The 72,089-nt window shown below is 39.5% G+C and overlaps 1 protein-coding gene and 1 long non-coding RNA gene across 2 annotated transcripts; one reads left to right on the forward strand and one right to left on the reverse strand.

Annotated features, from left to right (window-relative positions):
- Positions 1-3,526: 3,526 nt before the first annotated feature.
- On the reverse strand, positions 3,527-4,281 carry LOC117592915. The gene is made up of 2 exons (XR_004574651.1): positions 3,979-4,281; positions 3,527-3,753 (listed from the first exon to the last, which is right to left on the reverse strand). It is a non-coding gene; the product is annotated as an uncharacterized LOC117592915 (long non-coding RNA).
- A 904-nt stretch (positions 4,282-5,185) lies between these two features.
- Positions 5,186-45,520, forward strand: LOC105023580 (von Willebrand factor A domain-containing protein 5A-like). Its single transcript, XM_034293439.1, has 16 exons — positions 5,186-5,329; positions 25,238-25,460; positions 25,790-25,959; positions 26,314-26,428; positions 26,648-26,823; positions 26,997-27,085; positions 28,833-28,931; positions 29,030-29,144; positions 29,328-29,486; positions 29,655-29,758; positions 30,014-30,237; positions 36,581-36,787; positions 40,879-41,085; positions 42,194-42,351; positions 42,497-42,640; positions 44,934-45,520. The coding sequence occupies exons 1-16, from the start codon at positions 5,186-5,188 to the stop codon at positions 45,132-45,134; spliced, it is 2,535 nt and encodes an 844-aa protein (XP_034149330.1). The 3' UTR covers positions 45,135-45,520.
- The last annotated feature ends 26,569 nt before the right edge of the window (positions 45,521-72,089 follow it).

Below are 72,089 nucleotides of genomic sequence, written 5' to 3' on the forward strand. Positions count from 1 at the left end.
TTCCCCTGCCCTTTACTTCTATACTCGACTATAGATCCAGAAGGTTCTGCATACATATATACATTTTATACATAGCTGGCCATAAGTGGATTTTGCAAGAGCTGTTGAAAACTGGTGCAAGAGCAATATTACTGGCTTTTTACAGGTCGCAAAAAACAAGAATTCATATGCAGTTTAGGTTACACTTTAACTTAAAATCAATTATTTCCATTCCAAAGTCTACTAGAATTTATCATCTAGCTGCAACCCATCAATGAGGCAGAGCTACTTAATAGTCCTGTTGAGTTAAACACTTTTACTTTAATCTATTAGGTACTTCGAGTTCTATCCTGGTGTCTCAGTTTGAAACAGTCCCCCATTAGAAAGGCAGGCTGTAACCCAATAGAGTTTTGGCCCTTCAGGGCGTGTTAAATAACCCTTACACACAAGGCCGGATTTACCACCGGGCCGATTGGGCCGGTGCCCAGGGGCCTCCGACCACAGGGGGCCTCCAAGACCCCACTAACTGTGTGGGCTTTTACATTTTTTTATTATTAAATTAAAATAAAATGAATTAATGAGTGTGTGTTTGTGTGTGTGTTAACAATAATTTATTTACACACAAAAAAGTTTCATGATCAGTTTTTGGCTGTCGGCTGTGTCTGATGATGACAATGTGTCAGGTTACCGCAGAAACTGTTGATAGCGGCAAGACAGAAGATAGTGTGGGGAAAAATTTGAGTTGAGGACATCGAAAAAACAAACATGGATAAAAAACGGTGGAGCAGTGGAGCCACAAAACGAAAAGCCAAAAGGGAGAAGGATAGCAGAGATGTAATGAGAAGAAATATTCCAACCATCTCCACGCAAATAAAGAGCCTTGCGGTGCTAGCATCCAGCCTTGCTATTTCGGATGAACCTGACTTACTTCAGCATCAGCACCAGCACGACAATACAGAAAACCACAGCCCGGCTGGAGTGACAGACACCTGTCCAAGTGCCCCCCCACCACCACAGTCCCCGACTCCCCTTGAGACCGAAACCGAAGCAGGCGCTTCGGAAGCCACTGAAGGCGGCAGAGGCCCGGCGGTGACGGCTAGGTTAACGTAGGCTACATTACCAGATTGACAGCCTCAAAATATAGGCGAATCTATTACTTTTTTCCCTTATTAAAAACCTTGATAATTATAGATGTCTGGATCGGTGCCGAAGCCTTCCGAATCTGTGTCCACCGACCCACCTAAATAAATATTTTTTTCTGATTTAGCTAGAGCCCGGCACCTCTTGTATGATATGTTTCTTTTTAAATCATGTGACGTTGTTGTATTAATGTTAACTGTTAATTTTTATTATCAGATACGCGGCCGGCTTATCAATACATAATATATAGGACTCATTCTCTAGTTGAGTGTGCTTTCGCATAGCTGATAGATGTGGAGATTGTTTAATATTACTTGTGCAGCCACGTGTTGAAATTCAGGTTGTGTTTGCTAGCAACGTGCAATGCCAGTGAACAGACTAGCACTGTGGAGCCACGTGCTTAGCTATTAAAGGTGTTTTACACTGTTTGCTCCATTATGGATATGTGTGCTGTAATAGATGTGGCTTATTCTCAGTTTGTGTTAATGAGCAATAATATGTTATTCTATGTTAATTATTAGAGAGAAATGAATGTAACTCTAAATATTGTTTCTTGTTAAGTGCTGGTGGATATCCTATTTAGTTTTGGTAAATAATGTTCATAGTAAGTTGGATGTTTATTAATGTGCATTATTTGCTTATATTTCAGAACCACATCTCAAAGTCAGACATCTCTGGTTCAAGTTCTTACCAGACACCCTACAGCCGGCCAGTGTTTTAGGAGCCAGTTTTCAATAGTAAATAAAAACTCTGGTCACTATAACCGTGAGGTTACATTTTCATACTGTTGCATCCCTATACATGACTATAGTTATTGTTAGTTATGTTGTTAGGCTGTATCTTCATAGATTTCAATCTGCTTAATTCTGTTGATTTTGTTCGGTGATAATTTCCATTTTGTCTTTTGTTTTATAGATATTTATAGATCTCCTTTGCTGTTACAGTTAACATCACAAGAAATGGAGTTGGAGAAAGTGGTTTTGTTTTAAACTAAAGAAAATCCCACAGCTTCCTTTTATTGTTTCTAAAAATTAAGATACTGTGCGAGTTTGGGCCATGAATTCTGGGAGGGGGGCCTCCAAGATTTTATGCCCAGGGGCCTCTGCTTTCTAAATCCATGCCTGCTTACACAGTAAGGAATGAATAACTGTGAAAGCACCAGTGTAATTGAATCGATTTATCAAATGTATTTTATAACCCCTTTTTACAGATACCAAGCCTGAAACCCAAAGCGCAAGCAACAAGAGTTAATAGCTGATTAATATCATTGTAGTGGCTATCTTAACTCTTCATAATTCTTAAATTTATCTAAACTTACTTCTATAATCATAACCACGTTGTATGAACGACGTAAAATAGTTTTACGTGTTGAGTTGGCCCGGAAAGAACCAACGACGGTAAAACAACCGGGTTGCTCCGCCGTCCACACTGATATATTTTACACTTTTTCAGCTTCCTTCAAACCTTCAAAATAAAAGTTCCAATATGGAAGTCACACTGAAATACCAAAATAAACACAAGAATGAAAGAGTTACAAATGTTATTATTATAATTTTTTCCTAATAATTACCTTTGACATTTGCTTAAAAAACATCACTTTGACTACAATTCACTATCTTCATAATGAATTATGGTTAGGGACCACAATTAAATATACTATATACAGTGAGGGAAAACATTATTTGATCCCCTGCTGATTTTGTACATTTGCCCACTGACAAAGAAATGATCAGTCTTTGTAAACAATACGTTTATGACTCATTTCAGCGGAATCTCAGGAAAACATCAAAGAAAACCGATTCTCGCTATTATAAACTGTTTTGAAGATATTTCGTTTTACTGGGATTTTAGGTGTCTATGTCCTTGAGTGGCCTAGCCAGTCTCTAGACCTTAATCCCATAAGAAATCTGTGGAGGCAGCTGAAGGTTCAAGTTGCCAAATGTCAGCCTCGAAACCGTAATGACTTGGAGAAGATCTGCAAAGAGGAGTGGGACAAAATCCCTCCTGAGACGTGGGCAAACCTGGTGGCCAGCTACAAGAAACGTCTGACCTCTGTGATTGCCAAGGGTTTTGCCACCAAGTACTAAGTCATTTTTTGCAGAGGGGTCATATACTTATTTGCCTCATTAAAATACATATGAATTTATGACATTTTTGACAGGCCTATTTCTGGATTTTTCTGTCTCTCACTGCTCAAATTAACCTACCATTAACATTATAGACTGATCATTTCTTTGTCAGTGGGCAAATGTACAAAATCAGCAGGGGATCAAATTTTTTTTCCCTCACTGTATGTCTTTACATTTTTGGGAAATTGATATCAATTTTTGGGAATACATTTCACAAATATGACTTCCATACTTGCATAGAATGTACAAAAAACTTGAAAATGATTCAGACATGTAAGTGATTTATAACATTTTATTCCAACTCCCACAACTACCCTTTGAATAAATGTTGTTATTGTCAGCATGTTTTATGTAGACATTCAAAAGCTATTTTTAAAAACTTTGGTGAATCATACGTCATTTAATTAAAAGCTTAATTTTGAGAGCATATTGTTCGCCAGTCCATACATGTCTATATCCTTTGTAGAAGTGATGTTGTTTACTGAAAGATGAGTCATTCTTGTTTCTGGAAAGTACATTGTAAATACATTAGCCTGTTATCATCCAGTTATCCGGTCTTCATCATCCATAAAAAACTAGCTAACAAATAATGTTAATGACCAAACCTTGGCTACTAACTGTGGGTCGCTAGAAAGTATTGCTAACGTTCAATGTTTAAGTTGACATTGTACATTTTCCAGTACCATTTATTGATGTGATTATAGTGAGTGTGACTGCTATGCGGATTTACCATAACAACGGTGGATCCGCCGCGGAGTCAGCTGCTGTCTGGGGTACATGTCTGACCATTGGGTGTCTTAACACAGTAGAAAATAAAAACAATTCTGCCTTGAAATAATGTGTTGAAAAACATATGGTAATATGAAAATGTAAAAAGTTTTGCCTCATTTGCACATTTTAATAGTTAAATAAATAAAACTTGTAATACGAAAATGTCATATAGGCCCATGAATACTTTGCAATGGTATAGTTCCAGTCTGATAAGTGTAAATGGGGAAAAAAGAGGGTGGTGCCTGGCATTAAACATATTGCAATACATTTTATTATGGCTTATATTTTGGAAATAAAAACTTAATATTCTGCCATAAAGCCCCATCCGCTCAGCCTCGCCCGCTCTGCCATCAGCACCCTGACAAAAACGTCTATTGCAAGAATGGTCCTGATAGACTCCCCAATAGATTTCTGTACGATCTGATGTTGCGCTGTTGAACAGACCTGAACACACCCTGTCTGACATTGCTTTTGCTCAGGCTCAGCTCACACTGTAGTTGTACTGACTGGTGAACCAGCCCTTAAAAAAATAAGGATATTGCGATGTGATTATTACATTATAATAGTGGATGAATATGTCTTTTGGACAACAACAAATTACTCACTAAAAGTGATTTAATTTAGTCTGATTGTACATAATTATCTCTAGAATATACATGATTGTTTCAACTGGCTATAATAAGCATACAACGAACACTGATGTAATATTACCTTAAAATCTGCGATGCTTGTTGTTTTGACTGCAGTGGTGATGCAAAATCGGACGATTCTAACTTCACTTCATAAACCCTATTTCTTCGTTTATAAATGCAGACGCACTAGTCGTTCAATGGGCGTGACTTACAAATTACTGTTCTATGAGCAGCAGGATATTATGCCGGCATTTTCAAAATGAAAGCCATTATTGAAATGCATGGCAACGTTTTTAATTCCTTATATATATATACACTCACCTAAAGGATTATTAGGAACACCATTCAAACGCGTTTTTCCGATAACGTCACTAGACGTGCAAAAAGCATTGAATAATGATTAAACATATATACATATATATATATATGCATGGAAACGGTCAAATTTTCTATAAGGGATTAAAAACATTGCCATGCATTTCAATAATGGCTTTGATTTTGAAAATGCTGGCATAATATCCTGCTGCTAATAGAATGGTAATTTGTAAGTCACGCCCATTGAACGACCAGTGCGTCTGCATTTATAAACGAAGAAATAGGGTTTATGAAAGTGAAGCTAGAATCGTACGATTTTGCATCACCACTGCAATCAAAACAACAAGCATCACAGATTTTAAGGTAATATGTTACATCAGTCTTCGTTGTAAGCTTATAGCCAGTCGAAACAATAATTTATATTCTAGAGATAATTCTGTAAAATCAGACTAAATTAAATCTCTTTTAGTGAGTAATTTGTTGTTGTCCAAAAGACATATTCATCCACTATTATAATGTAATGATCACATCGCAATATCCTTATTTTTTTAAGGGCTGGTTCACCAGTCAGTACAACTACAGTGTGAGCTGAGCCTGAGCAAAAACAATGTCAGAAGGTGTGTTCAGGTCTGTTCAACAGCGCAACATCAGATCGTACAGAAATCTGTTGGGGAGTCTATCAGGACCATTCTTGCAATAGACGTTTTTGTCAGGGTGCTGATGGCAGAGCGAGCGAGGTGGGGCGGATGGGGCTTTAGTGGCAGCAAATAGATTACGTTTTTATTTCCAAAATATAAGCCATAATAAAATGATTGGCAATATAGGCCTGGCACCACCCTCTGATAGTTTTCTTCCCCTTTTACACTTATCAGACTGGAACTATACTAGTGCAAAGTATTCATCAATATATATGAAATTTTCGTATTACAAGTTTTATTTATATAACTATTGAAATGTGCAAATGAGGCAAAACTTTGTTTAATACAAGTGAATTTTCACATTTCCAGATATTTTTCAACACATTATTTCAAGGCATAATTATTTTTATTTTCTACTGTGATAAGACACCCAATGGTCAGACTTGTCCCCAGACAGCAGCTGACTCCGCGGCGGATCCGCTGTTGTTATGGCAAATCATAGCAGTCACTTAGCGCCACCGCACCAGATCCAAAACGTACGTTTTTAGCGATGGCTAGTTCGAAAGAATTGGTCCTGATTCGAATAGGATGCATGATCTATGCTCGCGTGCAGCGCTCGTGCTACCATTTGAAGCATTTGGGACGTTGGTCAAATCAACCGTAAGAAACAAGGAGTTGTGCAACATATTGGTGAGTTAAAGTTTTCTAGTTTAATGTTTGCTGAATGCCAACAACAAATGTGCGTAATATGACATGATGTTACAAATAGCCACCTGTATTTAACAAGGTTATCTTTCGATTTTAATTCATGTTTACTAATACATTTAGTTAGCTAAATGTAGCAAGCCCAACTCGACAGTATTGAGCACTTCTAGCTAAGATTGCTAGTTTTATTAGACTAAATTGAATTGGTTTGATCTAGGAATTATAATTTTTTGTAATTACTCACTGTAATCACATCAATAAGCTGTACAGTAAAATAGACCCAATGTCAACTTAAACATAGTTAGCTATACTTTCTAGCGACCTACATTTAGTAGCCAAGGTTTGGTAATTAACATTATTTGTTAGCTAGTTTTCTATGCCGGGATGATGACAATTGTAGGGCTAATAGACAGTATCATGTAGCTAGGTAATTTAGCAAACTATGTTTAGCTATAGTATCTCTTGTAGGTCTGCTGTTATTAGTATCGTGTTCGTTACAGTAGCTGGTTGATTTGTACTAGTAATTAATGTTAAACATCAACTGGTTGGCCAAGATTCTGGTTGGTCAGGTATCCTTGTGTTCTACTCCGTGTTAACTTAGGAGGACAGGAGCCCTTGGACCACACCTCAGGACGAGCTGGTTTGAAAGGCTCATAGCCATCCCTGTCTAAAGTCCTGCTGGTTTGGTTGGAGTTTAAGCAGCTGACGATACCTTACGATTTCAGCTGCCCCTCCGTTGACCATTCCTGATTGTCCCTGTCTTCGTCCATCTGGTCATACAGCAGACGTGGATTATGTTTTATAGACTCTGGACAAAGCCCATATGCATTTATTAATTATTACAGTTTGTACTCTTAAAATGTTCCCCTGGCACAGCCAGAAGAGGACTGGCCACCCCTCAGAGCCTGGTTCCTCTCTAGGTTTCTTCCCAAATTGCATCCCTTTAGGGAGTTTTTCCTAGCCACTATGCATCAACCCCATTGTTGCTTGCTCTTTGGGGTTTCAGGCTGGGTGTTTAGAATACTTTGTTATAACTGCTGATGTAAAAAGGGCTTTATAAAATCCATTTTATTGATTGATCAGAAAATGCATGCAGTATGCCATCAGTTTAGTCTTGCATTTGACCACAGAGGTGGTTGCAGAGAACATTCCAAGGCTGCAGACAGTACAGAACATGCTACAAGACCGTAACACTAATGTTGAGGACTATTTACGTCATCCTCTTCCTGAATGCTCCAGGAAGTGTGTGGTCTCAGTTGGACATCATTCTCCATCCTCAATTTCACTTGCCTCAAATTGTGGCACAATGTTGTGTTTGTTAATTTCTTGTAATATCCCATGTTTTTCACAATTTTAAGTTTTGATGGTTTCATTTATTCAGTATTGCCAATACAATGTTGTGATGGGAAAATGGTAATCTATTGAATTTATGTTTGAAATGTCAACATTTTTACTAACAATGAAAATGTAAATGAGTTGTCAGGATGTTTCTGGGTGTATTAGTCCTGGGTAGGAATGGGTATGTATGCCCCCACTGTGATAAATAGTTTTTAGCTCAAATTGTATGAATGTGTTTATTAATGTTGAATGCTACCATTTGATAAATCCTTATTTTTTATTTTGGGTTAACACTGTATTAATTGATTCAGAATTGAAATGTTTTTGATATTTCATTGTAGCTGTGAATTTACATTTTGATATGAATTCCTATTTATCTATAATAAACGGTTGCATTCAATACACTAATTGGTTTTGAGACATACTTGAATTGTACAATACTATGTACATTTTTGTTCTAGATAGTTTTTCATGCTTTTATATTTAATTACTGAAAAGGACATTGCTTTACAATACAGAAAACTGCATTATTATTTAAAACAGTTTCACAGGTAAAATATCAGTTATGATGAGTTATGGAAAGATAACGTTATGGTCTAGGTAGAAATGTAAAATAGTTCAAATCCTATTTAATTTGTAATTTTTTAGGATATAAAAATAAAAAATTTGAACACACACATCACCATTAGTAGTGAGTCAAAACCGGAACTGAAACAGATCTGGCACAGAGCCAATCCAGAGGTAAAATTAAATATAGTAGATTTGGGTCTGAGCTGGGCCTATGCGGGCCCAAGTCTGTTTTAGATCCGAATTCCAGATCCGTATCGGCATTGGCCCGTTGTGCATCTGGACCTCGTGCAGGGTCCGTTACATGCATCCGGAACAAATGTTGCAATACATCGGTTCCGTATCTGGCATGGATACTTTATCTGGGATGGAATAGTTAATCAAAATATTGCTATTTCATGAAAAACAATATTCATATGTATGATGGATGCATTTTCTGCCTATATTTGCAGATTTTTTTAGACTTAAAATCTGAATGACACAAGATCTAAAAAAGCCTCTTTTTATTTCTGTCTGTAAGACCTAAGAACGTGTGTGGAATATTGTGGATGTACCTCCTTTGAAGACTGAAAATAATTGATTGGCATATGAAAAACATGTTATTTTGAGAAACTGTATGATGAAGAGTGAGGGAAGGATGGAACGGGAGATTGACAGACAGATCGGTGCAACTTCTGCAGTAATTCAGGTTGATGTATCGGTCTGTCGTGGTGAAGAAAGAGCTGAGCCACAAGGCGAAGCTCTCGATTTACCGGTCAATCTACGTTCCTACTCTCACCTATGGTCATGAGCTTTGGGTCATGACCGAAAGGACAAGATCCCGGATACAGGTGGCCGAAATGAGCTTTCTCTGCAGTGTGGCTGGGCGATCCCTTAGAGATAGGGTGAGAAGCTCGGTCACCCGGGAGGAGCTCAGAGTAGAGCCGCTGCTCCTCCACATCGAGAGGGGTCAGCTGAGATGGCTTGGGCATCTGTTTCGGATGCCTCCGGAACGCCTTTCTGGGAAGGTGTTCCTGGCCCGTCCCACCGGGAGGAGACCCTGGGGAAGACCTAGGACACGCTGGAGGGACTATGTCTCCCGGCTGGCCTGGGAATGCCTCGGTGTCCCCCCGGAAGAGCTGGAGGAAGTGTCTAGGGAGAGGGAAGTCTGGGCATCTCTGCTTAGACTGCTGCCCCCGCGACCCGGCCCCGGATAAGCGTGAGAAAATGATGATGATGTATAATAAAGACAGGCTAATGCATTTACAATGTACTTTCCAGAAACAAGAATGACTCATCTTTCAGTAAACAACATCACTTCTACAAAGGATATAGACATGTATGGACTGGCGAACAATATGCTCTCAAAATTAAGCTTTTAATTAAATGACGTGTGATTCACCAAAGTAGCTTTTGAATGTCTACATAAAACATGCTGACAATAACAACATTTATTCTAAGGGTAGTTGTCGGAGTTGGAATAAAATGTTATAAATCACTTACATGTCTGAATCATTTTCGAAGTTATTTGTACATTCTATGCAAGTATGGAAGTCATATTTGTGAAATGTATTTCCAAAAATGATATCAATTTCCCAAAAATTTAAAGACATACAGTGAGGGAAAAAATATTTGATCCCCTGCTGATTTTGTACATTTGCCCACTGACAAAGAAATGATCAGTCTATAATGTTAATGGTAGGTTAATTTGAGCAGTGAGAGACAGAAAAATCCAGAAATAGGCCTGTCAAAAATGTCATAAATTCATATGCATTTTAATGAGGCAAATAAGTATATGACCCCTCTGCAAAAAAATACTTAGTACTTGGTGGCAAAACCCTTGGCAATCACAGAGGTCAGACGTTTCTTGTAGCTGGCCACCAGGTTTGCCCACGTCTCAGGAAGGATTTTGTCCCACTCCTCTTTGCAGATCTTCTCCAAGTCATTACGGTTTCGAGACTGAAATTTGGCAACTTGAACCTTCAGCTCCCTCCACAGATTTCTTATGGGATTAAGGTCTAGAGACTGGCTAGGCCACTCAAGGACATAGACACCTAAAATCCCAGTAAAAATGAAATATCTTCAAAACAGTTTATAATAGCGAGAATCAGTTTTCTTTGTTGTTTTCCTGAGATTCTGCAGAAATGAGTCATAAACGTATTGTTTACAGACTGATCATTTCTTTGTCAGTGGGCAAATGTACAAAATCAGCAGGGGATCAAATAATGTTTTCCCTCACTGTATATAGTATATTTAATTGTGGTCCCTAGCCTTAATTCATTATGAAGATAGTGAATTGTAGTCAAAGTGATGTTTTTTAAGCAAATGTGAAAAGTAATTATTAGAGAAAAAAAACAAAAAAACATTTGTAACTCTTTCATTCCGTTGTTGGTTCTTTCCGGGCCAACTCAACACGTAAAACTGTTTTACGTCGTTCATACAACGTGGTTATGATTATAGAAGTACGTTTAGATAAAGTTTAGAATTGTGAAGATTTAAAATAGCCACTACATTAAGTAAATCAACCGGCTCACCAATAAGAAGATGACGACAGCGAGAGCTACAGAAGTTCCAAGAACAGAACAAACTGGATAAGAGTAAAGCTTCAGAGAAGTGCCCAAAGAACTGCAGAAAATAAGTTCAAAGGAACATGAGGACAAAAGTTGTGAAACAGTAAGGATACTGTTATGCTGCAGAATGAGCAGGCTTATGAGTGAGCAGGCTTATAAGTGCTAGAGCTAGACGATCCAAGTTGTCACAGTTAACATCAAAGAAGAACAAGATTGAAGGACTAATGAAAAATAATGAAAGTCTGCATACTGCTGATGAACATTTAAATAAATGCTCAAAACTGCTAGAGGAGTTTGCTCATGCAAATGATGATGAACGGTTGCTGCTACCTGATGATGAACACAATGCTGATCAGATGTATTGGTTCAAGGCAAAAAAGGAACAGTTCAGCAGTTTCATAATTGATAGCTACAACTAAGCAACAACAACAGGAGGACGTGTGTCCGGATGACAGTGTGTCTGTGGCTGCTGCACCAGCAGAGAAGAAGTTTACACCCAAGAGCACAGCGAGCTCAGCCAGTTACTGCTCTTCAAGATCATCCAAAGTCTCATCTATATCATCGGTGCAACAGAAGGAACAAGCAGAATGTGCTGCCTTACTTGCATGTGTAGCATCACTAAAACAGAGGCATGCATTAGACATCGAAGAATGGAAATTAAAGGCAAAAAGGGAACAACGTGAGATAGCTATTGCCGCCTCTACAGCAAAAATACAAGTGAAAAACAGTGAGCATGACAACTGTAAAAGTGATGTATATGTCCATCCTGAGACTGTCTTACCAGGAATGCCACAGCTAAGTAACCAGCAGCCAATGGTCAATTATGAACACATTGATCAGTTAAAGGCAAATGATCATCAAGTGAAACATGAAGCTGACACGCAACAAACTTATGTTAACAGAAGTCCATTAAATCTGTGTGAAGTTATATTGAAACAAAATGATATCACTGAGATGTTAGTCTAACAGCAAACACTGTCACATTTGCTCCAAAGAGATGTTCCTCTTTTCAGTGCTGATCTCCTTGAGTTCAAGGCATTCATACAAGCATTTGATCATACCATTCATGACAAAGCTGATAGTGACAGCGACAGGTTATATTACCTTGAAAAGTTTACTAGAGGTGAACCCAGAGACTTGGTCAGATGTTGTCAGCATATAGGGAGGCGAGGAAGTTTTCAATATGGCAATTAACAAAAAATCGCAACTGCCAATATGAACAGAGCATTCAGCTGGCCACAAATAAAACCAGATGATGCCAAGGCTCTCCAGAGTTACTCCTTGTTCCTCACTGGTTGTAACAATGCAATGCAAGACATTACCCAACTTCAAGAAATGGACCATCCTACTAATCTCAGAAACATTGTCTCCAAGTTACAATACGAGAAATGTGGAGAGTTTCTGAAATCTTATGCAAATGGGAAAGTGATGAGAGCATCTAGGCCAAAAGGGAGTGCATTTGCCACAAGTGTTGCACCAGCAGCAATTGAATGGTCATCAAACAATGATAAAAACCTGTCTCGTTGCAACGTTAATGCCTTCCAGAAGCCATGTGTATACTGTGAAAAATAACATGTACTGGAAAAGTTGGAGTCAAGCTACCATATCAAAGAATTAGAGGTGTGTGGTTTGAAGGAGAACATTTACATTGACATACCTGAGATTTACACCCACAAAGACATTCCTGTGTCCAAAGAGAACATTCCAGTGCAGGAATATTTAGAAAACTGGCCACATCTGCAAGGAATCCAGCTCCCACACATAGATGCAGACATTGGACTTTTAATAGAATAGCATTTCGAACAATGGGTCATCAACGGTCATCAACGGTCCTCTCAGGGGAGATGGTTGCAACACTCCATTTGAAAATGTTCTGAGTGTTTCTGTGCATCGCATTGCTATTGCTAGTGTGGAGAACCTGTTAGCGCAATAGTTTAATAATGATTTCCCTAAGAAAGACAGTGACGAAAAACAGGAAATGTCTAGAGAAGATATTCTGTTTATGGACTGTGTTAATGAAACAGCAAAGAGTCTTATAGCATAGGACTTCTCTTAAAAAACAGAGATGTTAGATTATAGAAAGGTTATAGAGTCGTTACCTACCTTCGCATGAAAAATAAAGACGGAGAAGTTCACTGGTCATTCATCATCCACAAGTCCAGAGTGGCACCGTTGAAACAAAAAAAAATTCAGAGGCTGGAGCTAACAGTGGATGCTGTTGCTGTAAAAATGTATTGACTCATGAGAAAGGAGCTGCCCATGCAGCTTGAAGAATCTGTGTTTTGGTGTGATAGTACTACAGTGTTAAACTACGTCTGAGATTCAAAACATTTGTTGCAAACCGAGTATCACTCATCAGAGACAACTCCAAGCCAAGTCAGTGGATATAGGGTAACTCAGAGTTGAATCCTGCTGACCATGCATTAAGAAGAATGCCTGCAGAAACATTCTCAAAGTGACAAAACTGGATTGGTGGGCCAGAGTTTTTGACAATGGACAGGAAACACTGGCCAGTTTCACCAGACATGAATGAAATACAGAAAGATGATGTTTAAGTGAAAAAAAAGCAGTAAGTGTGACTGCCACAAACATGCATGAGAATTTACTTAACAAGCTCATGGGCAATTCCACGCAAATGTCAACCTTGCTGTAAATAATTTAAGTTATCATAAAAAAATCAAAACCCTTTCTAAGTTGTCCATTTGGATCTGTATTTTATTGTATTGATGTGCTGTCATGTAAATTTTAAGGAAATTTCTGTTTATTCACCTCAGATAAGGTGTGCACAGATACTAAAATTGCTTTTTTTATACAAACCTATTTCATGCTTTAAAAAGATCGAGGGATCAAAGACTCCTTTAATTATACTTTATGTTGATAGTAAGGATTTTGCAGAAAGACGGGGGCATGACTGAGATATAAATACACTCACTTTGTTATAACTGCATTTCCCTTTAAATTTATAAAGGCTATATTTAGGAAGTCACAACGCTTAAGTGCTGTGTCACGTCCGTAACGATTTAAAGAATACGTTTAGATTGTATAATCATTATTATTACAATTAATTTGAAACTTTATGTACAAAGCCAAAATATGTCCATTCTAGTTATGATTGACAAATCATCTCACTTAATTGCTCTAAACAACCTAATTATGCGTTACGGACGTGACCGTTACGGACGCTTCACATTAAATCATGCATGATTTGACCAGCGCACATTTGTTTAATTAATTAATTCATTTATTTATTTCAAGCAATATAATGACACATAACAAAGGCAATCAAGAAGCATTCTGATTAAATCAATACGAAAAGATAAATTCATCAACTTTACAATATAATTCGATCTATTGCTTGAAATGGAGTGGAAAGAAGTCAAACTTATTTAAACTCACCCTGGTCTTTCATAATTTTACTGTTAAAAAAAACCCACACATATATTAAATTGATCTCTATTACTGTACATCAGAACTTTTTAGAAATCAATTAATACTAGTACCATGGAGTGTGTGTGCGCGTGTGTGAGAGAGAGAGAGAGAAATATGAGACGCGCCTTCTGTGATGACTCACTTTCTTTCCCGCGCACGCCCTCTGTGGTCAAAGGCATTTATTTCTGTGGTGATTGTAGATCTGCGATTTCTGGACAAAATCTCTACTTTATTTGCAGTAATTGGTAAGTAATTTGATATCAAAATGTACATTTTAATTTAGAGTATATTTTTTTTGTAAAAATTACATATATAAATACGAACACACTGGCCATGGAATGGCTAATGAAAAAAATCAGCTTAGTTAGCTTTAACAATTTTTTTATTACAAAATTTCAATGTGAATAGCAGTAATTAATACAACAACCAATAATAACATATACATAGAATAATAAATACAATTTATATACATCTCATCCTACAGCGCAATGGCAAAAACTAATACTGAAAGACAATGTACATTCAGAGAGAAAAAGAGGAACAATGAAAATTTCAAGGAAAAGGAAAGGATAAGGAAAAATGCAGAAAGACAAAGAAAGAAAGAAACACAATCAAACCAAGAGGCAGAAAGAGTCAGGGAGCTTGCTAGACAAAGACAGAGGAAAAGGCGTCTTCTAAAGAAGTCACAGGTTCCTGCTTTGCAGGAGTCTCCACAAAATTCACCTTTTAAAACAAGACAGTCACTAGGCAAGGCTGTAAAACGAGCACTCCAAGCTTTACCTAGCAGCCCTCGAAAAAAATTTATAGTTATAAAAAAAATTGCAACATCACTGTGCCTTCTTCAGGAGAAAAAGAATAATACCACAACTACTACATATGGTCAAGTCAAGGAGTTCTATGAGAGAGATGACATCTCAAGGCAAGCACCAGGGATGAGGGATGTGCTCACAGTCAGAGAGGGAGGAGTAAAAAAGAAAATCCAGAAACGACATTTAACAATGTCTATTCTAGAGGCCTACCGCGGCTTCAAGAGTGAACATCCGGAGTTTATAATTGGGAAATCTAAATTTGCTGAGCTTCGACCATCTCATGTACTCCGGTGTTCAGATACTCCGAGAAATGTTTGCCTGTGCCGTTACCATGAGGATCTTAAATTAGCCCTGGACTGTGTGCAACGTGCCATCCCAAGGCAAGCATTCCAGAGCACACAGGATTTTATCAAAGCTGTGGCCTGCAATCCAGATAGTCCTCACTGCATGTTAGGCCGGTGTGCTGAATGCAGGAGTGGAAAGCTGCTGGAAACCAGTGTTCTTAGTCACATTCCAGAGGAAGACAAACAAATTAAGGTGACCTGGTACACATGGGAAGCTACCGGAGGGCTGCCAAATAAGGTCCAGAAGAGTGGCACACTAGGTGATGTCCTAGATGCCGTAAAGGCAGCAGCTACACAATTTCTGAATCACTGTTTTGTGAAGAGAAATCAAAGCACATTTTTTCAGGCCAAAAGAAAGCAGTCAAAAACTGACAAGAAAACTGTGGTGCTGCAGGTAGATTTTGCAGAAAACTATACGGCTGCTTACCAAGATCAGATTCAGTCAGCATACTGGCATCAGAAACAGATCACTGTGTTTCCCTCTGTGCTGTGGTCTGATGGAGATCCAGAGTCATATGCCATAGTTAGCGACAGCTTGGAACATGACAAGAGGTCCGTGGCAACGTTCCTCACCAAGATTGTCCTGGACGTTCAAGAAAAACATCCTGCAATGAGAGTGATGCACATTTTTAGCGATGGAGCTGCCTCTCAGTTCAAAAACAAATTCATCTGGTGTTTCATGTCAACCACCTTCAAGGAGTTGTTTCCAACTTTAAAAGTGCAGTGGCACTTCTTTGCCACAAGCCATGGCAAAGGTGCAGTGGATGGTGTGGGAGCTGGTGTAGGCTGGCTGATAGATGGGCCATTACCACAGCTCTTTCAGGCACTCAGTCAGTTCATCATTTTGAGCCAGTCACCTGGGGAGAAGTGCGTCACAAAATCTACTCAGAGGCAGAACAGTCAAGTGTCCATAGATTTCTGCCCTCAGAAATCACATCTGCTGGAAGTCCCGCACAGCAGTCCTCTGAGCTCCACCCAGCAGCTGCAAGGAACATCAAAACTGGAGACTGTGTCTTGGTCCAATTCAGGGCAAACAAATCTGTCAGACAGTTTGTTGGACTTGTCAACAACCAAGACCAGATGGCACTGGAAATAAGGTTTTTAAGAAGAAATGACAGTACTGGATTTGTCTACATCTTACCTGTGATGGAAGATAAGGCTTGGGTGACACCTGACCAAGTGATTGAGACTTTCAACCCAAAAATAGACAACAGAGGGAGGTATCGCTTTGGAGAGGCAGTCGTTGCAGAATAGAAAAAGAAAAGTAATCTTATTAATCAACATTTGTCCTCGTTTGGGACATATTTTTCATTGTTTGTTGTTTTCCCTTGATTGATGCTTTAAATGATTTTAAATTAGATGATTAGAACATATTTTCAATATTTAATGAGATGTAAAAAGTTAAGATTCTGTCTGGAATTAAATTATTTATTTTATTATCTTAAATTTATAATGATTCATATTCATAAGGGATCAATACTGTATTCTTACCTCTTGAATGTTTATGCTTACAGAATGTTTAGCAATAATCAGTTAGATGTTGACCTGTAAAAAAAAAACTGTTCACAGTTAACAACAATAAATAAAAATACTGTATATTCACTTTAAATGCTTACCTTTTTTGGGCGTCTCTTTCACACAGATCGTCTTGATCCTCCTGACATCCAAACCAATATAAACGTGGCAAAAACCCATCGGGCCTAATGAAATGAAGTATTCATGTGATTTTGATTTAAGACAATAACATTTCAATTATTATTTCAATGCATTGGCTAATTTTGCAATAATGTGGCTATTTTAAAGCACGACTGCGCATTCAACAACGCAAAACAGGTATAAACATTGCGATTAGTTTGACACAAAAAAAATATACGCTCTCCAGACTGTTTGTTCTATATAGACACAGGCCAACACACTGTTACAATCAGACAGCGTTTCAATTCACTGATGGGACTGAGGGGAAACCGGTGCTCTTAACTCCGGAGAATATCGATATGATAAACTGCATATATAATGATTATGTATCTTAGCATTATCAATTCCCTATCTTTCGGGGTCTAAAGTAAACACCTTGATGATAAAAACACATTATCAAGCAAGCAATATCATGCCCGAATTGAGTTTTGAACATGCTCACGTGCCGGTTACAGTTTAGCAGCATGAGAGATATGCGTGAACTAATCTATAACACGGTGATTTCAGTTTAAATTTGATTAATTGTGCAGACTTACCTTACTGATGTCTCAGATGTTTGTTGTTTCAAATAAAAAGAGACACACAAAAAGGTCTCTGTTCAAGTTTTCCAGCGTCAGCCAAGTGATGATTTCGGAACGGTCACGTCCGTAATGTCCGTTTTTCCTCATAAATGGATTTTTTTTTAACTAAAATAAAATAAATAAAGAATGTTCTATAGAGAGCCGACACTCATCCATTCGGCTGGTATTATTTATTTTGGCTTGTGCATTTTAATTCACAGAATTTCAACAAAGTATATTGTCTCCCACAAACTTGCGTCTTTTTTTTGTCCATAACGCATGTGTAGATTGATATTTTTCTAAAGTCTGTACTCCTTTATTAAGGGAGTATGGACATATAAACAGACATTTAAATATATTGGTATTAAATGCATTTTCTGAGAATTTATATTTTATGTTTTGACTGCAAATGTCATGTCCATAATGCTGGAATTGCCCTCATTTGTTATTATTCAGAGTGGCAGTGTTTAAAAAGGGCAGTTTCATGGATGATTTAAACAGCTGCTTCAGAGACTGAGCGCACAATCACAAGCTTATCACATCACAAACAAGTCATCATTTGAGTCATGAAAAGAAAACTGAAATGGTTACACGCAAAAGGCAGCAGTTCAAGTCAACCATTAAGGGATCTTTGCTGAAGATGTTGTTATGGCAGAAATTGAGATAATCAAGTGTTTAGTGAAGCTTTAGTGATGAACTTACAACTTTTCAGAATGGTGAAACATTTAAAGGAAGCAGTCACATTGTTAGGTTTGATCCTGTTATGTAAGATGGAATTTTACAGGTTGGAGGAAGATTGCACCAGTCTTGACTGCCAGCAGACATTAAGCATCCTTTGATACTTAAAGAAATGATATGCTATCCTGGCTGAGAGAGAGATTCTGGATCCCACAAGCAGACTCTGCTGTTAGGAAAATATTGTCTAAGTGTGTAACATGTAAAAGGGTTTCAGCAAAACCTGGAGAACAGAGGATGGTAAATTTGCAACAAGATCGCCTGACGCCTGATAAGCCGCCATTCACTAATGTGGGCATAGACTATTTTGGGCCCTTCAAGGTGAAATGTGGGCAAAGTACAGTCAAAAGATATGGTGTATTGTTCATGTGGCTCACTGTTAAAGCAATTCACATTGAAGTTGCCAACACACTTGAAACTGACTCGTGCATGAACGAATTCAGGAGATTTGTTGCTAGGAGAGGTCAAGTGTCTGTAGTGAGATCAGATAACGGAAAAAACCTGGAGGGAGCAGAGAAAGAAATGCGTGAAGCAATTCAATGATGGAACCACTAAAAAATCTCAGAAATGTTCCTGCAAAAGGACATTACTTGGATTTTCAACCCACCAGCAGGTTCTCATTTTGTTGGCATCTGGGAGAGACAGATGTGTTCTGTGAGGAAAATTCTCTACCAGATTCTGAAACAGCAACCTCTTGACAATGAACGCCTTGATACATTGTTGTGTGAAGTTGAGGCGCTTGTTAATGGCAGGCCGTTAACACGAGTGTCAAGTGACCCAAATGGTTTGGAGGCACTCTCACCTAACCATTTGCTTCTCCTTAAAGGCCAGCCTGTGCTGCCACCAGGACTGTTTGACAGAGATGAGGTGGAGTAGGTGCAGAACCTGTCTGACATATTTTGGAAACGTTGGACTAAAGAGCACATGCCACTTCTGCAAGAGAGGCAAAAGTGGACCAACAAGGAGAAATCTGCAACCGGGAGATGTCCTTATGGTTGCAACCGGGAGATGTCCTTATCAGTTTCTGATTCAAAGGGACTTGTCAGACTTGTATTTGTCAAAACAAAATCTAGCATTTTGGAAAGGCCAATACATAAATTGTGTGTGTTGCTTGAGATGGAAGAGTAGGCTAAGTGAGGACATTTCATGTCATATGTGGCATAAGTACACTTTTGTATAAGGCAAGACTTTGATACATGTTAAAAGTGCATTTTGAGTTTACTTGAATATAAATTTGAAACCTACTGTTAAGGTTAAGATAATTTGAATTCTGAGATAAATGTCGCTTTAATGTTAAAGATGTAATTGTTATGTTGCATCAGTAACAATTAGGGACTGGAATGTATGCGCCATTTATTTAGTAGCAGATTTGTTTATTTTATAACAGTTGTTACTCTTTCATTCTAGTGTAAATTTTGGTATTTCAGTGCGACTTCCGTACTTCCGCCAACTCAACACGTAAAACTGTTTTACGTCATTTATACAATGTGGTTATGATTATAGAAGTAAGTTTAGATAAAGTTAAGAATTATGAAGAGTTAAGATAGCCACTACAATGATATTAATCAGCTATTAACTCTTGATGAATGCACTTTGGGTTTCAGGCTTGGTATTTGTAAAAGCAATGTTTTAACACTTGTCCTGAAGGGCCAAAACCCTATTGGGTTACAGCCTGCCTTTCTAATGGGGGACTGTTTCAAACTGGGACACCGGGGTATAATTTGAAGTACCTAATAGATTAAAGTACAAATCTGTAGTGTTTAACTCAACAGGACTATTAAGTAGCCCTGCCTCATTGATGGGTTGCAGCTAGATGATAAATTCTAGTAGACTTTGGAATGGAAATCATTGATTTTAAGTTGAAGTGTAACCTAAACTGCTTATGAATTCTTGTTTTTTTGCGACCTGTAAAAAGCCAGTAATATTGCTCTTGCACCAGTTTTCAACAGCTCTTGCAAAATCCACTTATGGCCAGCTATGTATAAAATGTATATATGTATGCAGAACCTTCTGGATCTATAGTCGAGTATAGAAGTAAAGGGCAGGGGAACGCTTGATCAGCAGCCATTTCATATTGGGCCAGCTCTCAATCTATTGTCTGTAGTTATAATCGATGCCTAACATTATAATTGTTTAGTGTTATGCTACACACAAATGAACATATTTTAAGTTCTGTAAAATAGCAGGGTTGTTTCCTAGTAAGAGGACAATAATATGACTCCTGACTTCACCAAACAGGTGCCAAAATGGAAAACCGTTTCGGATTAAGAACTCTACAGAAGGAACCAGGTACCATTTGAAAGCAGAAATTATTTAACTTGCATGCCTGTGTATTTATTCCCTCAGACATGAACTACGATTTATTGTTGATATTTTTCTAAAGAGATGTTTCTAAACATTACCAAATATATGAAGTAAATTTCATATGAAGTAGATTATTTCTCCAAATGAGCGATGAATTAAATGACTTCAAAAATGTCTTTAAAAATGTTTCTCTGTTTTTCACCCTTATCCATTTTCTGATGCCTAATTTGAACTTTTTGCCTTGTCTCATTGCTATAGCACCTGGCATTCTTGGGATAGTGTCCAACTGGACTCAAATGACTGACCATTCAGTCAAATTATATTAATGATATAAATTCAGTTGTGGTCAAAAGTTTGTACACATACTCATTCAAGGGTATTTCTCAATTTTTTTTACTAATTTCCACTTTGTAGAATAATAGTGAAGAGTTCTACAGTCTAAAATAACACATGCAGAATCATGTAGTAACCAACAAGAATACATAATTTTTTTAGATTCTTGTGTAGCCATCCTTTGCCTTGACATGTGCACACTCTTGGCAATCACTCAACCAGCTTCAAGAGGTAGTCACCTGGAGTATTTATCCAACAGTAGTGAGGGAGTTTCCACAAATGTTGAGAACTTGATGCTGCTTTTCCTTCACTCTGTGATCCAACTCCCAAACCATCTCAGTTGGGTTGAGGTTGGGTGATTGATGTAGCACCATCACTCTCCTTGGTCAAAAAGCTGTTACACAACCTGGAGGTGTGTTTTTGTTATGAATGCACGCAGTGAAACAAACAGGTGGTTGGACCCGAGCGCAGAGCGCAGTATGTTTATTCAAAATCCAAGAAAACCCAAGGAGTAGGCTGACATGTAATAGTAGGGCAGGCAGAAGGTCAGAACATAAACGTCAGATAGAGCAGAGCAGAAGGTAGGGGTAGGACGCATGAACATGATGCTCCGAAGCACCGTTCAGTTTTCCGATGTCTACTGTTTCGATGTACAAAATCATGTGACCAATGATGTTCAAAGCTTCGGACAAAATCACCTTTGAGTTCCAACCAGACACAACAGGTGTCATTTTCAGAATGGCTGTAATGAATCTGTGTGCATAAAAGATTCATGAAGTCCAGTCACTTTAAAGTTTGTCAATAAGAGTTTGAGTTATGCATAATAGTAATAACAATGCATTTTATTTATATAGCGCTCCAAAGACGCTTTACAAAAATGAACATGTAACAGAAACAAACAACAAATACCATAAGAAAATAGAAAGAAAACAGAGAGTGGGATTGGGCATGGCTATGGGTAAGCAATTTTGGACAGATGAGTCTTGAGGCGTTGCTGGAAGATGGGGATATTCTCAGAGTCACAGATGGTTTGGGGGAGAGAGTCCCAGAGCTTGGGACCACCCCTCCAGAATGTCTTGTTACCAAGCCTTTGAGCTTGGACTTGGGGATTATGAGGTAGCCCACAGTACCAGAACAAATTGAGCGTGTAGGTTGATTTGGAAGAAGCAGGTCAGAGAGGTAGGCAATACTGTTTAGGGCTTTTTATTTCAGTAGGATCTTGTAGTTGATACATTGGGAGATGGGATGGCTGTGTAACTCACAGATGATAGAGGTGATATGCTGCCAGGACTTGGTGTGAGTGAATAGGTCACGTGTGTGGGGGGATGGAGAAACAACGGTGTCATTGATGCTGAGATTGAAAGTGCCAGGGTGAGGGTGGATTTGGTTCCAATGAGTATGAGTTCTGTTTTGTCACTGTTTAGTTTGAGCAAGTTCTCCTTCATCCATGCTTTAATTGCAGTCAGGCAGGATTGAAAATGGGCCAGAGCTGGGTTTGTGAGAGATTTGGTGGCTAGATATATTTGTCTATCATCAGCATAGCAGTATAAATTAAGTTTGAAGTGACGGAGGATTTGACCAAAGGGAAGGATGTAGATGATGAAGAGTAGGGGACCAAGTACTGCACCCTGGGGGACACCTTGAGTCACACGCATGCAAATGGAAATTAGAAATAATTATTTGAAAGAGCAAGTTAGTCAAGAGAGTCATAAAATAGAGCAAATTATTTGATAGTAGTCATAGAACAGTAATTTGAGAGTAATACAAGATAATTTAGAGTGTGGGTTAGCTGTTATCTGAGAATCATACAAAAGAGTATGTAATTTGAGAAGTAGGCAAGATTATTATTGTGTTGCTTAGCTAGGGTCTTGGAAAGGGTAATAGGATAATGTATTTAAGAGCCATGGAGAATGTGGGTATGAGAGTGTTAATTTAATAAACAAAAAATGTGAAGAAGATATTCATGATATTTATCTTATCATTTATCATGATGAGAGTCCTCATAGGTGTCTTTGCTTGAAAACACTGTGAAACATAATACCGCAGACTGTGATTTACAAGTAAAAAATTTTTCTAGCAAAATATTAGTGACACTCTGAGCGTCCGTATTTTACATTGGAAAGTGTTATTCATGAGTTGCATGATTCCAAATATCGAGTTAGTTACAATTATGCACATTTCTATACATCTAAAAAAGTAATACGTTTGCAAAACGTTTTTCCAACTACAAAAGTAATTCCAAGTTAGCAAATATTTTTTTACAATTGTGCAACTACTTATACGACTAAAAACGTGTTTTACCTTCATAGATATTCATTAAATAACTGTTTCTAAGTGGCAGTTGACGAGACGATAACTGACTAATTATTTAAATAGAATCAGAAAAAATGTAATCAAAACAAAGAATACTTTTAATTTTGTTGACTAAACAAGACTAGACACACTTATGACAATAGTCTCATAAGACTATCCTAGTTGAAAAGGAGATTTTTGGAAAGAGAGGTTATCAGTGTTTTTTTTTTATGATGCACTTTCAGACTTCTGAAAGCATATCATCCCAATATATACGCACAGGCAATGACCGTGGTGTGGTGCCTGAAGACGTATTCCCTAATTTCTTAACTATCAATTTTTTTTTAATCTTCTGTTTTTCCCTCATTCTTGATTTCAAACTGATATTTACATCTATGTGAATTAAACTGAAACAATAACATGTGCAATACACGTTTTCCATTGGTTAATTAAATTTCAGAAATGTTATGCTTCCATACTGTACACAATGCTGTACCAAATGTTTTAATAAACAGGCCTAATTGTAGGCAATGTCAACATTGGAAGCATTATTTGTTCCATTAGCCTTATTTGACAAGGTGATGTTTGAGCTGCTATCGGTCAATAACTGAGGCAATAAATGTGATTGAACTTAAATGTGAATGATACATAAGAGCATTTTGTTGACAGTGGCTCACTGTTTTCGTCGTTTTGAATAACTGCACAAAATCGTTATTCAAATGATATGGATGTAAACAAAACTGAAAGTTATTTAAGTACAATATCACGTGATCGATGATGTCCGAAGCTTCGTTCTTTTCAAAACCAGAATACAATATCCGACTACTGTTTACCTGGTCACAGGTTCGATCCTTCCTGTTGTGGGTAATACGATGAGACAAGAAATGTCAGCCTTTCGTCCTCCAGAAACTCCTGTTTTATTGAGCTTAGCCTTTTCAATGGCCATCATTATTCATTCATCCTTACCATTACATTAAATGCACTGATAATGACTAAGGAAAGTGCTGTTGGCCGCAAACACCAGAAAAATATGTACCGCTCTGGGCAAAATACAATACATCTAAATCAAAAGTCATATTACATGTTGTCCAGCAGATGTCCCTTGTGTTGGAAAGCTTTGAGCAATGATGCAATGAAACAAGCTTCAATGGTTCAGAAAGCCTTGGTTTCCCATCCCTACCAAAAGGATGATCAAGGAAACGGTATAAGAAAAAGGCAGGCACAGGTCAGGACACTTCAGTAGAGGTTTCTTTGCAGTAATTTGACTATGATTTAATCATTTGGGCTTCATTGTGAGATGCAGTTAATTGCTGATTTCTGAGGAAGGCAACAATAATGAACTTATCCTCTGCAACAACGGTATATCTGTGTTATCCTTTCCTGTGGCGTTCCTGATGAGATGCATTTTTATCATAGTGCTTGATGTTTTTTACAACTCTACTTGAAGAAACTTTCAGAGTTTTTGGAGTTTCTGGATTGTCTGACCTTCAACTCTTAAAGTAATGATGGACTGTCAGTTCCCTTTTTATTAACTGAGCTGTTCTTGGCCTAATATGGACTACTACAGTACAGACATAATGAAAGTGTTCTTTAAACCAACCCAAGTTTGTCACAACTGATGTCTCAAACACATTTAGAAGAAAATAAATTCCACAACTTTACTTTTAATAAGGCACACCTGTTAATTGAAATGCATTCCAGGTGACAACCTGATGCAGCTGGTTGAGAGAATGTAAGGAGTGTACAAAGCTGGCATCGAGGTAAAAGGTGGCTCCTTTGAAGAATCTACAAAATTACATTTATTTTTGGTTTCTACATGATTCCATACATGTTAATTCATAGTTTATGTCTTCACTACCATACCACAATGTGGAAAATAGTAAAAATATAGAAATACCCTTGATTGAGTTGGCAGAATGCTAGTGGTCCCTGCTTTGTCTCAGGCTGATGATGTGTAACTGTGTTCCTTTCAGGCGCAGGAGCTGTATGATGATGCACTGAGCTCAGGCCAGCAGGCCTTCCTATTGGAGGAAAGTAATGAGAGCCCAGATGTGTTTAAGCTGAGTGTGGGCAGTCTGCCCCCAGGGGAGAAGGCCTCCATTAGCCTGGATTATGTGACGGAGCTGGCTGTGCAGGCCGATGATGGACTGAGGCTCTGCCTGCCTGCTGTCCTCAACCCCCGCTACAAACCCCAGGGTAAGAACATGGGCACCTGTATAGACACAAGTCAGGTATATGTCATAGGCAGTGAAACAACAGAGAGCAGGAAGCAGCAATTAGTCTGATAAAGTAGTTTTAAAACAGTCCTGCTCTTGGAGACACAGAGGGGTACCTGATGAAGCACAGGCATTAGTTCTAGTACAGGTTTAACACACCTGATTGAATTTATCACAGCCTTGGTCACTTTTTTGTTGAAAGATATGTTAGTACTGGGCTGGAACAAAACATGTTAATTGGTAGGTCTATCTCTCCTTCTCTCTATCTTCCTTCCTTCCTGCCTCCCTCCCTCACCCCTTCTCTCTCAGGGCCAGACAGTGCTGCTGGTACCCAGGTGTCCTCTGTGCCTGCTGGCTCTGTACCATACAGTCTGTCCCTCAGGGCCCACGTGACCTCCCCCCACCCCATCTCTAAAGTAGAGTCCAACTGTCCCTTGGAACCACTCAACTACCTGAACACAGAGAAAACTCAAGCCACGGTACTGTCTCTGTCTGTCTCTCTCTGTTTGTCTGTCTCTGTCTGTCTCTCTCTGTTTGTCTGTCTCTGTCTGTCTGTCTATGTCGGTCTCTGTCTATCTTTCTCTGTCTGTCTGTCTCTGTCTGTCTCTGTCTGTCTGTCTGTCTGTCTCTGTCTGTCTGTCTCTGTCTGTTTATGCCTGTCTCTGTCTGTCTCTGTCTGTTCATATGTAAATGTATAGTCTATATAAGCACTTATGCATTAACCGTATGTCTCTCTCTCTCTCACTAACACTATGAACATTCAGAATCCCTCATAGTTGTTCAGTTCCCTCTCAGACTGCTCTCTCTTCATGTGGGTGTCGTTGTGACTACAGGTCAGCCTGGCTGCAGGTCATAAGTTTGACCGGGACGTTGAGCTGTTGGTGTATTACCAAGATGCCCATAAGCCTACCGCTATAGTAGAGGCACCACAGACATCTGCCAAGCCAGGTGAGTGGGGGAAGGTCCTCGGTGTTTCCTTCTAGATTTGTGGATTAGTGAGTAGTCTAAGCTACTACCTTGGGCTTGTTTACAGAGCCACATGGTGGGAGAAGGAAACATTATATATGGCAGAGAAGCAGAAAGACCAGGATACTAAGCTTGACAGATTGTCTGAACATTCACAGCAGAGATTGACATTAGAAATAATGGTGTATATTTTTCTTTCAGGCACTTTGATGGGTGACCCAGTGGTTATGCTGAGTCTCTACCCAGAGTTCCCCAAGGATGTGATGTCATTGATGATCGGCCATGGTGAATTTATTTTTGTGGTGGATCGCTCTGGCAGCATGGATAGCCCCATTCACTCAGGGCCTGGCGCACAGAACCGCATTGGCAGTGCCAGGGTAAACACACATACACACACACACCCAAACACACACAGTCCCAAATGTGCAGAAGAGAATTTCTGTAGTTTAGTTAAACCCTTACACACACTGGTTACTGTGCAGTAGTTTGACACTGTGTCCTAAATGTCTTTTAGAAGGGTAAATACGCTGGTTGGATTTCTCTCTTACAGGACACTCTGCTGCTCTTGCTGAAAAGCTTGCCCATGGGATGCTACTTCAACATCATTGGCTTTGGCTCCAGTCATGAGATGTTCTTTCCGTGAGCATTCTCTCCTTATATCACCTGTGTCACCTGTGTTTGAGGAGTTCCGTGGTATGCAGACAATCTATTCTAGACCCCCCAACACACACACACACAAAATGTGACATTGCCAGTTAATATTCAGATCTAAAAATGTCCAGGGGAAAGACGTAGATTCACATGGTTGTGTTTGTGTTATTGCTTGCTTTACTGTGGGTTATACAACAAAATTAAGGATTAACTTCTACGTGAGATGGATGTACAGTCAAATCTAAACACAACTGAGTAGTACAAAGATAACAATGCAAAATACCTGGCACCAAAATACCTGGTGCCAAGGTAAATGGCTAAAATTATTTCTACGATTATATTTCTTGTATCATTAGATATTAATAAATATTACAATATATACATGGAATCTGAATTTCCAGTAGTTTAGTGCTCTGGCAGGAACACACCCAGGAAACATCTTGAGAGCAATATCTTGAGAGCAATACAGTTCAATAATACATGCCATTGTTTTCAGGTTGAGACAGTTATCTAACTGAAAACAATGGCATGTGTTATTGGAGTGCATCACAAACAAGTGAATAAATAATGTTAACAAAGACTTGAAGAGCAAAAACTAAGAAATTCAAAGAGGGCAACAGTATAACAGTTTGTGTTTATAACATTTTCTTAATATAATGTTAAATAAGGCTACTTGCATTGTATTGCGAATGTGTCTCATAGATCTAACTACAAATAACATGTTGACACCTCTGCCCCCTCTTAAATGTTAACATACCATGGGTGAAGTGTAGCCAGTGTATCAAACGCTGTCATCTTATCCACTTCTTGGCAGCGAGTCTAAGGCGGGAAAATGCATTATTTTCCCGCCTTAGACTCTATTCCTGATGTAAAAATGGCCTGCAGCTTTTTTCATCAAAACTTTTAACAAAAAAGCTACATTTTAGAATTACTAACCACTACTGAGAAGCTTAAACAACCTTTTAATTTATAGAAAGTAATTTAGTCATTGAATGCTAATTTTAATATGGTGTACTGTGTCAAAAGCCTTTTACAAATCATAATTTTAATGTTAAATGCCATAGACAGGAAAAAGCACTTTCTCTCTCTTTATCAATCAATGAAAGGCTTTTAACACTGTTCACCACATGATCACGTTGCAGCTATGTCTACTGAAGTTACTTTTAAATGTTGAAAATACAAACTATTTAACTGTGTATTTGTATTGTATTTGTTATACAAACTTTGTTTACTTTGTATTGTAAATACAAACAAAGATGTAGCCATGGATTCTCCCAGGTATAGTCACTATGCAGGACAAGGAAATAGAGAGGGTAACAACCTTTCTGTCTACCTTTCTGTCTGTAATTGATTATGGTGATACCTGATACATGCCCCTATGGCCTCATTATGTATGCTGAACACTTGGTGCTGCCCATCACAAGTTCACCTCTCATCTTCTGACTGACGAGGTGCGGGGTAGAGGGTTGTTTCGGCAGCTGCTCCTCTCTTCACCGATCTGCTTCTCTGTGCTTATCAAAACCTATGCATGTATGTTGTTTGGAAACCATTCATGTGCCATCACAAACATACAGTACAATTATTATAGCATTAATATAGTATAATATAGTATTTAATTATATTTCAAATGTGAAGACATCTGATATTCATTGAATACCTTTTGGGTGGCATTATCATGTAGGCATGAAAATGAAATCCAGCATTAGGCATATTTTAAGACTCCACAAACATAATTTAAATTGACTTGTCCTCAGATCTTCTTGTTCACTGATGGTGAGGTCTGGAACACCAAGGAGGTCCTGGATCTGGTGAAGATGAACTCCGGCTCTCACAGGTGGGCTCAGTTACAACTGTTGTTTTTGACAACACTACCTAGCTGTTACTTCTCATGTGAACAATAATGATACTGTTTCCTGGGTGTGTTCCTGCCAGGCTGTTCTCCTTTGGAATTGGGGAGGGGGCCAGCTCTGCACTCATCTCTGGGATGGCCAAGCAGGGTGGAGGGCATGCACAGTTTATCACAGGACAGGACAGGATGCAGCCCAAAGTAAGATTGTGTGTGTTCAGTTGGGTTTTACTATATAAAGAGGACAGAAACATCCCCAACCTGCAGTAATCCATACATTTTGATATACATATTTGTATTTCTCTTATTTATTGCTCTTATTCCCTCATATGAGTTGAATAATTACAGTTTAAACCCCTCCCTCTAACATACTACCTTCCTCAGGTGATGCAGTCTCTCAGATTTGCCTTGCAGCCAGCTGTGGTGGACATCTCAGTCAACTGGAATGTCCCAAAGGGAGTGTCTGTTACCCCTCTGTCTCCACCAATCAGAGTGGTCTTTCAGGGTCAAAGGGCACTGCTGTATGCCCAGCTCACTGGGGAGGTAATGGCTCTTACTACTACTGATGTAACTACTGTAGAGCTCTGCAGTGTCAATGCTGAATAACATATGTTTATGTTGTTATTGGTAGTATGTTTTGTTCTAAAAGTATGCCCAAAATTGCTTTTTTTGTCATGATCCACGTGTTTCCTTCCCAATTCTGTTTCTCAGAGCCCAGGGGACACAAAGGGCTCAGTGACAGTGAAGTACAGTCTGGCTGAGAAGCCTGTTGAGAACCAACTGAGCTTCAGTCTTAAACCTGCAGTGGACACTGGGTAAAGAAAACTATGTTGATACTGGTACCACTGCAGGCCAGGTCTCATGTATAATTGGAATGTGCCACCACTTATAGACAAGACTACCAAGACCCCCCAACTCAACAGAAAATGTGCAAGCACTTATAATGCATGTTCTCTTGAAAGATGCTGATCTTGAAATGTGCTAGAATGACTTGATCCATTTAGTAGGTGCCCCATCCACTCATCTCCACTCATCTCCCCTTCCTACTTTTCTCTGTCCCTCCATTTCAGACTGACTGTCCACAGGCTGGGGGCTCAAACTCTGATCCGATCCCTGGAGATGGAAGAGAGAGAGAGAGATGGAGATGAGAAGAAAGAGGGAGTGAAAGAAAAGGTGGTAGAGCTCAGCATCCAATCAGGCGTAATCAGTGCCTTTACTGCCTTCATTGCTGTCCAAAAAGGAGTTGGAAAGGCTGTGCAAGGACCACTGCTTCATAGACAAGTCCCTACGCCAAGTGAGTGAGAGCAAGGAAATGTATTCATTCAGACTAACAGTGCAAAATAAGCAGTAAAAATAGTTTAAAAAGTAGTAAATAACTATAGTTATGTATGTGCTGTTTTTTTTTTGGTATGTTTAACCTGGTTTACTCCCAAAGATGGTGATATCCAATTTGGGATTAAGGCTAATTGCAGTTCTGGAAAATTTCACAGTCCTCCATGTGACTCCTTGGCTAATCCAAAAGACTGACTCAAACCCAGTATCTATTGTAATTACAGTTAAATATAATAGTAAAGTAAACTGTGGAATACTATACCACACAGTGTAGTATTTCTTGATTATTTGTAGTTCTTACTGGACACCTTTGTAGTATAACGTAGAATACTATAATCCACACTAGTATTCTTTGATTACTTTGGAATAATATTACTAAAGACAGCAACTGTTTCCAAAAAATTGTGTTGCTGCGTAAAATGTAAATAAAAACTAAATGCAGTGATGTGCAAATCATTTTAAACCCTGTATTCATTATAGAATAGTACAAAAACAACATATGAGATGTTGAATCTGAGACATTTCATTGCTTCTTGAAAAATATATGCCAACTTTAAATTTGAAGCCAGCAACACGTTTCAAAAAAGTTTAGATAGGGTCAACAAAAGACTGAGAAAGTTGTGTCATGCTAAAAAAACTAAACCTGGTGGAATATAACAACTAATTAGGGGCCCAGTTTCCCAAAGCACTAGGACGATCGTAAGATGCATGTAAGTGCCTCGTTATTTTATCAGTGTGTCTCCCGAAAGCATCGTTACTTAAGTGGCATGTAACATCACTCGTTAATTAACGATCGCACCGGACCACTCGTTAGTCCATCTTAACCAATCGTAACTGGTACTTCACTGTTATTGTGAAATAGCACCTTCCTCTACATGAGAGGAGTGATTGCAAACAGTTAATATTAAGGAGTTAGAACGATTAAAACTGTTCAAAACAGTTTTGATTCAGAAACATTTATTTAGACAAATTAGATAAGTGCATGAGTGGATGTAAATGTAACTGAATGCAATTGATCAACTGAGAATAAAAAAAACATACATAAAACAAGAAATAGGCTAATTAAGAAAAAAGACTCTGAAACCCTGCATCGTACTGCTACTATTATTTGAAGAGCATTGAAGATTGTGCCAGAATGCATATTTTCTCTTGAGTTCCAGTTCCACTCCAAACAATAAGAATTGGTTTTTCTCACTATGCTTTATATTCCCAGTTAACCAATCATGTGCTGATTGCTATGTGACTTATATTCTATAGCTACAGGAGGAATTGATAATTGGATGTCAATTCCGGAGATACGATTTTGATTGGTTGAACTTGTTGTGGAAATTCTTGAACTGATGTATTCTTGGTCGTCCTATACATGTATGAATGAGTCACTAGTTAAAGATGCCGAGAGGGGTCTGGTGTTTGCCTGGGGAGGCATCCTTGACCAGCATCCTTGACCGGCACCAGTGGATTAGATGGTTACTCGTAAATCAGTATAACCCTTTAGTGTCTCTGTTGATTATCCAGACATTGTGTCTCCTCAGGAGTTGAGAAGGATAAGGTGGGGGGACAGCCCGCCCTTTGGGTAAATGTTACAAAAGACAGATGGGCAACAACTTACCACAGCCCTTTTTGTATGTGATATATACTGTTGAATGAGCTATATTGAGTTAGAGACTCCTCGGACGATTATGTTGGTAAGCGTTTGACGCGTCTCTCTTATTTGTAAATCATTAATAAAGTGTTAATTGTGCCAAGATAATTTTGTTTCTGTTTCTTACTCCTTTAAGAGTGTCGATCGATAGAATTACCATCACCATTTGGGGGCTTGTCCTTGGTTACTGATCCTGGGGTCTCCTACTTAAATCTTGGCTGGTTATCCGTGCACGGCCGGAGACTAGGTCTCTCTGGGTTTGCTGGGTTTAATTATGGGTAAGTGCGGCGGTACATCTTTGATGGTCTCTCGTTTTTACGCTGGACCGGCAAACATTGTGTCTGTCGTTTACAGTACTTGGACATGTGAACTGTGTTATTAGGTTTTCCGGTGACTGGCGTTTTCGTTCAGTGACGGATGAGCGGCCTGCAAGGCTGGTTGGTGGATTTTGGCTGAGTTGTCTGATGGACGTTTCGGGAGGTATATTATAAAGTTGCTGAAGGTGTAATATGGAGTTGTTTGGAAGCTACCACTAGACATTCAACTGGACATTGGATTTGGGAAGATACCAGTGGGAATCAAGACAACGGCTGTACATATGTATTGTTCCCGCAAGAATAGAGACAGGTACATGGGAACATGCAGGTGTTCCTGAGGGAGGGGTGCAGACGGTCAGACAGGAGACGGACCAGAGGAGCATCGACCGGTGAGATTGTTCCTTAATACGGCTTTCATATGCTTTAGTAAACTATGTGGTTGGTTTTTGAATGTTCGGATTTGATGGTTTTGTGGAAGTTGATAGATGGATTTGAGAAAGTATGGTAAATGGAAGTTATTTTTGAGGTGTTTTGGTTATAGAGCCTGTAGTTAGGAAAATGTTGTTCTGTTCCATGTCCTGACAACCATTCCCATGCAGCTAACCTATTGCTGGGTGATTCGTGGAGGATTTTAAATAGCTCTCTGTTGGTGGAATTGGTTTCTGTGCAACTGTCTGTGCGGAATGCGAGAAGGGTGTCACGTTTGTTTTTCGACTGTAGGGGAAATGTGCCCCTATGTCTCCCCGTGCAACCTGTATTATGAGAATCGGTCCTATGGGCTAGCAGTGAGCAGGCCTCAGGTTGGTTTCCAACCACGTAGCTAGGGCACTGATGGCTTAGGGGCTATATCTGTTGCGCGTCTATGCCTACTGCTGTGCTCGGGGGACCTCGCAGATTTTGTCAAGGCTCTATGTCCACCAATTTCAGAGTCTGTAGGAAGGAGTTGGGATTGCTCCTGTAAATTGCCCAATTTGTTGGTCAGCTTATGATTTAAATCAGTAGTTGTACTAATGAATTTGTATGTGTGCGCGCGCCAATTGTCTTTGTTCTGTATGTGATTATGGCCCAAGTCACAGGCATTTGTCAATATCTGGTTATGGTTGACACCTAGTAAATGCATTTGTCCATTTTGGTATTCCCTGTGCACGGGGGATCCGATTGGCTGCATTGTGTGTTCCTTGGTGGGATATGTGTATTTGTTCAAGGTTGTTGTTACCTTGGAAGTTTTGAAATCGCAAGGTTTTGCGTTGTTTGTTATCTTTTGGGATCTCATCTACGGTACATAATTTTGTTTGCCATGGCACTTTATGGCAGCCTAAGCTGATTGCTCAGCTATTTTGATAGCTTTTTATTGATTTATGTATTTTTTTTATGCGCTTTTTTCTTGAATAACATTTTATTTATGAGTTGCTAATCAACTACTGATCAGCTGTATCTAACAAAGAATGTATTTCAACCATAAGAATTTAACCAAATTTGTACTTGTCTTCAATCAACTAAGTAGAGCTATTTCAATAACATTCTTTTGAAAATTTCTATTGAAATCTAAACTGAAGTTTCACCTTTTATTTAGAGATCTATAAAGGACTGAAATGTAGACTCTGACTGTCTTGAGCAAGTTAAACATGTCAATTTTCCTGGACTGGACTGCAACATGTCATGGCTCCGTAATCGCATGTCATGCATATTATGAAAACGAAAAATACATCAAAGGAGACCCCCAACTTTTGAGCAGCTGAATTCAAGCAAGAATGGGAAAACATTTCACTTTCAAAACTACAGTAATTGAACTTTTTTGAAACATGTTGCTGGCATCAAATTCAAAATGGGCATGTTTTTTTCAATTAAATATAGGGTTGTATTATTTGAAATTAAACATAGGGATACATTATTTGCACATAATTGCATTCTGTTAATATTTGCATTTTACGCAGCGTCCCAACTTTTTGGCAAACGGGGTTGTACATGAAATCTCCCCCCACCCAACACTGCTGCTGCGCCTTCTTTTGGCTTATCAGTGTCATTTTGTAGATTCCAAGGGACATATTCACAAAACATCCTAAGGCTAAAAGTAGCTCCTAACTTGCTGATTTAAGAGTAACTCTTAAAGAAAAATCGCTGAGTCAGTCCTAACTTTACGACTCCTACATTTTTTGTCTAAGAGTATTTCACAAAGCATTTTAGTGCTAAAACCAGCTCCTAAATCGGTGAAAAGTTAGGAGTAGTCAAGAGGACACTTAAATCACAAAGACTGAATCACAAACAATCCCAAAATGGCTTCTGCCGGCAATCCGCTTCGTAGTCCGGTCAACATTTTAGAAACAGTTAATGACACAGCTTTTAACGAGGTATCGCCTTAATTGAAAGAGTATTATGATCATTGTAGAGCTAGTTAGGGATGCTGTCACTTTACAAACAAACAGAATCAACCAAGCAACATCAGCAATGTATTTTTCTGTTATTATTTTTGTTCTTAATTACTACGTATTATGTCGTGTGCCATTTCACAAGAATGTCATTGTTCAGAATGATGCATGTTATTTTGTGGACTTGACAAATAAAATACTTTGACTTTGAGATCAAGGTTGTGACAACTCTCCGCAACTTGGCCCCAGGGGAAATGCATCTATGCAGCACAGACAAACTATATATATCTCAGTCATCGGTCAGAATATTACATTAAACAATAAATGCCTTCCCCAGACCCCATATCGTGCATTCAAATCATTCGGTTTCCTCATTATGTTTTCCAACTACAAAGAAACAAAGCCGACTTCATGGTTATAGCTGAATCACCCAGTGTAGTTGGTGCAATAGATGGGAGATGGAACACATAATTGCACAAATTCTTGCACCATCAAAAGATGAATGTGCATTTCTTTACGAGCTGCCAGACATGTAAGAGGTTGACAATTTGCTGAAAATATCTTGACTAGCCAGTATGTCATTCTTGGCTTCATGTTTAATCAGTGACACTTACCCTACATTTTAATTTCTTAATTTCAATGTGTTGACATGACATCCTTCTACAGTATTGCAAAAACAAATTCACTGACAGAGACCCTTCCCCTATCAGCCAGTCACTGTGGGCATCGTGGAACACAACATCATCCATAGCAACGGGGTCAACCCCAACCTTCCTCTTAGCTTTAGACTTCTCCTAATTACTTAGTAAAAGTTGGTCTTATAGCAGCTTTGTGAATAGGTTTTAAGAGAAAATTCTTAGTTAGGAACTTTTAGTGCTGTTTAGGAGTCCTCCTAGTGGTAAGATGAAATGTTTTGTGAATACGGCCCCAGATCTTTATGGAAAGACAGGTCATGTAGTAAAGTTAAGTCTGTAGTCTAACATGGTTTACAGCATTGGTAGTGAAGAGCAGCATTAAATTTTTCTGTCAAAGTGGAAATCTAAATATAGAAATCTGATTAATCCTTTTTTGAATTTCAAATCTTGACAAAACTTAGTAATTTAATTCCTCCTACAAGAAGTATGCCAAGACTCTACAAAGTATGACTATATATACTTGGTGGAAGAAGGGTGGAGAACAATGCAAACCTTTTATTTTTCATAAGAAATCATTACAAATATTTACTGAACATTGTCATTTCAATCACTCCTACAATAAGCACAGTATGTCATGACTATCAAAAGATATTCTTGATTGAGTTTGTAATTGTATGCTCTATAATGACGTTGATGCTCGCTGCTCCTCTATTCTCCTATGTTTTATCACCTGGTCTAGAATAGCTCACCTTGACCTAAAATTCTGTTAAAATACTGAACTGCTTTGACTTTTTTACAGTTATAGTTTTTTTATATATGTCCATCACTGCAAATATCCTAAGATTATGGGGTGTTTGTATTTTCTAAATTCCAAAAAAGGGATTGTTTAATTCTCCTAATCTGTATTGAATGATGTTTCATACTTTCAAATATGTAGAAATAGGTAACGTTTAAAATGTTGGTTTAATATTAAAAAACACATTAGGCCATATGAGGGCCAGCTTGATAAAGAAAGGCTTTTACTTCCTTATGTGTTCCTTATATGTAGCATAATTATGTAATTAAATGGTAAAACAAGGAACTAAAGAAATTTGAGCATGTTCAGTGCAATTCTGAACATTTTGAATCTTTGTCTCCGGCACTGTAAATACAAAGTCATTTGTCCACAGATGTTGCACATCAAGTTGGGTGCATATAGGAATAGGAATTTCATTTTTACATTCAATGGGATGAGGGGTGTGAATAGGGATGTACTGATCCAGTACTGGCATCGGAAATTTGTTTATTATATGTACCTTCATTTTGGTAACCCAGTGACCTGTATTATTTTCCTCCTTTTTTACAGTGATGTATGGTAGCTCTGAGATGATGGCACGTATCATTGTTCCTCCCAGGAGGATGGTAGTTTGCAGGGCTGTTCCCAGGATGATGTCATGTGAAATGGCTGCTCCCAGGAGGATGGCATGCAGCATTGCTTCTTCCGGGTGGTTGGCACGTTGCAGGGCTGGTAGGATGGATGTGGAACACCAAGCAGATCATACATCCCTAGTTGGTATGTTTACATATGATTACTGTGAATAGTCAGATTTATAAAATATTTTGACAATGTTAACGTGACAACTTTCACAATTTCATGTTTACATTTTCATTTCACTACCCTTATTTGACCAGATTTGCCTTTGTTTTACTAGGTTAGTTTTGTTGAAATTAATAATCTCTTACTTGAGACCTGGACAAACCAGCAATACAACATTGTTAAAACGTTTACAACATAAAGCTGCAAGATGGTTAGGGGTCAAAACCCTTTAAAAAATACTTCTCTGTAAATGCACATCTAGAACATTAAGTTGCATAGTTCAGAAATCCAGATGTTTACATGACTAATGATATACTCAGCTTACTTGAGCAATCAGTTTTATATCAAATACAGGAGATTTATTTATATATATACACTCACCTAAAGGATTATTAGGAACACCTGTTCAATATCTCATTAATGCAATTATCTAATCAACCAATCACATGGCAGTTGCTTTAATGCATTAAGGGGTGTGGTCCTGGTCAAGACAATCTCCTGAACTCCAAACTGAATGTCAGAATGGGAAAGAAAGATGATTTAAGCGTGGCATGGTTGTTGGTGCCAGACGGGCTGGTCTGTGTATTTCACAATCTGCTCAGGGCTACAACAGCAGAAGACCCCACCGGGTACCACTCATCTCCACTACAAATAGGAAAAAGAGGCTCCAATTTGCACAAGCTCACCAAAATTGGACAGTTGAAGACTGGAAGAATGTTGCCTGGTCTGATGAGTCTCGATTTCTGTTGAGACATTCAGATGGTAGAGTCAGAATTTGGCGTAAACAGAATGAGAACATGGATCCATCATGCCTTGTTACCACTGTGCAGGCTGGTGGTGGTGGTGTAATGGTGTGGGGGATGTTTTCTTGGCACACTTTAGGCCCCTTAGTGTCAATTGGGCATCGTTTAAATGCCACGGCCTACCTGAGCATTGTTTCTGACCATGTCCATCCCTTTATGACCACCATGTACCCATCCTCTAATGGCTACTTTCAGCAGGATAATGGACCATGTCACAAAGCTCGAATCATTTCAAATTGGTTTCTTGAACATGACAATGAGTTCACTGTACTGAAATGGCCCCACAATCACCAGATCTCAAACCAATAGAGCATCTTTGATCACAAGTGAGCGAAAAATAACAGAACCACGTGAGCAAAAATAACAGAACCACACGGGGGGACCTAGTGAATGACCTGCAGAGAGCTGGGACCAAAGTAACAAAGGCTACCATCAGTAACACACTACACCGCCAGGGACTCAAATCCTGCAGTGCCAGATGTGTCCCCCTGCTTAAGCCAGTACATGTCCAGGCCCGTCTGAGGTTTGCTAAAGTGCATTTGGATGGTCCAGAAGAGGATTGGGAGAATGTCATATGGTCAGATGAAACCAAAATATAATTTTTTGGTAAAAACTCAACTCGTCGTGTTTGGAGGAGAAAGAATGCCGAGTTGCATCCAAAGAACATCATACCTACTGTGAAGCATGGGGGTTGAAACATCATGCTTTATTTTTCTGCAAAGGGACCAGGACGACTGATCCGTGTAAAGGAAAGAATGAATGGGATTTTGAGTGAAAACCTCCTTCTATCAGTAAGGGCATTGAAGATGAAATGTGGCTGGGTCCCAAACACACCGCCCGGGCAACGAAGGAGTGGCTTCGTAAGAAGCATTTCAAGGTCCTGGAGTGGCCTAGCCAGTCACCAAATCTCAACCCCATAGAAAATCTTTGGAGGGAGTTGAAAGTCTGTGTTCCCCAGCGACAGCCCCAAAACATCACTGCTCTAGAGGAGATCTGCATGGAGGAATGGGCCAAAATACCAGCAACAGTGTGTAAAAACCTTGTGAAGACTTACAGGAAACGTTTGACCTCTGTCATTGCCAACAAAGGGTATATAACAAAGTATTGAGATTAACTTTTGTTATTGACCAAATACTTATTTTCCACCATAATTTACCAATAAATTCATAAAAAATTTCATTTTCTGGATTTTTTCCCCTCATTTTGTCTCTTATAGTTGAAGTGTACCTATGATGAAAATTACAGGCCTCTCTCATCTTTTTAAGTGGGAGAGCTTGCACAATTGGTGGCTGACTAAATACTTTTTGCCCCACTGTACTTCGTTTTATTGCAAACTATGGACAGTGCTTGACTTGGAATTTAATAAATGCAAGTTTTCAATGCCTTAAATCTATTAATATACCTACAATGTCAGTCCATAACTTACCACAATAACTGTCTGCATCTAAATGTAGATGTAAATCCCATGTACATCTAAATAGAATGTTGCCTTGTCATATTTTCTTGATTAACGCACCAAGGACAATATCTGCTATGTTAGGCAGAATCCAAAGGCAGGCAAAACAGGGCAGGCAAGGGTAAACAGGTTGGTGAGAATCAGGCAAAGGCACAGAAGGACAAGAACGAAAATTAAGTTCTAAACATAAATGGGCTTTCATTGGTCTGGTACACAGAGAAAAACACCGGAATAGAGTAGTTACAACAGGCTCAGTAGAGTGGCGAAACACTACCTCACAAAGGACGCTACAAACAGGACTGAAGTAATTAGGAACAGAGAGGGAGTGGATGAACAGAAACTAATGAAGACCAATACAGGAAAGCAGGTTATGTTCAAGACAGCACAGAAAAACGTAATAAAACAAAATAATGCAGGCAAACCCAGCCCTCACAAGCATCAATGAAAAAAGTGTGTAATCTTTTGTAATAGTTGTATATGAGGCAGGTGGTAAAGCTACCCATTCGTCTTGGCAAAATGCCTCCAGGTCATGCAAAGTCTTTGGTCATCTTACAAGAACCGCTTGTTTGAGATCTCCCCAGACTGGCTTGAGGATATTAAGGTCAGGAGACTGTGGTTGGCCACTCCAGAACCTTCACCTTTTTCTGCTGTTACCACTGGAGGGTTAACTTGGCATTGTGCTTAGGGTAATTGTTGTGCTGGAAAGTCCAAGAGCGTCCCATGCGCAGCTTTCATGCAGAAGAATGCAAATTGTCTGCCAGTGTCTGCCTGATATCATACTGCATCCATCATGCCGTCAGTTTTTACAAGATTCCTAATGCCTTTAGAGCTCACACACCCCCACAACATCAGTGAGCCACCACCATGCTTCACAATGGGGATTGTATTCTGTTCACTATAGGCCTTGTTGACCCCTCTCCAAACATTGCACTTTTGGTTGTGACTATAAAGCTCTATTTTGGTCTCGTCATTCCAAATTATAGTATCCAAGAAGCTGTGAGGCGTGTCAAGGTGTTGTTGGGCATATTGTTATGGGGCTTTTTTGTGGCATTGGCGCAGTAAAGGCTTCTGTCTGGCAGCTCAACCATGCAGCTAATTTTTGTTCAAGTATCGTGGTATTGTGCTCCTTGAAACAACCACACTGTCTTTTTCCCGAGCAGCCTGTATTTCTCCCAAGGTTACCTATGGGTTTTTTTTTTTATTCAGAAATAATTATTTTGGCTGAAATCTTTCTTGGTCTACCAGACCTTGGCTGGGTATCAATAGATCCCTGAATTTTCCACTTTGTAATAAGTGATTGAACAGTACTGACTGGCATTTGCAAGGCTTTGGATATCTTTTTATATCTTTTTCCATCTTTATGAAGTTCTACTACCTTGTTACGCATGTCTTTTGACAGTTCTTTTCTGCTCCCCATGGCTCAGTATCTAGCCTGCTCAGTGCATCCACGTGAGAGCTAACAAACACATTGACTATTTATACCCAGACATTAATTGCAATTTAATAAGCCACAGGTGTGGGAAATTCATCTTTAATTGCCATTTTCACTTTGTGTGTCTGTAACGAGGCCAAACATTCAAGGCTATGTAAACTTTTGATCAGGGCCATTTGGGGGATATCTGTTATCATCATGATTTAAAAAGTAGCCAAACAACTATGTGATAATAAATGGCTTGATATGATCACTAACCTTCAATAAAATACTGTTTTTTGGCATGATCAGTCATATTGCCAAAATGTCACACTTTCTGCCAGGGTATGCAAACTCCATGAGCAGAACTGTATATTATTATTCTTCTCTCTTACAGAAGGTGATTCCAAGCACTTGAGGAAGGCACATGTGCCTGCGCCCTTGACATGTGCTATGGCCGTGTCTAAGATGAAAAAGATAAGTTTCTGGCTGTTCTCCAAAGAGAAACATATCAGGTCGAAGATGTCGAAATCAGTAGACAGAATGGTGCCTCAGTCAGTGAAGAATGTCGATGACCAAGCTGATCATTGTACAACCTCAGTTGATACGTTTACATTTACAGAATAATATGATTACTCTGAGTAGTAAGATTAATATACCATTTTGATAATGTTAACACACTTTGCAAATGCTAGTTTCCCAAATTTCATGTTCATTAACATTATTGTACCAGGGTTGTCTCATTGAGATCATTTCATCTTGAGCCAAACTATCAGTACAAAGTTGCTGTTCCTCACAACAAAAAACACAAAGCTCTACTGTTAAGGACATTTACACACTGAGCTGCAAGTTGGTCAGGAGTCAAAACAATGAAACCCCCTCACTTCATTTACACAAAAAATGAACTTTATTCATACAAAATAAGGAGTCTGGTGCTGGCATTTGATGAAATACACATCTGTAACTTTCATTATGGTGTAAAAAGTTCAGAAATCCAGGTGTTTTGGCCTATGCTAACTTTAAGACATGAAGCGTCGTCGTGTTTACATCAGTAATGTTTATATCAACACAATCTGTTTATATTAACATATTATTTCTCTGCATAATAACACACTTATAACATATAGTCAGTTTGGCACAAAGAAGTAAGCAGAAATACAGTATATCATATGTAGGTATAGTATATCATATGTCAGTACAGTATACTTATCATGTCAGTTCAGTATGTGTGATATAATAGTGTTATATAATAGAAACCCATTATAGTAGTGCTGAATAGTCCTCTAGGCATACATATAGTATATTTGAATGACATGCAAACAGTCACCTCAAATTGGCTTTCACAACTAAGCTGTTGTTACACCTAGCTTTCTTAAAATGTATGAACTTACTGTCACTTTAAATGTGGAATTGACCTTAAAAATGGCATAGCTTTGATCCTTTTTACATTTCCTGGCTGTATAGAAATGTTGGCATCTTCCAGTTGATATACATTTATTTTGAATATGAATATACGGTAATTACAGTAATTAATTGTGTTATTGATAGTCTTGCAGAAGTCTTATACAACAGCTTTATAGTATATACAACAAACACTTACATTGTCGTTTCAGGTTATGATGCTTTTGAAGAATGTCTTTGTTAACCTTTTTGTACCTAAGTCATTAGGTAGTCTGTAGTCTTTTTAACCATTGGATGTCCGATCCCATCAGAATTACAGTCTCCAGTCCCACTTCCTACACCTGAAAATGAGCCTCTCCTCCAGCTGATCTCCCTTCAAAAGGCCTCTGGTTCCTGGATTCTGGATCCAGCGTTGGCTGAGGTCCTGGGAAAGCCTCAGGAAGATGTGGCCAAGCCAATGCCAGCACAGGTGTGTCTACATGTTTAAATTTGGCAATATGGTGTTTCCACAGGCAGTATGATGATGAAGATGAGTGTGCTATAAGACAATGCATTCACCCAGAATATCTGCATGTGTGCTCTAGTGGAAGTTCATATTAAGCTCCCTTTCTCAGGTGAACCAGGAGGTTTGGGCCACGGTTTTAGCCCTGGTTTGGCTCTATGGGTTCAAGATGGAGGCTCAGGAGGAGTGGCAGTTTCTGGCGATAAAAGCAGTGTCATGGATCAAGGCTCAGAAAGGTAGCTACAGCAGACTCATGGTAAAAAGGCATCTAAACCTTACTGCCCTGATTACAAGTGGTTTAGTTCAACTATTTTCTGGAAGGTTTGTTTCATTTAAAGGGAATTGGCAATGAGCTTTTATCTGCATGATCATGTAGATAACATTTTCTATGCAAGTTTATAGGAAGTCTGTGTTGGTTTTGCAGGCTTTTAGCAAAATTGTTAGAGGTCTACATATAGGAAATAGTTGAAATATAAAAAATCTGTGTTGATATTCATTCAAGAAATTAGCAATTATTTCTTGAATTAATATCACTTAAGTGGTATACACTATATAGCCAAAAGTATGTGGACGCCCCTACTAATTATTGATTCAGTTGTTTCAGCCACACCCATTGTTCACAGGTGTATAAAATCCAGCACATAGCCTTGAAATCTCCATAGACAAACATTGGCAGTACAATGGGTCATAGTGAAGAGCTCAGTGACTTTAAACATGACACTGTGATAGGATGCCACCTTGTCCACAAGTGAGCTTGTGACATTTCTGCCCTACAAGATCTGCCCCGGTCAACTGTAAATGCTATAATTGTGAAGTGGAAGCGTCTAAAAGCAACAACGGCCTAGCCACATAGTGGTAGAGCACACAAACTTACAGAGTGAGTCCTGAAAAGCCTAGCACGTGAAAAGAGCTTATTCTTTGTTGCATCACTCACAACAGAGTTCCAAACTGCCCCTGGAAGCGACATCGGCACAAGACCTGTGCGTCAGGAGCTTTACGAAATGGGTTGATTTACGCAAGCCCCACATTAACATGTGCAATGCGAAGCATCGGCAGTTTGATGGACAGAACACTACCGATATACATAGTGCCTACTATAAAGTTTGTTGGAGGAGGGATAATGGTCTGGGGCTGTGTTTTAGGCTTTGGGCTAGGCCCCTTAGTTCCAGTAAAGGGTCATCAAAATGATACTGGATACAAAGATATTTTAGACAATTGGGTGCTTCCAACGTTGGGCAACAGTTTGGGGAAGGTCTTTTCCTGTCCCAGCATGACTGTGCCCCTGCGCACAAAGCAAGGTCCATATTGACATTATTCGACGAGGTTGGTGTGGAGGAGTTGAGTTGCCTGCACAGAACCCTGATTCCCACCGAACACCTTTAGGATGAATTGGAACATTCAATGTGAACCAGGCCTTCTCATCCATCACTGCCTGTGGGGGGGGGGGGGGGTGCAACTCCATATTAATGCTAATAGTTTTGGAATGGGATGTCCAACAAGCCCATATAGGTGTGATGGTCAGGTGTCCACATGCTTTTGGTCATACTGTGTTTGTAGAATAACGCTATACAGTTATTCTTGTATATTCTCCCCCCTCTGTGTTTGTACTGAATACATTGTAAACCATGGGTGTCAGTCATTTTGTTTCAGGGGCTGCATTTAGCTGCTTTCAAAACTACTTAAAAATAATTCTGTCTATAATGCTTCATTGTCCCTGACAATCTGTGACCTAATTTATTTTTTGTGTGGACTGGAAACAGTATGGAGATACACCGATCAGCCATAACTTTATGATCACCTGCCTAATATTGTGTAGGTCCCCCTTTTGCCGACAAAACAGCCCTGACCCATCAAGCCAGGGACTCCATCCCAGAGATGAGTGCAGAGTTGGCCCCCTCACTGATTCCAAAGGAGAACAGCCTGGCAGGAACACACTCAGGAATGGTTCCTCAAACCATTCATAAACCATTTTTGCTTTGTGGCAGGGCGCATCATCCCTCTGAAAGAGGTCAATGCCATCAGGGAATACCGTTGCCATGAAAGGATACACATGGTCTTTGACAATGCTTAGGTAGGTGGTACATGTCAAAGTAACATCTACATGAATGGCAGGACCCAAGGTTTCCCAGCAGAACATGCGATGCACTGTGTGTTCTGACACCTTTCTATCAGTACCAGCATTAATTTTCAGCTACAGTAGCTTGTCTGTTTGCCCATTTTTCCTGATTCTAACACATCAACTTTGAGAACAGAATGTTCACTTGCTGCCTAATATATCCCATCCTTTGACAGGTGTCATGATAATGAGATCATCAATGTTATTCAATTCACTTGTCAGTGGTCATAATGTTATGGCTGATCAGAGTATATTAATAAATAAATAATCACACACCTGCGGGCCATATAGGATCTGGCCTGTGGGCCGTTTGTTAGACACCCCTGCTGAAATCTTTGTGTGATTACCATACAATTCTGGTGGTATTTGTCTTCACACATTTTGCCCAACCTTGCCAGTATAATGATGCCTGTTCTTGTCACGTGTGTTTCAGCGGCCAATGTGTCAGAGTGTGTCCTGGCTGGAAACAACCTTCTGCGTTGCCAGGTGCAGATGGACACAATGGGGCTTTGAGAGTTTCACCTTGCCTGACCCCTCTCTCTCCCCCATTCCTGCTGCTCTACCACGGGTCAGATTCACATGCTACTCTGCTGGCTCTTTGTTGCCTCCTGCAAACAAACAGCTGTACCCCTGACCAAGCATAGTAAAACCTCTTGCCTATAATAACCTAAAAGGTGTTTGACTGTTGTGACATTCATGTTAATCTTAGTATTGTTTTTTTTTTACATATCAATATTAATGAAAAGCTACTATATATTTGTTTTGTGATTAGTTTGTTTTAGTAATTTATTTCATGTAGGCAACTAGAAACAATTGGTGCCTTAATTATTGCATATTGCACCCTTACTTCGCCTATGCAGTTAAGGGTTAAAAATGCATGCAGGGAAAAGTTGTGGACAATATTATGTAAAGCCAAATGAAAGCCCATCCCTGTGCCTATGCTCTGTAACACATGTAACACTGTGTCTCTGTATTCATTTAATTATGCATATTTTTTACAATAAAGTCTGTTATACTCCACATCTTTATGGGTTATTTTATTACGTCACTAACCTTTGTTCTATTGTCATGGAACCTAGAGCAGGTGTTTCTAAACGTGATGGAGAGTCACTGTGTTCAGAATTTATTTTCCAAATACAGCATACCAGTATAATGACAGGACTGATAGTTTTTCCAACCTGAGGCAGGGTACGTAGCATTTACGATAGAGTATATGTATATAGGATCATTCACTTAAACTGTGTATTTAAAAAAAAAAAAAAAAAAAAATATATATATATATATATATAAATATATTCCACTATGATATTCTGGAACATTCAATTATATTGCGTTCATCCCAAAATTATTTTAATCAACACATAATAGGCCTTAGTAATGATTAATTATTATTATTATGATTAACATAATTTTCTAAGAGATGGTGCGTATTCCTGGTTCCGTCGCTACATTCCGAAACTGGAACTATTATGATTAAATAATGTTTTAAGAAACTGTACTTGAACCAGCCTTCTTCTGGCTGAGCCTGGTGAACATTTTAAGAGTATAAGTTGTAATAATTAATAAAAACATGTGGGCTGTGTCCAGAGTCTATAAAACCTAATCCAGATCAGAAGCATGACCAGATGGACATGGACAGGGCCGGGGTGGTGGTCAGCAGAGTGGCAGCTGGAATCATCAGGTATCATCTTGATCTGCAACACAACCAGAAGGACTTTGGACAGGGGCAGCAACGAGTCTTTAGAGCCTGGTACTCAGGAGGTGTGGGCCAAGACATGTCCAAGTATAAACAGGGCAAGAGACAAGGATCAATTAGAGAGTGCATTCCTTAGATTTACAAGGATTTGCAGTGGAGAAGGAGAACTAAACCTACTCCTCCGGCACAATATTATAGCAGCGTATAACCTTGGGGCTAAGACAGGGGGGTCTAGTGACACTGTTGCCCTATCTCGAGGAGGCCCAGGACAGGGCCCAACAGGCAGGAAGTCAGTCTACCCACATTGCCAAGAATTCAACCCAATTGCATGATGGGCGCAACAGAGGTAACAACAAGCTAGTGGCATTGGAGGCAGGGCCGTAGCCATAGTTTAGAAATTAGTGAGGTCCAGATTCTTTCTTTTATAAATAGAGCTTATTTACGGGAATTCATACCAAAATTGCATTAAAAAATTATACAATACAGTTACACATAAGGATAAAATACATTTACCCTTTAGTGGTCCTCCACTGACTCTGCGGGTACATTAGGCCTATAATTCTGTTTCTCCACTGGGACTACATCGACAGAGTTGGCCAGGGCTGTGGCTTTTTGAAGCACTGAATCCTTGCTTACATCTCTGTTTTGGTTCACTTCACATACATTTCTTGCCTCCTCATATGCTGTGATGTTCAAGTTAGTAGCCTGCAATTGTTTGGTGAGGGGCTGCATGTAACATAGGACATGGTTGGTCGTCACAGCAGTAATGATAGTCTTGAATGATTCCATACTATGTCAGAGATGCCCCATCTGGGCATCTTTCCAGGCACCTGTGGCTGAGAAGAACACAGCAATCCAATCAATGATGGACAAGGTGTTCCTCACTAAAGGAATGTCAGAACAGCCATGCAACACAACCAAATTAAGAGCATGGCTCCTACAGTGGGTGTAACGCTGCCCTGGGGCAGATCCTGGACTCGCTTTTACACCCCACTCACCTTTCCACTCATTGTAGAGGCCCCATCATAGCCCTGACCTCTAAGGAAGGTTGCACGAAGACACCACTTTGCGAGCTGCCTGAGAATGGCTTCAATTATTGTTGCTGCATCTTGTTTTTGTAAAATCCTCTCTTATCTCAGTTTTCTTCCTCCTCACATATTGACTCTGTTCAATAACACTCATGTCCATGGACTCATCAGCTAATACAGTAAAGTAATTGGCCTCTTTTATTTTCTTTAACAGGGTCTCTCTGAATTCTGCACAGCATTCTATTTACTCCTTCTGAATTTGGGGGGAGAGGTACATTCCATTTTTTGGGGCTATCTGCAGATGTTGCTTTAGGGCAAAATCTAATTCTGATTTCCAATTGTTAGCTTCTGTCCACTTTTGATCCATGAACAGAGTCTTTAAAAAAACAAGCCAGGGGAGAATCTTTCTTTAATGAGCATGAGTCCAAAATGTTGATCTTCCATAATTGTTACATGTTCTGCCAATGATTACAAAGTTAACACAGTTGTTTATGCCAGGACACATAGGAGGTAGTCAGTGTTCATAGCCAACCATTACACAGACTATTATAAGAAAGGTTTATCCTACAAAATACCCTTGTATGGGATATTCCAACCTATGACCCAAGGGCCTATTCAGAGAGTCCTATGACAGTCACATACAGGGTTCCTAGCAGGAGCTATGGACAGGGTGTGTGGGACCCATCAGCAATGGGGCATCAGATTTCCTACCTAGTGTCCTTCGTTAGTACTCTCATACATGCTTAATTCATTAGCTTTTCATGCCCAATAATTATCACAACTAATAAAATGTTTGAAGTTCCCATTCTCACCTCTTTCTCCCTCCCAGCTCCCCCGAAATGTCACATTTCACTGGCCAAGACACAAGATTATGTCAATGATAGATAAGAGACACTTGAGATTGGTCTTAACCTCATATTTTTGTCTAATAACTGAACCAGTGTTCTTTTTATTTCCTTGGAATACAGACAGGTAGTTCTCTGCCAGTTCAGTTGCTCTTTGATGCCCCTCTGTCAAGCTATGCCTTGGGATACCACCTCTCTTTCCACCAATAGCACTGTTCCAATCTGTGAAGCCCTTTGTAATGAAGCTAAAGTTGGAACACTGAACTTTATTAAAGGCGAGGCACTGAGTACAACAGGCTGCATTTTCATGAGGTGAGTAGCGAAGCCTTTCATATTTCTTCTCCCACAGGACATTATATTTTAGCTGATTTCCTCTAAATGCCCGATGGCTGCTTTGTTGGCACCCACTTATTTAGGAGCAAGCAGGTTTTCTTTGTATCTGTAAGTACCTGACTCTGTGAGACTTTATTCTTTAATTTCACAGGATCAAAAGGATGTAAAGAGACTCCTGTTTCTCTGTCCTGCTCATCTTTGTTCTCCTCCCTGTTCTTTTGTCTGACCGTCTTCTCTCATGGAGGTTGATTAGACCTTCATTTACTTCATTCGTTTTTAACCTTGATACAAATATTCAAAATCTCACACTTTAGGCCCCTTAGTGCCAATTGTGCATTGTTTAAATGCCACGGCCTACCTGAGCATTGTTTCTGACCATGTCCATCCCATTATGACCACCATGTACCCATCCTCTGATGGCTACTTCCAGCAGGATAATGCACCATGTCAGAAAGCTCGAATCATTTCAAATTGGTTTCTTGAACATGACAATGAGTTCACGGTACTGAAATGGCCACCACAGTCACCAGATCTCAACCCAATAGAACATCTTTGGGATGTGGTGGAACAGGAGCTTCGTGCCCTGGATGTGCATCCCACAAATCTCCATCAACTGCAAGATGCTATCCTATCAATATGGGCCAACATTTCTAAAGAATGCTTTCAGCACCTTGCTGAATCAATGCCACGTAGAATTAAGGCAGTTCTGAAGGCGAAAGGGGGTCAAACACAGTATTAGTATGGCGTTCCTAATAATCCTTTAGGTGAGTGTATGTTCTGTATTGTAACTGTATTAATGGATTGGAATAAATTGTATTACTTCAAAATAGATTATGAAGGCATTTCTCATTCATCTTTATACTCAAGTGCTTACGGCAATTGATAATTACACACCTAAATAACCAACCAGACTGGATTTCGAAGCCGTCTCGGTACGCCCACGAACATATGCCATTGACTTGTCGTCACTGAGTCCTGGGTTTCCAAAGTTTCTGTGTAGCCCCAGGAATACATGCCATTTTATTGTGCGGTTCATGTTAAATGACCTACCAGCTTATGGGCACATATAATAACTGATAAAGACACACACATACATAAGTTGAAAAGACCAGACTGGACATCCTAGAGTTCTGGGTCTCTGAAACGTCTGGGTAGTCCCAGGAACACATGCCATTGTGGGCAACCCTGAGTTCTGGGTCTCTGTGTAGGCCCAGGAACACATGCCATTCTGGGCATACCTCAGTTCTGGGTTTCTGACAGACTGGTCAGAAACCAGATTCAGAGAGAATTCTCTGAATCTTTTAATGATAGTAGGTGATGAGATCCCCAAACTCTTTTCAATTTTACATTGAGAAATATTAATCATAAATTGTTGCACTATTTGCCCAAACTGTCTTTCACAAATTGTTGCACTATTTGCCCACACAGTCTTTCACAGTGGTGAACCTCTCCCTATCATGGCTTCTGATGGACCTATCTTCTCTGGAATATCTTTTGCTACCTACTCATGTTACTGACCTGTTGCCAATTGAGTTATGTGATTTTCCACATTACTCAACTTTTCCAGTCTTCTGTTGCCTCTGTTCCAACCTTTTTGAAACGTGTTTTTTAGCATCAAAGTGGGCATATATTTATTAAGAAAAATGTCTCAGTTTCAGCAATTGATATGTTGTCTTTGTACTATTTAATATAGTACAATCTGTTTAATATAGGGTTTAAATAATTTGCATATCATTGCATTCTGTTTTTTACATTTTACAAAGCGTCCTAAAATAATAGTGAAGACATCAAGTAAAGCTTTGTAAAATAATAGTGAAGACATCAAAACTATTGTCACGACCACTCCTCTGTTAGGTGTGGGTTTTCTTTTTGTGGGTCTTGTTTGTGAATTTGTTTCTGTTTTGTGAGTTGGCGTGTTTGTGTGTCCTCTTGTCTTCTCTATGTTTCGGTCTCCCCGGCTACGGGTGAGGGGGTGTGACGTCAGTATGGAGGTAATTCCTATGCCCAGCTTATTCCACTCAACCATCATACCATCATCCCCGGATCCTGGACCTCCTTCACTGAGCCCACCTTCTCCCCAAGCCTTCCTCACGCCTGTTCACCTTTGTCTCTGTTCCAATAAATATTCATTCTAAACAGATACAGAATACAATTCCTAATGTAGATTCTTCAAAGTAGCCACCATTTGACAGCTTTGCACATTCTTTGCATTCTCTCAACCAGCTTCATGAAATAGTCACTTGGAATGTATTTCAATTATCAGGTATGCCTTGTTAAAGTTAATTTGTTGAATTTATATACAGAAGACCATCATAATGTATGTACTGTAGTAATTCAAATTATGGGATGAACAGCTCAAATAACTAAGAGAAACTACAGTCCATCAGTAAATTAAGGCATGAAGATCAGTCAATCCGTAAAATGTAAAGAATATAAAAGTTTCTTCAAGCACTGAGATGAAACTGGCTCTCATGTGGACTGCCTCAGGAAAGGACAGTTTATTATGTTTGTTATGTCTGCTGGAGAGGATACAGTACGTTCCTTAGTTACCAGCCTCAGAAATTGGCAATTAACTGAATCAGATTGCAATTGCAGATTAATTCTTCGGATGATTTGAACCATAGAGTGAAAAAAAAGCAACTAACAAGTGCTCAGCATAAGAGGAAACTCCTTTAAGATTGTTGAAAATGCATTGTTTAACATGAGGCTGGTTGAGAGAATGCAAAAAATGTGCAAAGCTGTCATTAAGGCAAATGTGTTTCACACGTTTTTTTGTTACTAAATGATTGCATTTGTTCATAGCTATGATGTGTTTGGGAGCTTGTTCTCGGTTACTGATCCTGGGGTCTCCTACTTAAATCATGGCGGGTTATCCGTGCACGGCCGGTGACTAGGTCCCGGAGCCCAATTCCTCTCCAGATCGTGGACTGGCTGCGAAAAGGCTCAGAGTTAGGGTGCCCAGCTTACATGATTTTTGGGATTCCTCAGTACAGGTACCCAGGCTTACATTTTGAAGTCCCGCTGGGACTCCTTTGAGGTTTGCGTGGTCCCATCCCGCCAGGTGACTCTGCATGGTTGGAGAACATTTCCCTACAATCGTAGCCAACCCCACTGGAGGCCAGAATAGCCCCCGATTGGTTTTCGCCCTATGGACCTTTTTGTTGTGAACGTGCTGATGGAGGCCTTTTTTTGCTCCACTTTGGAAGGTAACCAAACCCTACTACGAGGCCAGAGCTATAGGTTTGTCCCTGGGTGGTAGGATATATGCAAGGCCGCTTTAATGCACTGGCTTACCTGGGCTGAAGCCCAGGGGCCTCCCAAGTTCAGGGGCCTCCCATGTTCAGGTTCATGATTAGCTGAAAAGGTCATATTGTTTTGTAACTTGTCAGGTTTTCTGTCAATCACTCTGATCGCATGTTACATGGCTGCTGATTGATCCAAATTAGGAGTGACCCACGTGGCCCCATAGCATATGGCCTTGCATGGGCTTACCTATCAGAATGTATATAGTTAGTTTTGGGGTGTGTCCCTCTATGATTGAGTGACATTAAGTGGAAAATGTCGAGGAGGATGTTTGAGAGTGGGAATGGAGGAGGCGCAGGCCACGCAGGTGGATGTAGCTGGAGAGGAGCAGGGGACCGCCCGCAGCAATGGAGGACAGGAGGAGGGGGGGAGCACACAAGCCCCTGAAAGAGAACCAGGCATCAAACCAGTTAGGGGGAGACGAGTCAGATGACCCATATAACAGTGACCCGGGCCCCTGGGGAAACAATATTGACACAAAAGTGCGGGCTTATTGGGTGGAAAAGGGACCGGAGTCCTGTCAAAATAAAGATGATGACGTGTCCAATTGGCATCGGAACGCCAATATAAACAGCAGAAAATATTTTTCTCAAAAATGCATTTCAAACGCAACGGAGAGTGTAACGGAGAGTGTGTGCCCAGAGAATGGCTCTGTTATTCACCATCAGCAGGTAGTGTGTTTTGTTTTGCATCCAAAATATTTGGCCAGAACAAGGAAAAGTCAGCATTTGTGAGTGGGGGTTATTTTGACTGAAAACAGCAGAACATGAAAGCTGTGACATTCACAGAAAAGGCATGATCGCTTACATCAAGCAGCTGACAGTGGGACAGTGGACTCAGAACTAAAAAAACAGGAGGAGTGTGAATACTGGACACAGGTTCTACAGAGAGTTGTTACTGTTGTGAAGTTTTTGGCTGAATGGCGGCTTGCTTTCAGGGGTGACAGCCACAGGTTTGGAGACACCGACAACGACAATTATTTGGGGTGCATGGAGCTGATCAGCCAGTTTGATCCTTTTTTAAAGGCTCATATTGAAAAATACATAAACGCTGGCAGAGGAACCCCATCCTACCTCTCCCAGAATGTGTGTGAGGAAGTAATAGAGCTGATGGGACAGAAAGTGCTTGAGGAAGTAATCAGCAGAGTGAAACTTGCAAAGTATTTCACTATCAGTGTGGACTCCACGCCAGATATCACACATGTGGACCAGATGACATTTATCCTGCAGTACGTATCACCAGAGGGCTGTATAGAGAAGCACTATTGAAAGCCACACGGGTGAAGCACTGTTCAACTCATTTATTAGTGTTTTAGAGGAGATGGGCATTGACATTAATAACCGTAGAGGACAATGTTATGACAATGCTAATAATATGTCAGGAGCCTACAAAGGCATGCAGGCCCGAATCAAGCAGATCAGCGCACTGGCACCGTGCAGCACATACCCTAAACCTGGTGGGGGTCAACAGTGTGAACTGCTGTGAGGAGACTGAACTGTTTTTCAGTTTTGTACAAGCTTTGTTCAACTTTTCATCAAAGACCACTTCACACTGGCAGATGATCAGGACAGGGTTGCAGCCCAATGATAATAAAAGAATAGAGACTTTGAAATCACTTTCTGACACAAGATGGTCAGCGCACGCTGTCGCAATCAATGCCCTTTGTCAGAACTACGCAGGGATCCAGCAGTCATTACTCAACATTGCTGATGATGTGGAATGCCGTCCTTCAACGTTCCCAGGGTGTGAGTACTGCACTACAAATGGTGGAATTGGATCCGTGCAATGCTGTGGATCTGGTTCGGTCATTGGGTGAATATGTAGCAGGCCTCCGGGATCAGTTTGATAGTTTTGAGACAGTAGCAAGGAACATGTCCCCCATTGTGTCTCATGAGTACAAAGCAGCCACCCAGCGAAAGACAAAAAGAAAGAGACAGAGTCATCTGAGCCTGAGTGTGAGCTATCAGGACGCAAACGCTTCTGTGTATATCTATATCATTGACCGTTTAGTGTCAGAACTGGACAGAAGGTACCAGTCATACAAAGTTGTGTGTGAAAACTTCGGGTTTGTAAATGGGTTGCATTTGATTTCCCCCCAAGACCTCCGCTCAGCAGCATTGAGCCTGCAGAGGAAATACAACAGTGACTTGGACGAGGACTTTGTGGAAGAGGTGGTACAGTTCAGAGAATTTCTACAGGATGAAAATGTGAGCAGCACGTCAGCAGTGGAGTTACTGACATTTTGAAGAAGAAGAAAACTCCATAGAGTGCTTCCAAACACAGACATAGCTCTACAGCTATTCCTGATTATGCCAGTGACCAACGCAAGCGGAAAACGGTCCTTCTCCAAACTGGGCTTGGTGAAAAATAGACTGCGATCAAGCATGCAGCAAGACAGAGTCAGTCATCTCACACTGATGTCTATTGACCATGACATCCTTCGTGATTTGGATTTTAAGGACATAATTAGGGCCTTTTCTTCAAAGAAGACCAGATGAAAGCACTTCTAAAAAGGTAAGAAAGTGCTGTATTTATAGCTTGTGCAGGTTTTAAATTGTTGTGCATTGTTTTAAGAGAAATGGCCATTTATACTTCAAACCTTCTATAAATGTTGCTCAGTTTCACCTTTTTGGTACCTGGCATTAGGCCACGTTGCAATCCGTGGTGCTGAATGGAGTGTGTTTGTGTTGTCTGTGCAGGTGCATGTGATTGGTTCACAGGGCCCACTGAGGCCAGAGAAGAGGCTCCTACTTTGATCTGTTGCTGTCCTGGGCTTATGCTGTTATCAGTTATTATCAATGTTTGTGCAGACAGGTGATGGTTGGTGATGTTTTTCATAATATCATATGAAATCATACTTTCACACATTTTGGTTTTATTATCACCATATGTTGCTGTGTGTGTTTGTTAAATAAAGTGTCTTGTGTTTATGCTCAAGTGGGCTCAATGATATGTTAATAACAGTATTATGGTGTTTTCTGTCTCAAAGAGGGAAAACTCACTGTTGTATGTCTCAAAAGAAACAAATGTATTCTGTGATGTAGATTACCTAGATATTACACATTTTAAAAATGAGACTCTATAAATCAAGGGGATGGGGGGCCTACAAAACCTCTCAGCCCCGGGGCCTAACATTAGGTTAAGGTGGCCCTGGATATATGGAAGATATGTTATTTTCCATTGGCTTGATGCCCGCTCAGTTTGATATTTTAACTCAAACAACGTAGGCCTGAAGACAAAGAAACAATCCCTACATCTGACTACATCTGATCAATGACTATTTAAAACCATAGATATAATAAAGAGTAGACGCCGCATCGACCGCTACGGCCTACTGGCGCTGACGAGCCATCTTGGACCGGTCAGCCGCTCCACTCAGAGTAATCTGTTTAAGCAGGTGAAATGAGCTGTCAGCGCATTTAATTAATCATACCTCAGTGAATACCTTACTGATTTTCACACGTTTTATTTTGCTGCAAAGGTCATACATGTAGCTATGATACAGGACCCATGGTTCGTCGTATTTTAATATTCATAGTGGGCTTAATAGAATATTCTGATATATGATATAAAGTCTGAGATAACCAGACGTCCGAGATAAAAACTGGGAACACCAGTAATATTTGTTTTATTTCTACAATAGCATTCTTGTGTCAGTTGTAATCTAAGTCAGTGTTATGGAATAGCTGGGTGAACACTGGCTGGTGCAGTAAACATAGCCTAGCTAGCTGGCTACGATTTCAGTAGAGTAATATCAAAGATCCTTGCTCCATCTCAACTCTCTGGCAATATTCTAGTCACAAAATACAACCAATAGTACGGTAATGTTATATCTTACTTCTGATAAGTAATCCCCCGAGACCTGCTTTCGATGGTCCGCCGATTTGAGCAGGAATATGATGCACAGTGCTCTGGCATCGTTGCTTCTGCCTCTACGCAACTATGAGTATGACCGGTCCAAGATGGCGGCCGTATTTTTCACGCCAAGCAGCCAATGTGGCGTCTACTCTTTATTACAGGTGCTGGTCATAAAATTTGAATATCATCAAAAAGTTGATTTATTTCAGTAATTCCATTCAAAAAGTGAAATTTGTATAATGTATACATTCATTCCACACAGACTGATATATTTCAAGTGTTTATTTCTTTTAATTTTGATGATTATAACTGACAACTAATGAAAACCCCAAATTCAGTGTCTCAGAAAATTCGAATATTGTGAAAAGATTCAATATTGAAGACACCTGGTGCCACACTAGTCAGCTAATTAACCCGAAACACATGCAAAGGACTTTAAATTGTCTCTCAGTCTACTTCTGTAGGCAACACAATCATGGGGAAGACTGCTGACATGACAGCTGTTCAAAAGACGACCATTGACACCTTGCACAAGGAGGGCAAGACACAAAAGGTCATAGCTAAAGAGTCTGGCTGTTCACAGAGCTCTGTGTCCAATCACATTAATAGAGAGGCGAAGGGAAGGAAAAGATGTGGTATAAAAAAGTGTACAAGCAATAGGGATGACCGCACCCTGGAGAGGATTGTGAAACAAAACCCATTCAAAAATGTGGGGGAGATTCACAAAGTGTGGACTGCAGCTGGAGTCAGTGCTTCAAGAACCACCACACACAGACATATGCAAGACATGGGTTTCAGCTGTCGCATTCCTTGTGTCAAGCCACTCTTGAACAAGACACAGCGTCAGGAGCGTCTCGCCTAGGCTAAAGACAAAAACTACTGGACTACTGTTGAGTTATGTTCTCTGATGAAAGTAAATTTAGCATTTCCTTTGGAAATCAAGGTCCCAGAGTCTGGAGGAAGAGAGGAGAGGCACAGAATCCACGTTGCTTGAAGTTCAGTGTAAAGTTTCCACAGTCAGTGATGGTTTGGGGTGCCATGTAATCTGCTGGTGTTGGTCCACTGTGTTTTCAGAGGTCCAAGGTCAACGCAGCCGTCTACCAGGAAGTTTTAGAGCACTTCATGCTTCCTGCTGCTGGCCAACTTTATGGAGATGCAGATTTCATTTTCCAACAGGACTTGGCACCTGCACACAGTGCCAAAGCTACCAGTACCTGGTTTAAGGACCATGGTGTCCCTGTTCTTAATTGGCCAGTAAACTCGCCTGACCTTAACCCTATAGAAAATCTATAGGGTATTGTGAAGAGGAAGATGCGATACGCCAGACCCAACAATGCAGAAGAGCTGAAGGCCACTATCAGAGCAACCTGGGCTCTCATAACACCTGAGCAGTGCCACAGACTGATCGACTCCATGCCACACAGCATTGCTGCAGTAATACAGGCAAAAGGAGCCCCAACTAAGTATTGAGTGCTTTACATGCTCATATTTTCATGTTCATACTTTTCAGTTGGCCAACATTTCTAAAACTAATTTTTTTGTATTGGTCTTAAGTAATATTCTAATTTTCTGAGATACTGAATTTGGGATTTTCATTAGTTGTCAGTTATAATCATCACAATTAAAATAAATAAACATTTGAAATATATCAGTCTGAGTGTAATGAATGCATATAATATACAAGTTTCACTTTTAGAATGGAATTACTGAAATAAATCAACTTTTTGATGATATTCTAATTTTATGACCAGCACCTGTATGTCTATGTTTAAAACACCTCAATTATTGCCCAACACGTAAGTAAAGGAAAACCTCCACAAGGGGTCAGAGTAGGACTTTGTAGTGCTGATGGTCAGCTCAGTCATAACACTATATCAGTCTTAAAAGGCTTACATAACGCCACGCCTCGACTGAATGTGCTGAATAACAATGGTGTATGGTTATTAAACGTTCATCGCTTTTCACAGCTAAGCTAAATCAGGTAAATACCTATAAACATAATAGCCAGGTACATAAATAAATTAGGCTTTGTGCAACATTTCCATAAAAACTGAAATCTATATCCAGGTCTCGTTCATGGCGAATACAAGCTGGAGACGTACAACTGTTGCAGGATACGCTCAACGCGCACCTACCACATAATAATGACATACATTGTGACGTTATCTTAGGGAATATGCACCCGCCATAAATTCGTTCTGTGCAGCTTTTGAAAAACAAATACCAGCACAACGACAGACCAAGAATGACTGTTATCCGCAGAGGAATGTTTTACGACTAGTCTAAAACGATTTAGATATCGGAGTGTGAGTCAGATTAAAAATATGTAAATGTATGAGCTTACCTAGCAAAAGATATTGGTCCACCACGATCGAATAAGGTTAGTAACCAGCGCTTGACTTGGGATAAAATAAGGCCAGGAAATGACAAATCGCACATTACACTATGTTCATCGAAAGGTATGTGTTAATGAGGCTTGTTCTATTAAAGTTGCCTAACCCAGATCTATTTTGCCTAAAAAGGGACCGGAACAATTAGAAGTTTCGTTCCCGCCCATGTGAAATCTGAATCTCAAATAGCATAATTGGATACTATATAGCAGTGGTTCCCAACCAGGGGTACTAGGACCCCTGGGGGTACTTGGCCTCTCCAGAGGGGCTACTTGAAAACACTCATGACACTATAGACTTACTAGTGAAATTAACATGAGGGGGTACTTCAGGGGTACTGAAAGCAGTGCAAAAACATTTTGGGGGTACAGTAACTGAAAAAGGTTGGGAGACACTGCTATATAGAATGCCAGATTAGTATGCAAGAAGATTAGAATGTTTCAAATCATTATACCCTGAAAATAGTATGCCAAAAGATTGTCTAATGTGGTCTACTATTTCAGGTGGATTTTCGAAGTATACATCCGTGCAACTGCACTGCAACTTTTCGGTTTCGGCGCTGATACACAGCGGTTATAGTTCTCCGTGGCTCGCTAACTTTATGCTCGGTTAAAATATGGGTAAATAAGGGTTGTGCAACATCGTATACACTTTTGTAATCACAAAGAGACCAATATTGGATTACATGAATACTTTGTTAAAGAGCTATTGAGATTTGAAGAGACGAATGTCTGTCGAATGTCCAATCTAAAACTAACTTCACCGCAGTATCCGTGCATGCTTTTTGGAGTAATATAGACCACAATCCAGTTAAAAAGGAGGGGTTTCCACAAATTCTTTTGTCTTTTCACTTGACGTTATGGTCACCTATAATGATAGTTAATGCATCAGCTTCAATCACGAATTAACTAACAACGAATGTTGTTGTTCCGTGAAATTAATTGCTCAATTCTTATAACCAAATTGCAAGATACTAGTAGGCCTATTACTGGCTAATAAGCTATTAAAACAGCCAGTGGCAAAAGCCATACTGTTCATTGATGTACTTTGTGGTAGAAGTGACCTTCTTGAGAAACGTTATTCAGTTTAACACAATGCTTGTCTGTCTAGATAAATAATCAAATTTGACGTTAATGCGGGACAAAATCATCTAATGTCTAGATGCAATTTTATGATGAGGTAATATGGCCAAATCGGTGCCAATACTGGGATGCTGGCTTAGTATATACTAAACAGTACTTACCTCACCATCATCTGCGAATACTTAGTATGTAGTATGCCATTTGAGATGCTGACAAGTTTCCCCAGGATTGTCATTATCTACATTGGAAGTGCAGATAAGCTTAGACTGATGATGCTTGTCCTGTAAACACCATGCCAGCTGTTGTCCAAATTCAACAAGTTAAGTACTACCTGTTTACCTGTGTTTAATATCTTGAGACAGTAGTCATGCTACAGCAGTATTCTACACATTAATATTGTATGACAGCCACAAAATGCATTGCCTCATATGGATGTTTATGACTTTGAGCTTGACATGTCTATGTTTCGCCTTACATTTCTTTGGAGTTTCTACACTGGATGTGCAGCTTCGCTTATACTGGCGATGCTTCTCCTCTATACACCATGCCAGCTTTTGGCCAAATGTAACAAGTTAAGTATTAACATTACATCTGTTAATTGACAGACTTGAACCAGTTGTCATTGTACACCACTAGTCTACACGGTTAAATTTTCTGACCCCATCAAAATGCATTCCCTATTATGGATGTGCATTTCTTTTCTTTGGTGGTTCTACATTGGGAGTGCAGCTACAATTATAGTGGCGATGCTTCTCCTCTAAACACCATCCCAGCTTTTGACCAAATGTAACAGGTTAAGTACTATAATCTCCGCAATTTACAATCTTAAGGCAATTGTCATAGTACAGCACTAGTCTTCAAGTTAACAATTTCTGACGGCCTCAAAGTGCATTCCCTCATATGGATGTGTTTGACGACTTTGAGCGTGACTTGCCTATGTTTGCCTTACATTTCTTTGGAGGTTCTATGTTGGATGTGCAGCTACACTCACACTGATGATGCTTCTCCTGGAAACACCATGCCAGCAGTTGTCCAAATGACATATCTGTACGCGGACGATCTACGTTAGATGTGCAGCTATGCTTCTACTGGTGATGCTTCTCCTGTATACACCATGCCAGCAGTTGTCCAAATGCAGCAAGTTGAGTACTATTATTTCCTCAATTTACAATTTTGAGGCAGTTGTTGTAGTAATACACTAGTCTTCAAGTTTACATTATCTGACGGCCTCAAAGTGCATTCCCTCATATGGATGTGTTTGACGACTTTGAGCTTGACTTGCCTATGTTTTGCCTTACATTTCCTTGGAGGTTCTATGTTGGATGTGCAGCTACACTCACTCTGACGATGCTTCTCCTGGAAACACCATGCCAGCAGTCGTCCAAATTCAAGAAGTTAAGTACTAACATTACATCTGTTAATTGACAGACTTCAACCAGTAGTCATTGTCAGAGGTGGGGGACTCGAGTCACATGACTTGACTCGAGTCTGACTCCAGTCACAATTTTCAGGACTTGTGACTTGCTTGATTAAAGTATGAAAATTACTTGACTTGACTTTGACTTGAGAACAAGTTACTTGAGACTTGACTTGACTTGAAGTGGAAGACTCGACAATGACTTGAACTTATAATAAACAAACAGCAATAAAAGTATTTTATATGTTGTGACATCAGCACCACTAATCAGCGTATGTGCCTTTAACGCTGCACAATTCAAACCGCGCCAAACATGGCAGACAGTAACGTTAGTCGAGCTCCACAAATAGTATCGTTTGGATACAAGGACTTTGAACTGGACCGTGTGAATAAAAAAAGATTTACCAAATGCAAAATATGCAACAACGTCAAATATCATTCGTTATTTTAAGAACCACAAGGAAAGGTAAGAAAGTAATGTATTTATATTCAGTTTCACTAAGATCTATAACGATTAAGTTACTAATGTAATGAATTAATCTTTTGTTTGTCATAATTTGGCCTTGGTTGCATATTATGTATTTTTTTTTTCTTGTTAGAAATGTGACCATTATCATTACTGAATACGTCTGGTAAATAGATGTAAGGGAATTTGACTATAACAGTGGCATAGCCTGAATTGTAATGTTGATGGGCATCTTAAAATGAGCGGCCATGCATATTATTACACGTATAGGCTATAATGTCTGTATTAAATGTGGGCATTTACAAGTGTTTGTGGACTGCGTGTGGAAACTAAAAAGCATTGTGCTTACATCATAACAGTTACCTTTACTGCATGAAAGGCTAACATGGAGGCGCCGATGTGATTTCTAGCACCTAAACATTTTGAAGTTTTTTTTTTTACTCATACAGACAAGAATAATTACAGCGTAATTACATATTAAGCAGTTTTTCAGTCACAATAATTAGTTTATAAGGTTGTTATTATTAGCCCTTGGATTGGCTGAATTCCAGTGCAGAATGCGTGTTATTTCTTGATAACAGACCGTTGCCATGAAAAACAGCGCGTTGCTATGGACGCAGCAGGAAAATATTAGATTTTGAAATCGAGCTTCGCACCGAGCGCAAGTCAGAAACAGAGGACAGTGTGTGTGTGTGTTCATCTCTTTAGTACTGTGACTTGACTTGAAACTTATAAGGACTCGACTTGACTTGCTTAGGGTGAACCCTTGACTTGACTTGCTTGATTTATCTGAACTGTGACTTGAGACTTGACTCAAGACTTGATGGTTAAGACTTTAGACTTGCTTGGAGTTGACCATGTGTGACTTGTATGGTTTTGTATAAGAATTTCAGCTTGACATGATTATGTTTTGCCTTACATTTCTTTGGTGGTTCTACATTGGGAGTGCTGCTAGAATTATACTGACCATGCTTCTCCTCTATACACCATGCCAGCTTTTGGCCAAATATAGCAAGATAAGTACTATAATTTCCGCAATTTACAATCTTAAGGCAATTGTCATAGTACAGCACTAGTCTTCAAGTTAACAATTTCTGACGGCGTCGAAGTGCATTCCCTCATATGGATATGTTTGACGACTTTGAGCTTGACTTGCCTATGTTTTGCCTTCCATTTCTTTGGAGGTTCTATGTTGGATGTGCAGCTACACTCACACTGACGATGATTCTCCTGGAAACACCATGCCAGCAGTTGTCTAAATTCAAGAAGTTAAGTATTAACATTACATCTATTTACACACTTGATCCAGTAGTCATTGTACATCACAAGTTTACACAGTTATATGTTCTGACGGCCTTAGTGTGCATTGCCTCATATGGTTGTGTTTAAGACTTTCAGCTTGCGATTATTATGTTTTTCCTTACATTTCTTTGGTGGTTCTACATTGGGAGTGCAGCTACAATTATACTGACCATGCTTCTCCTCTATACACCATGCCAGCTTTTGGCTAAATATACCAAGATAAGTACTATAATTTCCGCAATTTACAATCTTAAGGCAATTGTCATAGTACAGCACTAGTCTTCAAGTTTACATTATCTGACGGCCTCAAAGTGCATTCCCTCATATAGATGAGTTTGACGACTTTGAGCTTGACTTGCCTATGTTTTGCCTTACATTTCTATGGAGGTTCTATGTTGGATGTGCAGCTACACTCACACTGACGATTCTTCTCCTGTAAACACCATGCCAGCAGTTGTCCAAATGCAAGAAGTTAAGTATTAACATTACATCTGTTAATTGACAGACTTCAACCAGTAGTCATTGTACACCACTAGTCTACACAGTTACATTTTCTGACGGCCTTAGTGTGCATTGCCTCATATGGTTTTGTATAAGACTTTCAGCTTGACATGATTATGTTTTGCCTTCCATTTCTTTGGAGGTTCTATGTTGGATGTGCAGCTACACTCACACTGACGATGATTCTCCTGTAAACACCATGCCAGCAGTTGTCCAAATTCAAGAAGTTAAGTATTAACATTACATCTATTTACACACTTGAGCCAGTAGTCATTGTACATCACAAGTTTACACGGTTACATTTTCTGACGGCCTTAGTGTGCATTGCCTCATATGGATGTGTTTAAGACTTTCAGCTTGACATGATTATGTTTTGCCTTCCATTTCTTTGGTGGTTCTACATTGGGAGTGCTGCTAGAATTATACTGACCATGCTTCTCCTCTATACACTATGCCAGCTTTTGACCAAATGTAACAGGTTAAGTACTATAATTTCCGCAATTTACAATCTTAAGGCAATTGTCATAGTACATCACTAGTCTTCAAGTTAACAATTTCTGACGGCCTCAAAGTGCATTCCCTCATATGGATGTGTTTGACGACTTTAAGCTTGACTTGCCTATGTGTTGCCTTCCATTTCTTTGGAGGTTCTATGTTGGATGTGCAGCTACACTCATTCTGACGATGCTTCTCCTGGAAACACCATGCCAGCAGTTGTCCAAATGCAAGAAGTTAAGTATTAACATTACATCTGTTAATTGACAGACTTCAACCAGTAGTCATTGTACACCACTAGTCTACACGGTTATATTTTCTGACGGCCTTAGTGTGCATTGCCTCATATGGTTTTGTATAAGACTTTCAGCTTGACATGATTATGTTTTGCCTTACATTTCTTTGGTGGTTCTACATTGGGAGTGCAGCTACAATTATACTGACCATGCTTCTCCTCTATACACTATGCCAGCTTTCGCCAAATATAGCAAGATAAGTACTATAATTTCCGCAATTTACAATCTTAAGGCAATTGTCATAGTATAGCACTAGTCTTCAAGTTAACAATTTCAGACGGCCTCGAAGTGCATTCCCTCATATAGATGTGTTTGACGACTTTGAGCTTGACTTGCCTATGTTTTGCCTTCCATTTCTTTGGAGGTTCTATATTGGATGTGCAGCTACACTCACACTGACGATGATTCTCCTGGAATCACCATGCCAGCAGTTGTCCAAATTCAAGAAGTTAAGTTTTAACATTACATGTTTTTACACACTTGAGCCAGTAGTCATTGTACATCACAAGTTTACACGGTTACATTTTCTGACGGCCTTAGTGTGCATTGCCTCATATGGATGTGTTTATGACTTTCAGCTTGACATGATTATGTTTTGCCTTACAGTTCTTTGGTGGTTCTACATTGGGAGTGCTGCTAGAATTATACTGACCATGCTTCTCCTCTATACACCATGCCAGCTTTTGGCCAAATATAGCAAGCTAAGTTTTATAATTTCAGCAATTTACAATCTTAAGGCAATTGTCATAGTACATCACTAGTCTTCAAGTTAACAATTTCAGACGGCCTCAAAGTGCATTCCCTCATATGGATGTGTTTGACAACATTTCTGCTTGACTTGCCTATGTTTTGCCTTCCATTTCTTTGGAGGTTCTATGTTGGATGTGCAGCTACACTCACACTGACGATGATTCTCCTGGAAACACCATGCCAGCAGTTGTCCAAATGCAAGAAGTTAAGTATTAACATTACATCTGTTAATTGACAGACTTCAAACAGTAGTCATTGTACACCACTAGTCTACACGGTTATATTTTCTGACGGCCTTAGTGTGCATTGCCTCATATGGTTTTGTATAAGACTTTCAGCTTGACATGATTATGTTTTGCCTTACATTTCTTTGGTGGTTCTACATTGGGAGTGCAGCTACAATTATACTGACCATGCTTCTCCTCTATACACTATGCCAGCTTTCGCCAAATATAGCAAGATAAGTACTATAATTTCCGCAATTTACAATCTTAAGGCAATTGTCATAGTATAGCACTAGTCTTCAAGTTAACAATTTCAGACGGCCTCGAAGTGCATTCCCTCATATAGATGTGTTTGACGACTTTGAGCTTGACTTGCCTATGTTTTGCCTTCCATTTCTTTGGAGGTTCTATATTGGATGTGCAGCTACACTCACACTGACGATGATTCTCCTGGAATCACCATGCCAGCAGTTGTCCAAATTCAAGAAGTTAAGTTTTAACATTACATGTTTTTACACACTTGAGCCAGTAGTCATTGTACATCACAAGTTTACACGGTTACATTTTCTGACGGCCTTAGTGTGCATTGCCTCATATGGATGTGTTTATGACTTTCAGCTTGACATGATTATGTTTTGCCTTACAGTTCTTTGGTGGTTCTACATTGGGAGTGCTGCTAGAATTATACTGACCATGCTTCTCCTCTATACACCATGCCAGCTTTTGGCCAAATATAGCAAGCTAAGTTTTATAATTTCAGCAATTTACAATCTTAAGGCAATTGTCATAGTACATCACTAGTCTTCAAGTTAACAATTTCAGACGGCCTCAAAGTGCATTCCCTCATATGGATGTGTTTGACAACATTTCTGCTTGACTTGCCTATGTTTTGCCTTCCATTTCTTTGGAGGTTCTATGTTGGATGTGCAGCTACACTCACACTGACGATGATTCTCCTGGAAACACCATGCCAGCAGTTGTCCAAATGCAAGAAGTTAAGTATTAACATTACATCTGTTAATTGACAGACTTCAAACAGTAGTCATTGTACACCACTAGTCTACACAGTTACATTTTCTGACGGCCTTAGTGTGCATTGCCTCATATGGTTTTGTATAAGACTTTCAGCTTGACATGATTATGTTTTGCCTTACATTTCTTTGGTAGTTCTACATTGGGAGTGCAGCTACAATTATACTGACCATGCTTCTCCTCTATACACTATGCCAGCTTTCGCCAAATATAGCAAGATAAGTACTATAATTTCCGCAATTTACAATCTTAAGGCAATTGTCATAGTACAGCACTAGTCTTCAAGTTAACAATTTCTGACGGCCTCAAAGTGCATTCCCTCATATAGATGTGTTTGACGACTTTGAGCTTGACTTGCCTATGTTTTGCCTTCCATTTCTTTGGAGGTTCTATGTTGGATGTGCAGCTTCACTCACACTGACGATGCTTCTCCTGTAAACACCATGCCAGCAGTTGTCCAAATTCAAGAAGTTAAGTATTAACATTACATCTGTTAATTGACAGACTTCAAACAGGAGTCATTGTACACCACTAGTCTACACAGTTACATTTTCTGCTGGCCTTAGTGTGCATTGCCTCATATGGTTTTGTATAAGACTTTCAGCTTGACATGATTATGTTTTGCCTTACATTTCTTTGGTAGTTCTACATTGGGAGTGCAGCTACAATTATACTGACCATGCTTCTCCTCTATACACTATGCCATCTCTCGCCAAATACAGCAAGATAAGTACTATAATTTCCGCAATTTACAATCTTAAGGCAATTGTCATAGTACAGCACTAGTCTTCAAGTTTACATTATCTGACGGCCTCAAAGTGCATTCCCTCATATGGATGTGTTTGACGACTTTGAGCTTGACTTGCCTATGTGTTGCCTTCCATTTCTTTGGAGGTTCTATGTTGGATGTGCAGCTACACTCACACTGACGATGATTCTCCTGTAAACACCATGCCAGCAGTTGTCCAAATTCAAGAAGTTAAGTATTAACATTACATCTATTTACACACTTGATCCAGTAGTCATTGTACATCACAAGTTTACACAGTTATATGTTCTGACGGCCTTAGTGTGCATTGCCTCATATGGTTTTGTATAAGACTTTCAGCTTGACATGATTATGTTTTGCCTTACATTTCTTTGGTGGTTCTACATTGGGAGTGCAGCTACAATTATACTGACCATGCTTCTCCTCTATACACCATGCCAGCTTTTGGCCAAATATAGCAAGATAAGTACTATAATTTCCGCAATTTACAATCTTAAGGCAATTGTCATAGTACAGCACTAGTCTTCAAGTTAACAATTTCTGACGGCCTCAAAGTGCATTCCCTCATATGGATGTGTTTGACGACTTTGAGCTTGACTTGCCTATGTTTTGCCTTCCATTTCTTTGGAGGTTCTATGTTGGATGTGCAGCTTCACTCACACTGACGATGCTTCTCCTGTAAACACCATGCCAGCAGTTGTCCAAATTCAAGAAGTTAAGTATTAACATTACATGTTTTTACACACTTGAGCCAGTAGTCATTGTACATCACAAGTTTACACGGTTACATTTTCTGACGGCCTTAGTGTGCATTGCCTCATATGGATGTGTTTATGACTTTCAGCTTGATATGATTATGTTTTGCCTTACATTTCTTTGGTGGTTCTACATTGGGAGTGCTGCTAGAATTATTCTGACCATGCTTCTCCTCTATACACCATGCCAGCTTTTGGCCAAATATAGCAAGATAAGTACTATAATTTCCGCAATTTACAATCTTAAGGCAATTGTCATAGTATAGCACTAGTCTTCAAGTTTACATTATCTGACGGCCTCGAAGTGCATTCCCTCATATGGATGTGTTTGACGACTTTGAGCTTGACTTGCCTATGTTTTGCCTTCCATTTCTTTGGAGGTTCTATATTGGATGTGCAGCTACACTCACACTGACGATGATTCTCCTGGAATCACCATGCCAGCAGTTGTCCAAATTCAAGAAGTTAAGTATTAACATTACATCTGTTAATTGACAGACTTCAAACAGTAGTCATTGTACACCACTAGTCTACACAGTTACATTTTCTGCTGGCCTTAGTGTGCATTGCCTCATATGGTTTTGTATAAGACTTTCAGCTTGACATGATTATGTTTTGCCTTACATTTCTTTGGTAGTTCTACATTGGGAGTGCAGCTACAATTATACTGACCATGCTTCTCCTCTATACACTATGCCAGCTTTTGGCCAAATATAGCAAGATAAGTACTATAATTTCAGCATTTTACAATCTTAAGGCAATTGTCATAGTACAGCACTAGTCTTCAAGTTTACATTATCTGACGGCCTCAAAGTGCATTCCCTCATATGGATGTGTTTGACGACTTTGAGCTTGACTTGCCTATGTTTTGCCTTCCATTTCTTTGGAGGTTCTATGTTGGATGTGCAGCTTCACTCACACTGACGATGCTTCTCCTGTAAACACCATGCCAGCAGTTGTCCAAATTCAAGAAGTTAAGTTTTAACATTACATGTTTTTACACACTTGAGCCAGTAGTCATTGTACATCACAAGTTTACACGGTTACATTTTCTGACGGCCTTAGTGTGCATTGCCTCATATGGATGTGTTTATGACTTTCAGCTTGACATGATTATGTTTTGCCTTACATTTCTTTGGTGGTTCTACATTGGGAGTGCTGCTAGAATTATTCTGACCATGCTTCTCCTCTATACACCATGCCAGCTTTTGGCCAAATATAGCAAGATAAGTACTATAATTTCCGCAATTTATAATCTTAAGGCAATTGTCATAGTATAGCACTAGTCTTCAAGTTTACATTATCTGACGGCCTCGAAGTGCATTCCCTCATATGGATGTGTTTGACGACTTTGAGCTTGACTTGCCTATGTTTTGCCTTCCATTTCTTTGGAGGTTCTATATTGGATGTGCAGCTACACTCACACTGACGATGATTCTCCTGGAATCACCATGCCAGCAGTTGTCCAAATTCAAGAAGTTAAGTATTAACATTACATCTGTTAATTGACAGACTTCAAACAGTAGTCATTGTACACCACTAGTCTACACAGTTACATTTTCTGCTGGCCTTAGTGTGCATTGCCTCATATGGTTTTGTATAAGACTTTCAGCTTGACATGATTATGTTTTGCCTTACATTTCTTTGGTAGTTCTACATTGGGAGTGCAGCTACAATTATACTGACCATGCTTCTCCTCTATACACCATGCCAGCTTTTGGCCAAATATAGCAAGATAAGTACTATAATTTCAGCAATTTACAATCTTAAGGCAATTGTCATAGTACAGCACTAGTCTTCAAGTTTACATTATCTGACGGCGTCGAAGTGCATTCCCTCATATAGATGTGTTTGACGACTTTGAGCTTGACTTGCCTATGTTTTGCCTTCCATTTCTTTGGAGGTTCTATATTGGATGTGCAGCTACACTCACACTGACGATGATTCTCCTGGAATCACCATGCCAGCAGTTGTCCAAATTCAAGAAGTTAAGTTTTAACATTACATGTTTTTACACACTTGAGCCAGTAGTCATTGTACATCACAAGTTTACACGGTTACATTTTCTGACGGCCTTATTGTGCATTGCCTCATATGGATGTGTTTATGACTTTCAGCTTGACATGATTATGTTTTGCCTTACATTTCTTTGGTGGTTCTACATTGGGAGTGCTGCTAGAATTATACTGACCATGCTTCTCCTCCATACACCATGCCAGCTTTTGGCTAAATATAGCAAGATAAGTACTATAATTTCAGCAATTTACAATCTTAAGGCAATTGTCATAGTACAGCACTAGTCTTCAAGTTAACATTATCTGACGGCCTCGAAGTGCATTCCCTCATATGGATGTGTTTGACGACATTGAGCTTGACTTGCCTATGTTTTGCCTTACATATCTTTGGAGGTTTTATGTTGGATGTGCAGCTATGCTTCTACTGGTGATGCTTCTCCTGTATACACCATGCCAGCAGTTGTCCAAATGCAAAAAGTTAAGTATTAACATTACATGTATTTACACACTTGAGCCAGTAGTCATTGTACATCACAAGTTTACACAGTTATATGTTCTGACGGCCTCAGTGTGCATTGCCTCATATGGTTTTGTATAAGACTTTCAGCTTGACATGATTATGTTTTGCCTTACATTTCTTTGGTGGTTCTACATTGGGAGTGCAGCTACAATTATACTGACCATGCTTCTCCTCTATACACTATGCCAGCTTTCGCCAAATATAGCAAGATAAGTACTATAATTTCCGCAATTTACAATCTTAAGGCAATTGTCATAGTACAGCACTAGTCTTCAAGTTAACAATTTCTGACGGCCTCAAAGTGCATTCCCTCATATGGATGTGTTTGACGACTTTGAGCTTGACTTGCCTATGTTTTGCCTTCCATTTCTTTGGAGGTTCTATGTTGGATGTGCAGCTTCACTCACACTGACGATGCTTCTCCTGTAAACACCATGCCAGCAGTTGTCCAAATTCAAGAAGTTAAGTATTAACATTACATGTTTTTACACACTTGAGCCAGTAGTCATTGTACATCACAAGTTTACACGGTTACATTTTCTGACGGCCTTAGTGTGCATTGCCTCATATGGATGTGTTTATGACTTTCAGCTTGACATGATTATGTTTTGCCTTACATTTCTTTGGTGGTTCTACATTGGGAGTGCTGCTAGAATTATTCTGACCATGCTTCTCCTCTATACACCATGCCAGCTTTTGGCCAAATATAGCAAGATAAGTACTATAATTTCCGCAATTTACAATCTTAAGGCAATTGTCATAGTATAGCACTAGTCTTCAAGTTTACATTATCTGACGGCCTCGAAGTGCATTCCCTCATATGGATGTGTTTGACGACTTTGAGCTTGACTTGCCTATGTTTTGCCTTCCATTTCTTTGGAGGTTCTATATTGGATGTGCAGCTACACTCACACTGACGATGATTCTCCTGGAATCACCATGCCAGCAGTTGTCCAAATTCAAGAAGTTAAGTATTAACATTACATCTGTTAATTGACAGACTTCAAACAGTAGTCATTGTACACCACTAGTCTACACAGTTACATTTTCTGCTGGCCTTAGTGTGCATTGCCTCATATGGTTTTGTATAAGACTTTCAGCTTGACATGATTATGTTTTGCCTTACATTTCTTTGGTAGTTCTACATTGGGAGTGCAGCTACAATTATACTGACCACACTTCTCCTCTATACACCATGCCAGCTTTTGGCCAAATATAGCAAGATAAGTACTATAATTTCAGCAATTTACAATCTTAAGGCAATTGTCATAGTACAGCACTAGTCTTCAAGTTTACATTATCTGACGGCGTCGAAGTGCATTCCCTCATATAGATGTGTTTGACGACTTTGAGCTTGACTTGCCTATGTTTTGCCTTCCATTTCTTTGGAGGTTCTATGTTGGATGTGCAGCTACACTCACACTGACGATGATTCTCCTGGAATCACCATGCCAGCAGTTGTCCAAATTCAAGAAGTTAAGTATTAACATTACATCTGTTAATTGACAGACTTCAAACAGTAGTCATTGTACACCACTAGTCTACACAGTTACATTTTCTGCTGGCCTTAGTGTGCATTGCCTCATATGGTTTTGTATAAGACTTTCAGCTTGACATGATTATGTTTTGCCTTACATTTCTTTGGTAGTTCTACATTGGGAGTGCAGCTACAATTATACTGACCATGCTTCTCCTCTATACACTATGCCAGCTTTTGGCCAAATATAGCAAGATAAGTACTATAATTTCAGCAATTTACAATCTTAAGGCAATTGTCATAGTACAGCACTAGTCTTCAAGTTTACATTATCTGACGGCGTCGAAGTGCATTCCCTCATATAGATGTGTTTGACGACTTTGAGCTTGACTTGCCTATGTTTTGCCTTCCATTTCTTTGGAGGTTCTATGTTGGATGTGCAGCTACACTCACACTGACGATGATTCTCCTGGAATCACCATGCCAGCAGTTGTCCAAATTCAAGAAGTTAAGTATTAACATTACATCTGTTAATTGACAGACTTCAAACAGTAGTCATTGTACACCACTAGTCTACACAGTTACATTTTCTGCTGGCCTTAGTGTGCATTGCCTCATATGGTTTTGTATAAGACTTTCAGCTTGACATGATTATGTTTTGCCTTACATTTCTTTGGTAGTTCTACATTGGGAGTGCAGCTACAATTATACTGACCATGCTTCTCCTCTATACACTATGCCAGCTTTTGGCCAAATATAGCAAGATAAGTACTATAATTTCAGCAATTTACAATCTTAAGGCAATTGTCATAGTACAGCACTAGTCTTCAAGTTTACATTATCTGACGGCCTCAAAGTGCATTCCCTCATATGGATGTGTTTGACGACTTTGAGCTTGACTTGCCTATGTGTTGCCTTCCATTTCTTTGGAGGTTCTATATTGGATGTGCAGCTACACTCACACTGACGATGATTCTCCTGGAATCACCATGCCAGCAGTTGTCCAAATTCAAGAAGTTAAGTTTTAACATTACA

Source organism: Esox lucius, chromosome 1, assembly GCF_011004845.1.
Source record: "Esox lucius isolate fEsoLuc1 chromosome 1, fEsoLuc1.pri, whole genome shotgun sequence".
NCBI classification, from domain to species: domain Eukaryota; kingdom Metazoa; phylum Chordata; class Actinopteri; order Esociformes; family Esocidae; genus Esox; species Esox lucius.

Coding starts and splice junctions, on each gene's coding strand:
- LOC105023580 (XM_034293439.1), top strand. CDS start 5,186: ATGGTAATTTGTAAGTCACGCCCATTGAACGACCAGTGCGTCTGCATT. Junction 26,429..26,647: donor ACAGACATCTGCCAAGCCAG/GTGAGTGGGGGA, acceptor TTTTTCTTTCAG/GCACTTTGATGGGTGACCCA. Junction 41,086..42,193: donor TCATTGTACAACCTCAGTTG/ATACGTTTACAT, acceptor CGATCCCATCAG/AATTACAGTCTCCAGTCCCA.